This window comes from Centroberyx gerrardi, chromosome 13 (genome assembly GCF_048128805.1).
Source record: "Centroberyx gerrardi isolate f3 chromosome 13, fCenGer3.hap1.cur.20231027, whole genome shotgun sequence".
NCBI classification, from domain to species: domain Eukaryota; kingdom Metazoa; phylum Chordata; class Actinopteri; order Beryciformes; family Berycidae; genus Centroberyx; species Centroberyx gerrardi.
This window is the reverse complement of record NC_136009.1, coordinates 18949369-19016966: the sequence shown is the minus strand read 5'-3', so window position 1 is coordinate 19016966 and position 67598 is coordinate 18949369. Positions and strand designations below refer to the sequence as shown.

The 67598-nt window shown below is 39.5% G+C and overlaps 5 protein-coding genes across 9 annotated transcripts in view; 3 read left to right on the top strand and 2 right to left on the bottom strand.

The window, feature by feature from the left end:
• Window positions 1-1360, top strand: part of LOC139932697 (uncharacterized) — a 1436-nt gene extending 76 nt beyond the window's left edge. Inside the window, exons 1-4 of the mRNA XM_071926540.2 lie at window positions 1-79; window positions 201-323; window positions 484-588; window positions 897-1360. The exon at window positions 1-79 is cut by the window's left edge and continues 76 nt beyond it. Of these exons, the coding sequence (XP_071782641.2) occupies window positions 1-79; window positions 201-323; window positions 484-588; window positions 897-1127 (538 nt within the window). The 3' untranslated portion in view covers window positions 1128-1360. The remainder of the gene's footprint in view (window positions 80-200; window positions 324-483; window positions 589-896) is intronic.
• A 6028-nt stretch (window positions 1361-7388) lies between these two features.
• atg9b (autophagy related 9B) lies at window positions 7389-20535 on the bottom strand. Of its 5 annotated transcripts, XM_071926463.2 has the most exons (15): window positions 20273-20535; window positions 19863-19998; window positions 19411-19454; window positions 19065-19129; window positions 17907-18077; window positions 15561-15702; window positions 14581-15329; window positions 13986-14139; window positions 13527-13706; window positions 13043-13309; window positions 12256-12494; window positions 12007-12100; window positions 11784-11868; window positions 10892-11061; window positions 7389-10717 (listed from the first exon to the last, which is right to left on the bottom strand). In XM_071926463.2, exons 2-14 carry the CDS (start codon window positions 19969-19971, stop codon window positions 10910-10912), a joined length of 2451 nt encoding a protein of 816 aa, XP_071782564.1. In that variant the 5' UTR covers window positions 19972-19998; window positions 20273-20535; the 3' UTR covers window positions 7389-10717; window positions 10892-10909. The 5 variants fall into 5 exon arrangements, with proteins under 5 accessions (XP_071782564.1, XP_071782563.1, XP_071782569.1 ...); XM_071926462.2 differs by having other exon boundaries at window positions 7389-11061; XM_071926468.2 differs by having other exon boundaries at window positions 7389-11061; window positions 13064-13309.
• A 309-nt stretch (window positions 20536-20844) lies between these two features.
• Window positions 20845-28065, top strand: abcb8 (ATP-binding cassette, sub-family B (MDR/TAP), member 8). The gene is made up of 16 exons (XM_071926488.2): window positions 20845-21008; window positions 21585-21921; window positions 22012-22167; window positions 23677-23771; window positions 24085-24190; window positions 25104-25265; window positions 25384-25469; window positions 25549-25646; window positions 25751-25856; window positions 25981-26014; window positions 26168-26304; window positions 26403-26497; window positions 26607-26740; window positions 26922-27069; window positions 27154-27404; window positions 27602-28065. Exons 1-16 carry the CDS (start codon window positions 20911-20913, stop codon window positions 27683-27685), a joined length of 2127 nt encoding a protein of 708 aa, XP_071782589.1. The 5' UTR covers window positions 20845-20910; the 3' UTR covers window positions 27686-28065.
• Window positions 28066-30707: 2642 nt separating this feature from the next.
• On the top strand, window positions 30708-42185 carry cdk5 (cyclin dependent kinase 5). Its single transcript, XM_078287784.1, has 12 exons — window positions 30708-30876; window positions 31172-31260; window positions 31374-31441; window positions 31597-31657; window positions 31791-31847; window positions 32055-32150; window positions 32722-32796; window positions 39098-39194; window positions 39384-39455; window positions 39613-39671; window positions 39804-39884; window positions 40097-42185. Exons 1-12 carry the CDS (start codon window positions 30840-30842, stop codon window positions 40181-40183), a joined length of 879 nt encoding a protein of 292 aa, XP_078143910.1. The 5' UTR covers window positions 30708-30839; the 3' UTR covers window positions 40184-42185.
• A 3607-nt stretch (window positions 42186-45792) lies between these two features.
• Window positions 45793-60629, bottom strand: asic1c (acid-sensing (proton-gated) ion channel 1c). The gene is made up of 11 exons (XM_071926469.2): window positions 59988-60629; window positions 57293-57443; window positions 56524-56651; window positions 51737-51887; window positions 51554-51610; window positions 50877-51030; window positions 50556-50647; window positions 50124-50203; window positions 49795-49866; window positions 47096-47148; window positions 45793-45871 (listed from the first exon to the last, which is right to left on the bottom strand). Exons 1-11 carry the CDS (start codon window positions 60627-60629, stop codon window positions 45793-45795), a joined length of 1659 nt encoding a protein of 552 aa, XP_071782570.1.
• Window positions 60630-67598: the final 6969 nt, after the last annotated feature.

Below are 67598 nucleotides of genomic sequence, written 5' to 3'. Positions count from 1 at the left end.
CTATGAAGATTTCCTCTTAAACCTTCAGCTTCCTCTGGAGAACTTCCGCCCACTTCTGAATCAACTCCAAGTAGAAACTGTAAGTATGTCAGGAGACCTTTAGACAGTTTGCCTTTATACAAAGATATTGGCAATTAAAGAAGTGTCACATGTGGATATTTACACATGATTTAACACTGAAATATCTTTCCTGTATTTAGCTGCAGCCTGCAGATGAAGACCTGTCTGCTGTGCCAGTCAGAAGCCTGACATTTCCTGCACAAGAGGCAGAGTGCGACTCCACACAGGAAAACGGCAATCTCTGCCATCTGAAGACAAATGGGGTAAGTAAAAGCATTACACACTTGTCTCACCTATTTGCATAGCATTTAATCTTGTTGGGATGCACTGTATTTACTTATGACTGTGAAGTGCGACTTGTCAGACAGTCTTTTCTCTGTGTGTTCCGTAACTCATGCAAAGAAAACAAACATCTCTTTTCAGAAACTGATCTTGTGCAACGTTAAGGTTACCCACCCAGTCCAAGAGGTCAATGACATCACAGCCTCTGAAGTTAGATGTGAAATGGCAACAGAGGAAGCTCCGCTGGTAAACCCATAACCACCTCACATTTTAAGCAAAACAGAATAATGTCAGTAAAATCGAAGTAGGAATACCACTCATTTTGATTGTTCAGATGTGGTATTTCTATATCCTTTGACATTTCAGTGTAGATTTGTCAACATTAATGATTGTCAACATTATCTTTTGTTTGGGAAAAGTATTGGCTATGTAGGGCCAACATTTGTAAATCATTTCTCAACTGTATAGGAAGGGCACTTGAACTTCTGAACATCCCGAACTTTCACTCATTGCAGTTTTTGGTTCTGTCTTTCCTTGCTCCCCTCTAACAACAGAAAAGGGTGAGGACAAGAAGAAGCAGGTCTGGCAGGGGCTCCGGGCGAGGGAACGGTGGCAGCAGAGGAGGGAGCAACAGCAGAGGAGGGAGCAACAGCAGAGGAGGGAGCAACAGCAGAGGAGGGAGTGGCGGCACCAGAGGGGGGAGGGGCAGCGGAGGTCGTGCAGGACGTGGCTCTTCAATAGCCGGACGTGGAAACAGAGGAAAGAGCGGAACTCGGACAGCATAAAATTATTGAGGTTTCCTTTCTGTGAAAACATGTCTACACGTTTGCTCCAATTACTCAAATTCATTTGTGTGTCTGTGTTTTGACCAATGAACTGAACTTATTCTCTAAATTGTCTGCAACTTTAAATCCAATGTTTGTATCTACCATAACTGAACTTTCCAAACGAATCATGTCTGCTGTATATATTTTGATTTCTATTAAACAAGAGTGTGTTTAATTGAAGACATGTGGTACAATCATTTCATTTATACTAAGCACCTAATCTATAAAACAAATTACTGATGTAAACTACCTGTTACATACAAACACAGAACATATTCAGTGATTGTTTCTAAATTGCCAACCAAATAAAAACAAAGCATGTAATGAAATAAGCCATGCGTGCAAAGGCGTTAAATAAAGCAACCCCATAAAATTAAAAGTAGTAAAAGCCAGTATGCAAAAGTGAGAAAGGGATTTTTTTGGATAGGAATTTAACAACATATTGGCTATATATTATTATTATTATCATTTATAAGGCACTTCTTAAAACACAGTTACAAAGTGCTTTATGAACAACAAAAAACAACACATCAAATTGACAAAAAAAAGCTGAGAAAGCAAGAGAAATTTAAAAGTAAGGCAAGAAATAAAAGTAAATCATAAAGTGGAGGTCAAACACAATTAACGATGATAATATAAAAAACCTAACCTAACCTAAAAGTCTATAAAATGCACTTTGAGAGACAGTCATTTCAAAGTCAAGGAGCCCTGATGGCCAATTTGGACTTTGGAGCAGCCAATAGGGACCTGCCTGTAAATCAGTACAATTAAGTCAGTACATAAAACTTAAATCAGGGTGGTGTGGGTTTATCTTTCTGTTCTGACAAGAATCCTAGCTGCTGCATTTTATACAAGCTGGAGACAAGAGAGCGACTTTTGACTGAAGCAGGAATACAGAGCTGCAGGGGTCTATAAGTGAAAAGAGCTAAATGCAATGGAAATTTCCTATGTTTTTTTCACATATTATTTCACATAATATGTGAAATATTTCCAAACTTAGGCAAGAAGAAACAGGATTGCACAACTCTCTGACGTCTGACGACTCTTTGTCGTCAAACCTAAAGATTGCATAAAACATGACATTGGCAGAAAGCAGAGAGAAAGAGAGTAAATAACTCATGGTGGATCCATTTAATGGAGCTGGGTCTGCCAAAAAGCACCATTTCTGATTTGCTTTCATATTAATCAGGATTTTATATCTAATAGCATCTTTATATCAATAGCATCCTTGCCAGTATAACAGGTTGTCAATACATGTCCAATCAGGCCTATAGAAATAATCTTTAACATTTCTTAAAATGGACATACATTAAAACTACAATTAAAACTTAAAATCTTTCCATATGAACTGTCAGTTAACTGCTGTATTAAACAACAGTACAATTCTAACAAAACAATATTTTCAATTATTTGATCATTCAGAAACTGATCTGTAAGATAAGTAAGACGTAAAAGTGTATTTACATATGACAAGGGCCAAATAGAACAATGTAAAAAAATTGAATTAAACTTTCCTCATAATCAAAATTGGTCAGGCAGCTATGATACAGCTTGCAGTCTTTGTAACACAGAGACACCATTCTGTGAAAAAAGTTAAATTAGACCCTCACTGTAAACCCCCCAGATGCACAAATAAAACTTAAATTGTGCATACAGAGGCACAGCAGAAGTTGTGATGAGCCTTTTGCATTCCACAATTAAACTGCCCCCACCTAGCATCACACAGTGATCCTGTTCACACACTATATTGTCTCTCTCTCTCACACACACTTTATGAGCAATTTTTGAATACAAGTTTATGACAAAATGATGGTGAAAGGGACGGAAGACTTATGGTTTCCCTGATGCCATAGTCCGCCTGATGTGACAGGAAGAGGCATGGAGGTGCAGAGACAGTGGTTATTCAATGAGCTCCTCCACCTACAAACGCTGAACGATGTTTTAAAGGTCCAAGCTAAATTCTCCATGAAGATCATCTAAGGCCACAATGTTCGTTGAAGAAAGTAAAGTGTAAACACTACAAAAAAGAGAAAAGAGAAATTATCATAGCTATGTGTCCTTGCTGGGATAAAAAGCATTTTTGGTGGGTTCCATTCAAGAAATGAGTCATGCCACAGGTTACAGAATCAGAAAACACAGCATGGATCATGGACATGTGCCATCTTATAGAGTTAGTTAGAGAGCACATACCCTATGACATAAGGCACTTCAACAACTACTCCTGGTGCCCTGCTCTGGAGTAGATCCACTGTTAATCTCCTGTTCTCCTTCATCCTCCTCCTCTTCCTCTCTCCAGCCTCCCAGGTGGAGAGTGGTGGGCATGGAGCCGCTGGCAGCAAGGCCACTATGTGCCTGGAAACCTGATTAGAGTGAGGGTACAAAGGCATAATCCAGTCAACGCAAAAGAAAAACACAGGCTTCCTACACATTTATCATTTCAAAATGCCACACTCTTCCAGGCCTCAGTGAGATTATCAATATTGTATTTACAATATTTTTTTAATAATTTTAATAATTGTGATATCTATTGAACTCTGCAACACTTAACCCTTTGCACCCTGAGTTTCCTCTTAAATTTCCTCAAGTAGCTTCAAAGTTAGAAGAAACATATTTTCCACACTGTACGACAATGTCACAGAGATATTCTGTATCGGCTCGTTCCAATGCTTCATTGAAGCTATAGCATGCTTATATTGAGTGAAATCTTCAAACCCAAGACAAATGTTTTTATGGCTGCACCATTACATCAAATGGAAAAAATCTAGATGTCTTATGCACCATTTTACATACACTTCACTGTCAACATGTCATATTTGGTATCTTTGGAAACCTTGGGATCTTGACTACAATTTAAAATAAAGTTCTGTGGGTTTGAACAAAGCTTGGCTGAGAAACATGTGTTTGTAACGACCATCCCACATGAGGGCTCTTAGGTAGAAGTGTTTTATAAAGGCCTACAATCCTCATTCTACGCAAAAAAGAGAAGTCCTCATTGAGTTTGTTTCCCTTTTCCCCCACACAGAGGCTGGAAGGGTCTTCCAAATGAATATTTTGATTTACCAGTGTTGGTGTGTAGATCTCTCATCGGCACTGGGTTCTGCCACTGCCCTGAAGTTCTCTGGGGCTGGGAGCTCTGCTGGTGGACCTGGAGAGACAGGCAGCCGTCACAGCACAGCAGAACAGAGCGCTACACTAACACTCTACAACAAAAACACAAACCTCCAGGCACACGACAGAGAACTAGAGGATAGATACGATAGTTTGGTCATGGTCAGTAAATTACCTCATGCATGTAGATGGCATGGAGGCTCATCTCTGCTGAGGCAAACTCTGAAAGCAGTGCATTGCTCCGGATACGAGAGTCGCTGTTAGACATACTGAGAAAGAAAGGTGTTATCCAAAGCCATGCAGCAATGCACGCTGACCCCCTTGACCCCTTCACTGTTACGGTAAAGAGGCACAGGTTGCCCAAACACGCTGGATTGCTCAAGGCTGGATGTTCAGCAACAGCAGGGGTATAAAACACCAGAGAAATTCTGTTTTGGACACAGACGTGAAAATGAAGGATCAGATGAGACTGTTCTTTCTTCTTGCTGGGGTTACCTTGCTGGTCCAGGCCCAGACACCAGCTGAACCCAACTATGAAGATTTCCTCTTAAACCTTCAGCTTCCTCTGGAGAACTTCCGCCCACTTCTGAATCAACTCCAAGTAGAAATTGTAAGTATGTCAGGAGACCTTTAGACAGTTTGCCTTTATACAAAGATATTGGCAATTAAAGAAGTGTCACATGTGGATATTTACACATGATTTAACACTGAAATATCTTTCCTGTATTTAGCTGCAGCCTGCAGATGAAGACCTGTCTGCTGTGCCAGTCAGAAGCCTGACATTTCCTGCACAAGAGACAGAGTGCGACTCCACACAGGAAAACGGCAATCTCTGCCATCTGAAGACAAATGGGGTAAGTAAAAGCATTACACACTTGTCTCACCTATTTGCATAGCATTTAATCTTGTTGGGATGCACTGTATTTACTTGTTATGACTGTGAAGTGCGACTTGTCAGACAGTCTTTTCTCTGTATGTTCCGTATCTCATGCAAAGAAAACAAACATCTCTTTTCAGAAACTGATCTTGTGCAACGTTAAGGTTACCCACCCAGTCCAAGACGCCAATGACATCACAGCCTCTGAAGTTAGATGTGAAATGGCAACAGAGGAAGCTCCGCTGGTAAACCCATAACCACCTCACATTTTAAGCAAAACAGAATAATGTCAGTAAAATCGAAGTAGGAATACCACTCATTTTGATTGTTCAGATGTGGTATTTCTATATCCTTTGACATTTCAGTGTAGATTTGTCAACATTAATGATTGTCAACATTATCTTTTGTTTGGGAAAAGTATTGGCTATGTAGGGCCAACATTTGTAAATCATTTCTCAACTGTATAGGAAGGGCACTTGAACTTCCCGAACTTTCACTCATTGCAGTTTTTGGTTCTGTCTTTCCTTGCTCCCCTCTAACAACAGAAAAGGGTGAGGACAAGAAGAAGCAGGTCTGGGAGCAGGTCTGGGAGCAACAGCAGAGGAGGGAGGGGCGGCAGCAGAGGGGGGAGGGGCGGCAGAAGAGGAGGGAGGGGCGGCAGACGTCGTCTAGGAAGCGGCTCTTTAATAGGCAAACATGAAAACAAAGGAAACAGCGGAACTCAGACAGCATAAAATTATTGTGGTTTCCTTTCTGTGAAAACATGTCTACACGTTTGCTCCAATTACTCAAATTCATTTGTGTGTCTGTGTTTTGACCAATGAACTGAACTTATTCTCTAAATTGTCTGCAACTTTAAATCCAATGTTTGTATCTGCCATAACTGAACTTTCCAATCGAATCATGTCTGCTGTATATATTTTGATTTCTATTAAACAAGAGTGTGTTTAATTGAAGACATGTGGTACAATCATTTCATTTATACTAAGCACCTAATCTATAAAACAAATTACTGATGTAAACTACCTGTTGTCAAAAAAATACAAACAGAGAACATATTCAGTGATTGTTTCTAAATTGCCAACCAAATAAAAACAAAGCATGTAATGAAATAAGCCATGCGTGCAAAGGGGTTAAATAAAGCAACCCCATAAAATTAAAAGTAGTAAAAGCCAGTATGCAAAAGTGAGAAAGGGATTTTTTGGGATAGGAATTGAACAACATATTGGCTATATATTATTATTATTATTTATAAGGCACTTCTTAAAACACAGTTACAAAGTGCTTTATGAACAACAAAAAACAACACATCAAATTGACAAAAAACAGCTGAGAAAGCAAGAGAAATTTAAAAGGCAAGAAATAAAAGTAAATCATAAAGTGGAGGTCAAACACAGTTAACGATGATAATATAAAAAACCAAGTCTATAAAATGCACTTTGAGAGACAGTCATTTCAAAGTCAAGGAGCCCTGATGGCCAATTTGGACTTTGGAGCAGCCAATAGGGACCTGCCTGTAAATCAGTACAATTAAGTCAGTACATAAAACTTAAATCAGGGTGGTGTGGGTTTGTCTTTCTGTTCTGACAAGAATCCTAGCTGCTGCATTTTATACAAGCTGGAGACAAGAGAGCGACTTTTGACTGAAGCAGGAATACAGAGCTGCAGGGGTCTATAAGTGAAAAGAGCTAAATGCAATGGAAATTTCCTACGTTTTTTTCACATATTATTTCACATAATATGTGAAATATTTCCAAACTTAGGCAAGAAGAAACAGGATTGCACAACTCTCTGAACCTTGTCGTCAAACCTAAAGATTGCATAAAACATGACATTGGCAGACAGTAGAGAGAGAGTAAATAACTCATGGTGGATCCATTTAATGGAGCTGGGTCTGCCAAAAAGCACCATTTCTGATTTGCTTTCATATTAATCAGGATTTTATATCTAATAGCATCTTTATATCAATAGCATCCTTGCCAGTATAACAGGTTGTCAATACATGTCCAATCAGGCCTATAGAAATAATCTTTAACATTTCTTAAAATGGACATACATTAAAACTACAATTAAAACTTAAAATCTTTCCATATGAACTGTCAGTTAACTGCTGTATTAAACAACAGTACAATTCTAACAAAACAATATTTTCAATTATTTGATCATTCAGAAACTGATCTGTAAAACAAGTTGACATTACAAACTAGCCATAGGAATTCAAACTGGAGAGAGAATTAAAATATTATATTTTTATTTCAAATCAACATCACATATCCAACCACACTTCAATGATTAAATACACTCAAAATAAGATTTATTTGCCTCTCTATTCACTTACAGAAAACAAAATGTGTATCGTAAAGCTGTGCTGAAAACAAGTTCTTTTGGCATTTTCATTTTCAGCTAGTGTCTCTTAAGTTACCGAAAAAAAACAAAAAAACAAAAACAAAGACAAACCTATGTAACAAAATAAAACATGTCTTAAAACCTATTCAACACTTTAGGATGAAAACTTAGCACCTCGTTCCAGTCAACATGATTTATAGACTGGTGTATAGTGGATAAGAAGCCATAGTATGATGAGAGGCTCGGCCATGAACTGCCAGGTACAGAGCGTACTCCTGCTTCTTTAGGATTGTGAAGACAGGCAGTGCAAACTTAGACACAATAAGATTAATTCTGTTGTCAGATGCAAAATGATACAAGATGTCAAAATCTGTCTGTTTGCAACTGATCTTACAAGCCACATCCACAATATCAGAGTACAATTCCACTGTATACTTGATGCTATACACAATGACTTGCCAAAAAAAATAAATACTGTACATATGTGCTGCTAAATCTGTGAAAGGAAGTCTTATGGTTTACATGAAATGGTTTCTATAAAGAACTAATACTAAACCTTAATCCTAAGGCACTGCTTCAAATAAAATGACAAAGACCCAGCAGTGAGCTGTAAATGTGGAGACGGTGTGTCTCTACAATATAAACTCGCTGCCTCTGTAAAAATGTAGGTTACAACAAATGAACAGCAATTACAATAGCGTATTCAACTAAGTCTAAGGTGTGACAGAAACACGGAGAGACATCTTCCCCTACAGGGCGAGCTTTTACTGACCAGAGGTAAGAACGACCTAACGTGATTGGCCACAGTGCTTCCAGACGGTCTGTTGTGGACAATGACAATACTACGCATGTTGATGCTACGCTTATATACAAACAGTGAGAGAGGTCGTTCAGGATGGAGACTGACTCAGTGTCCCTTTGAGACCTGCCCTATCTAAAATGTAGCTGATGCAAGTATATCTACATTTAAAAAAGTATATTTTCTGTCAGTGCAAAATTCTGAGTTAATGTTAGCATAATAATGCAGGTGTCAAAACTCATCCCTTCAACATGCACACACACACAGACACGCACACACACACAAACACACCAAAAAAAAACAAGGAATAGTTTTAAAACATATGGGAGGGCAAAAACATACCTGTGCCCTCAGCGCCTTACAGTAGTGGAGGATGAGAATGCAATAAAAGTGGGTTGATAAATCTGTCGGGTATCGTGTCAATTAGCAGATATGGATAGTCACAAGAATACATGCCACCTTGTTTTCAAGTGTACATCACATTCAATATCATGCAGCTGGGCATGTTATCTATGACTGCGCTGATGAAACCATTATGCAACTGGTAATACCACCTATTAACATTTGTTTTTAAACTTCTTCTCATAAATATTGCCTATTCAGTCTTCTGTTTTGTATAAATCATTCTGAAGAAAATCCTTTTTTCTTTTTTTAAAGTGGGGGGCACATTTTCAATTACTTCCACTAACATTATATTTATGATTTATAGTGATTCATGAGTTTGTAAAGTTTTTGCTAAAGAAATATTTTAGCAAAATAAGCTAAATACATTTTCTTTCTTTTTTTTCCAAAATAAATAATAAAAAATATCTATCAATTAAATAGGGGGGCAAAAAAGGTAATAAATAAGCCTAAACCTAACAAATGATGCTGAATGTTGAAAGCATTTTTTCTCCTCACACTCTCTTAGAAAGTATCAAGCAAACACTAAGAGGACTTTTACCAAAATCTAAAGCTCTAAAGCTCCAACTGCTGCAGATACAGACAGTGCATGCGTTACAATCAGCCCTTACGATGAACTTCCACTTTTATGTGTGCATTTGGGGAAAAGGACACAAATTCTAGCAGCACAAACAAATCAATGTGCACAATACAGACCTGTAAATGAAATACCACCCTGTTTTGTTCTAAGAAAATTATTCCCCACCACTATTTCTGGGAGGACATCAATGCTTGACTTAAAATATCTGCTTAGAGCACAGACTGGGAAAGGAGCATGCTTCTGGAATTAGCACAGAAAATGAAACCTGTCCCATTTACACCTGGCATTAAAATCCCAAAGCAGATAAGAGACGCATCTAGATTGTGCCAAGAAAGGATGCCAAACCCCACATGTATATATAAACACAAGGGTAAATACCGGAATCCGATGTTCCTACACAACCATTGAGGTAATATGGAAAAATAAGATTTAAATCCACCTGTGTGTTTACGTGGGTGTTTAGGAATAAAGCCCGACTTTGTGTCCAACATAAATAGAATTTAAAAAGACATCTTCCATCTGCATTGGGATTTTAATGCCATGTGTAATTGGGGCACATGCTTTCAATCCTGTTTTAGAGGCAAGAACAAAAATGTATTGAGATATTAGTAATAGAGATATTAATACTGAACAAAATCTGTATTTAGGCCCACTAAAAACAGACAGCAGCATTCAAAGCATGTATATGTCCAGTTAAAAGACATGTTTCATCTAGCCCAATAGGGCTTTTGCTAGGTATACATAGTGTCTTCATGGTGAGTCAAGCAGTGTGGCTACAGCCAACTTTTTATCTTCTCAGTACTTTGTATCTTTCTCAAGCAGTAGATCTGGTAGTACAAAAAATGTGGATTATTCATAGATAAGTAAGACGTAAAAGTGTATTTACATATGACAAGGGCCAAATAGAACAATGTAAAAAAATTGAATTAAACTTTCCTCATCAAAATTGGTCAGGCAGCTGTGATACAGCTTGCAGTCTTTATAACAGAGACACCATTCTGTGAAAAAAGTTAAATTAGACCCTCACTGTAAACCCCCCAGATGCACAAATAAAACTTAAATTGTGCATACAGAGGCACAGCAGAAGTTGTGATGAGCCTTTTGCATTCCACAATTAAACTGCCCCCACCTAGCATCACACAGTGATCCTGTTCACACACTATATTGTCTCTCTCTCTCTCTCACACACTTTATGAGCAATTTTTGAATACAAGTTTATGACAAAATGATGGTGAAAGGGACGGAAGACTTATGGTTTCCCTGATGCCATAGTCCGCCTGATGTGACAGGAAGAGGCATGGAGGTGCAGAGACAGTGGTTATTCAATGAGCTCCTCCACCTACAAACGCTGAACGATGTTTTAAAGGTCCAAGCTAAATTCTCCATGAAGATCATCTAAGGCCACAATGTTCGTTGAAGAAAGTAAAGTGTAAACACTACAAAAAAGAGAAAAGAGAAATTATCATAGCTATGTGTCCTTGCTGGGATAAAAAGCCATTTTTGGTGGGTTCCATTCAAGAAATGAGTCATGCCACAGGTTACAGAATCAGAAAACACAGCATGGATCATGGACATGTGCCATCTTATAGAGTTAGTTAGAGAGCACATACCCTATGACATAAGGCACTTCAACAACTACTCCTGGTGCCCTGCTCTGGAGTAGATCCACTGTTAATCTCCTGTTCTCCTTCATCCTCCTCCTCTTCCTCTCTCCAGCCTCCCAGGTGGAGAGTGGTGGGCATGGAGCCGCTGGCAGCAAGGCCACTATGTGCCTGGAAACCTGATTAGAGTGAGGGTACAAAGGCATAATCCAGTCAACGCAAAAGAAAAACACAGGATTCCTACACATTTATCATTTCAAAATGCCACACTCTTCCAGGCCTCAGTGAGATTATCAATATTGTATTTACAATATTTTTTAATAATTTTAATAATTGTTAAATAATCTATTGAACTCTGCAACACTTAACCCTTTGCACCCTGAGTTTCCCCTTGACGTGGATGAGTTTCCCCTTAAATTTCCTCAAGTAGCTTCAAAGTTAGAAGAAACATATTTTCCACACTGTACGACAATGTCACAGAGATATTCTGTATCGGCTCGTTCCAATGCTTCATTGAAGCTATAGCATGCTTATATTGAGTGAAATCTTCAAACTCAAGATAAATTTGTTTATGGCTGCACCATTACATCAAATGGAAAAAATCTAGATGTCTTGTGCACCATTTTACATACACTTCACTGTCAACATGTCATATTTGGTATCTTTGGAAACCTTGGGATCTTGACTAGAATTTAAAATAAAGTTCTGTGGGTTTGAACAAAGCTTGGCTGAGAAACATGTGTTTGTAACGACCATCCCACATGAGGGCTCTTAGGGTAGAAGTGTTTTTTAAAGGCCTACAATCCTCATTCTACGCAAGAAAGAGAAGTCCTCATTGAGTTGGTTTCCCTTTTCCCCCACAGAGGCTGGAAGGGTCTTCCAAGTGAATATTTTGATTTACCAGTGTTGGTGTGTAGATCTCTCATCGGCACTGGGTTCTGCCACTGCCCTGAAGTTCTCTGGGGCTGGGAGCTCTGCTGGTGGACCTGGAGAGACAGGCAGCCGTCACAGCACAGCAGAACAGAGCGCTACACTAACACTCTACAACAAAAACACAAACCTCCAGGCACACGACAGAGAACTAGAGGATAGATACGATAGTTTGGTCATGGTCAGTAAATTACCTCATGCATGTAGATGGCATGGAGGCTCATCTCCGCTGAGGCAAACTCTGAAAGCAGTGCATTGCTCCGGATACGAGAGTCGCTGTTAGACATACTGAGAAAGAAAGGTGTTATCCAAAGCCACTGACTAGCCTACGCATTTGTTTATCAATCAGTTTCACTAAAAACGAATCCAGATGCAGTATGTAATCAATAGGCCAAATCTATACTGCCATTAGGCCAGTAGAGAATGCAAAAGCTGATGAGTACCTGTCGATGACGGTGCGATCGCTGCGGTACATGGTGCTCTCTGGGTGGGTGGAAAAGGGCAGGAGGCCATGTGAGCGGCTGCGGCTGGCATGTGGGAGCTGAGAGGTGGACAGAGAGGCCAAGACGCTGGCAGCCGCAGATGCGGCCGTGCTAGGTGGGTGGAAGTGGCGGTCGCGCCCTGGCAGTCCAGACGCAGTGAGAACGGGGTGGGCCAGGACACTGGCCAATACGTTGTCAGGCTGGACACAACAACACACATCAATACATGTGAGTCATTAAGTAAACATACTGTATTTATATTGTATAGTGAGTAAGAAAACAATTGAATTATTTTTTTACATTTGTTAATGGAGAATAATAAAAATACTGAAGAAAAAAAAAAAACTAGCAGGAAGGAAAAGTGGTTATGTCTGGCAGACCTGGGATAAAAATTATTTTAACTACGTTCAACAAATTTACTATTCTTCCAAATATTTTACGCAGAAACAAATATATTCTGGAAGTATTTGAATGTCCTGTGGTAATGAATATTTATTATCAATACATATTCTTCAAACTAACCACTTTGCAAACTATTATCTAGGCTGTTGTTAAAATGTCTTGTTTTACCTTACATCAGCTGATTTTCTCATTAAATATTCAAATAGTTAATGAAAATAAAAGGGTTCCTCAGTGAACCGTTGAAGCATTTTTAGAAAAAGTATATTACTATATGCATTCAAAAATCTAATTTAATCTGGTTTAACATAAAAATGTTTTTAATATTTTTATTTTTTGTGTGACTGACATGGTCCTCAGGGTTTCTTACCCCAGACGCAGACTCGTTGGACAGCAGCGAGGAGCAGAGAGGAGCCTCAGAGAGCAGCAGCTGGGTGGAGGGGCCTCCCTGAGCGTCATGGTGCACCTTCTCCTTCAGATGGCTGATGAACACTGAGCTCTCCTGGGGAGGCTGCCAGCGCGGGTTCTTGATGGTGAAGTGCATGAGGGACAACTCTGTCTTTCCGTTCTCAGCCTGCTGGTAGACAGAGGCCTCTGTCTGGCCCTCTGACATCCACTGCAAAGACATCAGAGGATACAAATGAATCAAAGCAACAACTCTGACAATCAAAACGTTGAGAGAACAACCTATAAATGAAACATTCCCTGTAACCCCAACTTGTTGAGAGTCATCGTCTCTCCCACTAATCCCAAGCTAATGACTGGATTGGCACACAAAACATAAATGTTGAGTAACTAGTTGAATCCTATGTAACAGAAGTAATCAGCCTTACCATTGGGTTTCCATGGCGTCGGATGTCCATCTGTGCAAAGGAGCAAATGTCCCCAACTCCAACCACCTCCACGGTGAAGTTCCGGAAGAAGTCAATGATCTCCAGCGACTTGTTCCTCAGGAGGAAGATGAGGATGAAGGGCGTGACAATAGGACTGAGCAACTCTTCCAAGATGAACACCTGATTTGCACAAAGACAGCACTTGTAATTCATCATAAAATTATAAATATAGTCAAATTCTAAATGATCAATGTTGCTAACTTTTAAATACAAATAAATTAACAAAAGGCAGTACACCAATAAATCATTTTTGTGTCATATTGTGTCTAGTCTCACCATGTTTTTGCATTGACCAGGTGCTACATGGAAAAATACATCAATCACAGCCAAAACTCATCCCTAATTTCAGTCTGAGTGTGACAAATGAGTGTCTATCCACTGAGTTTATGCCTTCCTCACCGCTTTGTACTGGAACAGCTGTGCCACCTCGTCGCGGGTCTCGCTCTTGTTAGCATTGCCCCTCCAGTGGTCTGGCATGTAGTGAATGTGTGCCAACACGCACTGCAACAGCTGTTCTGGACACCACACCATATGCTCATCCGGGATGAAGGACCTGGGGTAGGTTGGGAGCACAACAAGTCATTCCAATTTTTTTTTCCACAGCATTACCTCGACATGTCAGAGAAGTGAATTAGGAATGTCTAGGGGTTTGCTTTTCGGACTGAAAATCTGTGACCGTTTAGGGGACAAGAATGCCCCTAAAGTTTTCATGAGTCCATGAATAATTGGTAGGTAGGATCATAACACTGGTACATAGCCCCTCTTACAAGTGCCAGTCACAGTTGTCTGTATATTAATATCCAAAATAACACTAAATAAAATAATGACCCTTTCTTAAAGTGCAACACAGTTGCAGTGCAACACACTGAGAGTGGTCCAGCAATGGGCCTAGGAACAAACCGGGGAACAAACAGGTCTCCGAATGAAAACTACCCCGAGATCTACATAAAACTCTACCAGAAACACTGTGTCACCCTCCAGTTGCTGTCCTCACCTGGTGATAGTGATAACCACTCCCAGCACAGTGATAGCAGTCAGAATGTGCTGCACTGTCAGAACGTCCTCATCGTAGACCGTCAGGGCAATGAGCACAGCCAACACTGAGCCTGAGAAGAAGGCGACATTCTTAGCCATCACAGTCAGCAGTGGTGATGTAAAGGAGTTCATGTACTTGGAGGTGGGTTTGTAACCACGACCCAAACGCCCATGCAGCTCATGGTCCAGCTCATTGAAGTGTCGCAGGTACAGCCGACCGTAGAGGGACCAGCGTCGTGCGCCCAGGCTTCCAGGCTCTCTTCGGATCACCTCTGTATAGCTGAAGAAGGCGTAGAGCACCTGCCACACCAGGATGAAGGGGCACAGCAGCAGGTTGGCCAAGCCCATCATCAAGATAACCCTGCTAAGCTGCTGGGCAAGCTCTAGGCGGTTTCCAGCCCGCTTGTACTTGGGGTGCAGGTTCCACTTATTCTGAAACAGCGAGCCAGGCCCCCAGAAGAGGATGAGCTCAAAGTTGTACTTCAGGCCCTGGGTGAGGAAGACCACATTGCCCAGCAGGGGGAGCTGCAGCTGCACTGGTAGCAGAGATTTGTTGACCATGGCCACCATGTAATTCTTGAATCGCAGGATGCGATGATAGATGTCAAGCTCTGTCAGCTCTTTCTTGTGGATGCACATCTGCTGTTCTCGTTGCAGGCTGATGAGCCGGTCCTGGACTTCCTGCCATGTGAAGTTGCACAGTTCATCCTGGGAGAAGGTGGAAAGGAGCGTAAGGGAAACGGACTAATACAGAGACAAAACATGACACCAAACCTCAGATCTGTGACACAGATCAGTGACATCATCCTAGGATTGCTAATCATCATTTCATTTCTGGTTATTTATAAGCTCAAAACAGCTATTTCAAAATTGATGTGGATGACCTATTGCTGTGGCACATGTTTTGCATCACGGCTCCAGGTGCAGCACACGCCTTACCATTGTGATCTTCAGCGCTTTGATGTAGAACTGCCGAATCTCCCAGTAGCTCAGAACGTTGCAGAAGACTTTGACAAGCCGATAGATCCAGAAGATGGCTGCCATGATAAGGAGGAATATAATCCAGCTGTTCTCTTGGATGCTGAATAGAAACAGAAGGGATGAAGGGATAGCAAACAGAGAAAAGGCCTATAAATAATCTGACAAATTGCTAAAAACAGAAGGAGGCTCATAAGACATCTGGGATTCAGAATTATAAAAAGAACCATCTAAAGCGGGTATTCAAGGGTGCAAGCATGACACCCCCACCCCCCACCCTCATGTTTGTACATATATTGACCACTTAAGCAGTATGTAACTTAAAACATGATAAACAGATGAGGAATTTTGCAACTGTTGCTCTCTGTAGTAATGCATTCAAATGACACCAAGCTCTTGTTTACAGGCTGTGGGTTAGAGAGCCAACCTACTCCAATCCACAAATAAGGAAGCTTCTGAGTATCCCGTGTCAAAACAAGAACACACTGGATATCAGGAAATCTATACTGGTACACATAAACATACAGCAGCCAATGTTAGTGCGATTGCTGTTGGTCTCTTGAGTTATTTAATTTAATAAAAATAGACAAGATGTTAGAATGATGTAGGGACAAGTATCTGGGTTTAAAAGGGAAATCAGAGAGGGGTTATGATGGTATGAGAAAGACAGAGTGGTTCCACACTGCGGGACATGCTGTTCCCAAGTTAGAATGCCAAGCAGTTGTACGTCATCGACTTTGATATAAACGATTATTCAGCCATGGTCCAGCAGCTCATGGGCAAATTGATGATAGGCCTACTAGACTAGCAAGAGAAAAACAAGCAGCGGCTAGGCTACATCTTGGAAAAAGATGACGGGGGTGGGGGTGGTCTGTGCCTTGCAGCCAGCTAGTGAGGTGTCATGTGGTTGTCAGCTTGCTGGCCCAGCCAAGTTGTCAGTGTCTCGGTTGGCCAGTTTTACCACACAGAAGCTATCAATTACATCTGCCCCATTTCCTAATACTACTCTGAACATAGTGCACAAATAACTTCCTCCAAGTAATCATCCTCTGCAGGAATGTTGCAACTTGGGGCTACCAATTATAGGGGTTTCTTTGAAATAAACAGCAAAGCTATCCAAATCTTAGGTGCTTTCTTGAAAAAAAAAAAAAAAAAAGCGTAATCAGTGTACATTAGAAGCATTAATTTACCCTTAAGCATCAGCTTTGAAGCATTCAACCTGAAACAAACCTGTTATGCTAGAATCAGCTTTGCTCCGTAGATAAACCCTAAGCCCTTCAATGCATGCGTGACTAAAATAACTGAGTAAGAAACAAGTTTCACAGAAACAGGTCTCACTTGCACTTTGAAGCAAACAAACTTAAAATTATGTTTCACTTTGGTCAAACAATTTCATACGCACCTTTTTGGTTAAAAAAAATGCTTTAAAAATAAATTCAACCTTTAGCACTAGCTGACCTGGTAATCAGTTGTCACCATAGGTATTCAGACTTTTTTTCTCCCAACTTGTGATCAATAATTGTAATTAGGCAGAAGTCTTCAAAAGGATAATACACAATGCAAAATGTAACATCTGAGTCACATTGCCATAGTTTATATGTGTTAGAGTTGTGTCTTTTTGGACTAGGTGTGAAGAGTACAAGCAAGTCCAATGAAAACATCACTATGGATACTCAGGTCAGCCAATAATGGTGGTTAACTGTTCATGATCTCATATGGGGTTTTGTGTGCTAAAAGGTGGAAATGTTCTACTAAAGTCAAATATTGCTTTTAAAGTGCTGACAGTTATTAAAAGATCTTTTAATAACTGTCAGCATTTGCCTGACATTTTAAATACATGAGAGCTGTCTTCATCATATTCTGGGTTAAAGAAAGAGACCCACAGGGTATGGTAAAGTAGGCCACTGCTCCATATTCCTAGCCTATGAATGTGACTGTATCTTGCAGTCTGAAACCATAGTTGACACAATCCAATAAGCAATTATTAGGTTTTGAATGTCTGATTACAACTGAATTAGGCCAGACAAATGAAATCCCTCCAAAGGCCCGATAATGTTCTGCTGTCTCTAAAGGGTCCCTATCACTATTGTAGCCTATCACTGCTTGAGAACACAGTACCCAATCTGCAGTTCCAGTGGTTCCTGCAATGAGAGGATAGGCTCATCATATTTTTTCACTTTTTCACTCATTTTGCCCCCATACCAACCAGCTTAACTGTGGCAGAAAAAAAAAATACTTAAGGCAATTCCACATAAACCCAGTCTCACACACCTAAGCTCTCCATATATAACTATTACACATGATTACCTCTGAGTGCACTGCTGGCTAGGTAGGATGGCATCTGGCAGAGTGACCTTGTTCCTGTCCAAGGGGTTCTGCCCCGGCCCGGTGTGGTTGACTGCTCGGTTGGCAAACAGGACATCATACTCCACGCAGTTGAATAGGAACGTTGTGAATGTGACAACAAACAGAAACTGACTGTGAGGAGGAGATTAAAAAAAACGAGATTAATCTTTTTTATGCTTAATGACAGATTGAGCAAATCTGTGAGATTGAGCAGATACAAATGGTAACATACAATTTAATATTCAAGATCATTTCTAAACATCAAGCCACAGACAATGGTATTTGTTCTGCACATCAATAGACAGTTGATTTAATTATAATAATACTGTGGTTAAGACATTGCAAGCATAATGCACAGTAATCTATTGTCAAGAAATATGTTGACAGGCTGAGGTTTGTTTTCAACTGTCATGGTGGAGATGGATTTTCCCAAGCTCACTGATTGAGGGGCCCCATGTGAATGAACCCACTGTGACCAGAATCAGACAAACACCAGCTATATATCAAATAATAAGGATGGCCTACTGGCCTGGAGCCAGCAAAAAAACTAATCTCAGGCCAGCAAACTAAGCAGTCACTATCCTGAATGTGCCAGCACTTGGCAAGGGCTTTAGAAGGGGGCATTTCCCCAAAAATTATTACCATTCAAGTGGGAAATGAAAGTAAAAATCAAACACAGTCCATGTGTATGTCGGTTCATATTCCAGCCTGATGAGATTTATTTTTTCAGACGAGACTTGGGCTAATAGGAATATGTCACACAAAATAGAGATGCAGAAATCCCTTGTGTAGTAGAAAGCATTAAAGTAATTAATAGATGATGATTTAGAACAAAATTACAAAATGAAGTTTTGTTTGAATTAAATTAAATTAAAGTATAGCTGTTGTTCAGATCTTCTGGCTGAGCTTGTTCATGTTGAAGCCTGAGGCATGCTCAACTGTCATAACAACATGAAATATTACCAGCAACATAACTGCAGCCAAATCTTACTGAAAACAAAGATCCCACTCAGAATTGTACACTAAAACTGATGCTCTTAATTAAAAGTATATTCCTATTTATGTCCTATGATGTATTAATTTTGTATTAGAACTTAAGATTTGATACTAAATACTTACATAAGTTCGAAGAACTCTGACAACATCATACAAGCAAAGCCATTCTTTTGATGAAAATGATAGATGTGGACAGTGTAGTTAAGGAAAATATAAGATATGACTAACTGAAAAAAAAATTAAACATCACCTCATGTTTGGAAAGACAATCTTTAGATCAATACAAGAGAACACAAAGGCCTCAGAGTACTAATGGCTGTCTGGGAAATTCACTTTCCCAGTGAACCGTGTTGTAAAATGGGGCAACTGACTCTTATGTGACTAAAAAAGGCCTTAATATAAAAAAAAAAGCTGAATCAATATGACAAGAAACCAGTTACAAATAAATTGACAGTACAAAAAAGGATATCCTTGTGAAGAAGTTATCCAGGTTCTTGATGTGGTGCCATGAGTCTGTAAGAGAATGGGCATGAAAGCATTACATAGCTGTATGTATATCGAAACTATGTATGTATATATCTTAAGGCTGTAAACCCCTGTAAAATGTACTCAATTACATTACATTTTAAAATTGACAACTTATTAGGTACATTGGTTTATAGGTAGGTTTATTGGTTTATTATGATCCCCATTAGCTGCAGCTTATGCTCCAGCTACTCTCCCTGGGGTCCACGTGAAAACACAAAAACATAACATTACACAACACAGTAATGAACATCAACAGAAGACAAGGATCAACGCAGACAACATTACATTAAGTTAAAAACATCACATCAAACATCAAAATCATCAGATGCTAAACCTGCCTGTGCAGTTAGCTATTCATATTAAAGACAGCTATAGGCATTTTGACATGTTTACCTTTCAGGCCCTCTGGCACATGCACCAGTAAATCCTCCTCCCCTGGTGGCGAGTCCTCTTCAAAGTCCTCAATTCTCTGATACTCCTGGTAAGCTTCAAAGTTGGCCATTGTGCTTCACATTCTTCCAGTCACTCCCTAATAACGAGTCAGTTTTAGTAAACACTTGTGAAAATGCCCGAATACAGCCTCGCAATTTTAGCTACCCAGCGGTTTGACCATTTAGCTAACAATAAAGGTAGCTAGCTACCGTCAACATTAGCCAACTTGCTAGTTTGACGGCCAGTGTCAGTGTACCGCTACCGTGTCATGATTAACTTGTCTAACTTAGGTAATACTGGGTAGCGGTTAAAAAGTGTGGAGGTAAAACCGCAAACAAATCTTCGGTACCGAGACAGTGCAGTATACCTACATATAGCTACCTAAGCCAACTGTTTGGTGGCTGTGGCTAGCCTGTGAATGATTCAGCCACTCGGGTAGTCAAAGAAGGGTGCAACGATTTGTTTTGTTCCCGACTTGGTCCATCCGCTGAATCTTGATCTCCCTTCGTCTTGCTTGGACTCTTGTCTTGAATAGAGCTCGCTCAGTAGATTTATTCACGATAAACTAGACTTAGTGTTCAATCAAGCTATCCCGAGGTCACTTGGTTTCCAAAAATTAACCATCTGTGTATGTCTCCACTGTTCTGTCTTTCACAAACAAATGTCAACAAAACATCATTGACGTCACTTTGTTTTTTTACGTAGCGTCACTTCCGGATATATATTGTAGTTTTACTAAAGAAAAATGGTCTTCTGTTTTTCAGAAATATGGCACAAGTCGCTTAAAATTCACAGAAACTCTTCTCAAAAACTGCCTCAAAAATTTGCCTAAAATAACAGCGTCTAGCCTACTTGTCACAAAAACGCCAAAATAAAGAAGAGCTCTTCACTTTGCCCGAGAGAAATGCACTCTGGGTAATATGGCAGCCCGCAGGTTGCCCCTTGAATCCTTTCGAGCTTAGCGATTAGTGTAACCTAAGAAACGTGCTATCCATGAAATAACCGAAACATGTTTCACCTACTTTGTTGTAGAGCAAGCACAACTGCACCACTGCGGCCACTATACACGCGATGCAATAAAACACGAGATTTATGGAAACATTCACGGTAGGGTAATGTGGTCGGTACCCAATGTTATAGCTAGGTTAACTAACGTTACTGTCATAACACCTGATCTGTATCTGCTAGCTATAGGTAGTTAAGTAATACTGACAAACATGTCCCAGTTTATTTTATTAGCCAGTAGATACCAAACCTCAACCTTAACGTTTCCCATTAGTGTTAAGCGATATTGATATACTGATACAGCTTCCTTGTGTATTTTAGTTTTGTCAGCTGTTTTTAGGATCAGGCTGTTAATAGATTTTGAACTTGAGCCTGAAAACTTGGCTTGCCCTAAGACTATTGTACCTGCTTAAAGTTTTAGAAGCATTGTTTTTGTTACATTCATTTTTTCCTGTTTTCACGATTTAACCTATTCATAGTATTCCCATGATGTCACATGCATTTCCTACCAATATTGTGCTTTTCCATATACACAGCTCATTGGCTGTGGCTGTCATTTGATTATAATCACCTGTTAATGTATTACAATCACCTGTTATTTTCCTACCAAGATGTGGTGATGTAACAGAATACTATGAATTGAAATGCTTATCCGTATTGCTTGTAATTCTTTTTCAGATCCAGGTTGTATTCGTCACCGGTGTCTAATGCATACGGTTCCTCACGACAACCTAGTGATGCTGTCAGTCGCATCTGGAGTCTGGCTCAGAGAGCTGTCCGCCAGTCCACCACCCAGACATCCAGACCCCCAGGAGTGGCTCTGAAGTATATCCTGGGGCCAGCGGTCCTCACTGTCTCTGCGCGGCTGTTTGCCCATGTAGCTTATTGTGAGGCAGATGTGAACAACAACACCCCAGTGGAAGTTGCAGCCAAAGAGACTGTGCCTGAGTTCAAATGGCACATCCTGTGGGAATTTGTCAAACCTCAGCTCTTTGCTCTCATCGGTGCCGTTGTGGTAAGCATTCATCAGTTCATCAGAATATGCCTAGGATATTGACATGGCATTTATGCTGAGCAACTCAATTTATGATTTTCTTTTGTTCAGCTTGCGTTTGGTGCTGCCATCTTGAATATTCAAATTCCCCTAATGCTGGGAGACTTGGTGAATGTTGTGGCACGCTACCTGAGAGAACATGCTGGGAATTACATCCGTGAGATAAGAGGCCCTGCCCTGAAGCTGCTTGGACTGTATGCTATCCAAGTAAGTATATGAGACTTCTATCAATGTGATGAGCGGTAGCACCATGCCAGTACTTCATCATAATTGTTTTAACGAGGATCAAGTCAAATCAGTCATCATCTGATGGGTTACTTTTGCTAGCGCAGGGTAGTGGCTTATGCTAATATAGTTGAGTCTGAAGAGTGCCATTATTTTGTGTAACACTACACCAGAAGATGTACCACTAAACATTATATTTTGCCAGTGTCATGACAATTGCATGCATTTTGTTAAGGAAAGTGGTGTTTTTCGGCAGCTGATCTAATGGGGATACACCAAGTAAGCTTGCTGTCAACCCTGAATTCTGATTGGTTCATCAGGTGTTTCATTCCCACTGGAAGCCTTGTGCTAAAAATGTATATAAGTGAAATACGGTCCATAATAGTTCTATTCTATTCTTGTTTATTTATATATTCCTTTATCACAAGCATGTCTCAAAGGGCTTTACATAGCATCACATGCATACTACATATATATACACATCAGTTGGAAAATTTGTTCTGTGTTGATTTGCCAAAAAGACATATAATGCTAATCTTCGTGGAATTATGAAGATTGTTGTGATTTTGATTGAACGTTGCAGCAGGTGAACCAGTGTGAACACCCAGGAGGGAGTAACTTAACATTCACTCCCAGCTGAGATCATATCACAGATCCTGTGTGTGTGTGTGTGTGTGTGTGTGTGTGTATATATGTGTGTGTGAGTGAGTGTGAGAAAAGGTGACGGGGGTGGGGGGGGGGGAATGAGTAACTTCCTTAGCTGAATGGCATCAGTTGGAAACAGAAAAGCGTAATTCATATTTTATTATGTACATGTGTGACTGTGAGACACTTTTTGTGTGCAAGTGCCTTTTCACATTGGATGTACGCTTGTATTATTCTAGTTAGTAAACCAACAACAAAAAGTAGACAATACCTACCTGCCTGTGTGTACTGGATGTCCCTGTTAGTTATCTTGCTTGTGTATTATAACCCAAGCCTCATACATTGTAGTCTTACATACTGTATATGTCCTTGTCTTTGGGTGGGGAAGACATCTGACTTCAGGACACAAAACTTGCCACCATAGTACATAAGTACTAAGTTAAGTATGTTAAGTAGCCTACTTGTCATAGTACTTAACATATTGTACATTGCTGCAGATAGTTGTATGCATCTAATGACTTGTATGCTCATAATTTCTTTTCGGAGTATATGCTAGGTTTCTCTGCCAAGCACATGTATATATCTGGCCATTGAACAGCATGTCACTTTTTTAATGTCCAACACTCATTCAGTAATTGCATACAGATCTCACTGTTTGACAAAGTGAATTTGTGTAGGTACCATTCCCTCTTAGATGCTTTGTGCCCTTGCATAGCTGCTTAAACTGTGCATTCATTGCTATAGTTTCTGCTGCCAAAATGTGCACGCATACCCATAAATTTCATTATTGTTTACAAACTGTAAAATGGTCAGTCGCATTGCTCATTAATCACCTCCTTTGTGCAGGGGCTGCTGACCAGTGGCTACATCATCCTGCTGTCAAGGGTGGGGGAGAGAGTGGCAGCAGACATGAGGAAGACCCTTTTCTCGTCTTTACTGAGGTACATATTCCACAGTTTTGGACCATGTTCATAAAGCATTGTCATGTTCCTGGTAGCTGGCTCTGATGAAAGTCTACACATAGATTTCTTAATATCCCTTGAAGAGCAGATGCTTTGGGACTGGCAAGATTAAATGTTGACATATGGATGCTTTGCACCAAGGGCTGGTATGAGGGGGAAAAAAAGCAACAATGTTCAACCAGGATGCTGTCAACTTTATGCTAATGCTCCGCTGTGAAGATTATGGATGGACCACATTTACAGTACAACCAGGATTCCTAACGGTAATCTTGTCGTTGCTATTTTGTCTCAGGCAGGATGTGGCCTTCTTTGATGCCAATAAAACTGGACAGCTGGTGAATCGTTTGACTGCTGACATTCAGGAGTTCAAGTCATCCTTTAAATTGGTTATCTCTCAGGTATGGCCAGTTGCATAATTTAGCAATCATAGAATAGGTGTCAAAGTGCTGTATTTGTGTTGTAAAAGTGTTGTTAATGAGTAATATACTGTTCTTATTGATCATTACCCCCAGTTATTGTCTACCTATTCAGTTATCTAAACCCTCTTCCACACCAATTCCTCCAAAGAACAGGCAGTGTGTTTGGAGGGTTTTCATGTAAACAAGTGTGACTGCAGGAAAACACAAGTACAGCTCTTTTTAGAATTTTGTTACAGAATCAAAAATGCGCTCTAAACAAGATAGGCACACAGTAATGAGGAGTATACAATCGCATGTCATACCTAAGCAGAACTAACGGGATCTAATTACCAGCAAAGGGGCATATCTATTCTTATAGGTGTGACAAGGCCACATGCACCTACTGTAAAACTCTGTAAACAATGTACACACGGCTCTGTAAAAGAATAAATTGCCTCACATTCAGTAAGGCAATTTATTATTTTATAGAATAATAATTCACTGAGAAATTCACTGAGAAATTCACTGAGAAAGGCAAGGTTATTACTTGCTTGGAGCTTAGTAGCATGCAACTGGAAATATCCCCACAGTAACCTTATAAGTGCTAGGATTAACATTAACATAACATTGCCTCATCCCATCTGACAGGCTACGGAGATGAGAAATAAAATACTTTATTGTCACAGCTTCTTTGTTGTGCTGCCACATGTGCTAAAAATCAGATGCCACTTTCTGGCTAAGTAGCATTGTTTGAAATTGTCATATTCCATCCAAAAAGTTAATTAGATAAATTGACCCTTACCCTAATCATAACCTTAATTTCAGAACAAGCTCACACTATGATACAATATGTTGCTAAAGAGTGTATGCTAGTTTTAGCCTTCTGATTTTTGTTCTTTTTGCATATTTGCAGGGTCTGAGGAGTATTACACAGACAGTTGGGTGTTTTGTCTCCCTCTATGTCATCTCCCCCAAACTCACCGGTTTGACGGTAGTTGTCCTTCCCTGTCTAGTGGGAGCAGGGGCTCTGATTGGCTCATTCCTTCGCAAACTGTCCCGTTTGGCTCAAGAACAGGTGTGACAAAGTGCTGCATAATCATTTTGCTTAGAATGTTGGTCATTATTGTGCTGTTTGCTGAACAATTTCATGTCTGACTGTGTCTTGACTGAAATTTGTGTGTGTCGGATTTAAGGTGTCAAAAGCAACAGGGGTGGCAGATGAGGCACTTGGCAATGTGCGGACAGTGAAAGCTTTTGCCATGGAGGAGCGGGAGCTCCAGTAAGTGAGAGATTGTTTTCGATTCAGAATATCTACAGAGTGTCAAATCATATCAATATCCAATATCTTTTTTCCCCAGGTTATATGCATACGAAGTGGACAAGTCATGTGAAATGAATGAAACTCTTGGCTCAGGAATAGCAATTTTCCAAGGACTGTCAAATATTACCCTAAACTGTGAGTGTATTTCAACATTTTAACTGATAAGCACATTGTTTTGCATATTGGTTTGTCAGGACTTAGTATGGTGTTGTTTTTGTGTTGTGTTTCCGTTGATACAGGCATTGTTCTAGGAACTATTTTTGCTGGAGGTTCTTTAATGGCTGGCAACGAAATGTCCCCTGGAGACCTCATGTCTTTCCTGGTAGCTTCCCAGACTGTTCAGAGGTAGGAGATACAGCTTGTTCAGTGAATGATTAATGATCGCACTGTACCACCACGCACAATGAACTTCATCAATTTAAAGTAATTTTATGTCACGGTATAACTAATCTATCTTCTTTATGCTCAGGTCTTTGGCCAGCATCTCTATCCTGTTTGGACAGGTGAGTGAAAAATTGGATGTAAAATCAAAAAGTCACATTTAAAACGCAGTTTTAACATTAGTTTTTTGTCTGTAGAAATCTGAAAGATGATGCAGTGAGCCATGCAGTTGGCATTTTGTCTAATTTTCTCTATCTCCAACATATTCTCTACAGATGGTGAGAGGAATGAGCTCTGGGGCCCGGGTTTTTGAGTACTTGTCTTTACAGCCGACCATTCCACTCTCTGGTGGAGGACGCATCCCTTACCATTCTCTGACAGGAAGAGTTGATTTCATGAACATCGCATTCAGGTGAGAGCACTGGCTTTATTCAAAACAGATACAGATTTCAATAGTATTCTATCAATCAAAACATAGGTGCTATTGCTTGTATTTGTGTATATTTATAGCTATCCAACAAGACCTGGCCATCAGATCTTGAAGAACTTCACCCTAACACTGCCGCCTAGTAAGACTGTTGCTATTGTGGGTGAATCTGGAGGAGGTAACTACTCAGTTCTTGACTCTGATTGCAATCTTTTGGCATGTAAACGATATTGTGATCATGTGTCCAGAAATTAATTAATTAATTACATTTTTCAAATACATTTTAGGAAAGTCCACAGTGGCGTCCTTGCTGGAGCGTTTCTATGACCCGACCAGTGGAGTGATCATGTTGGACGGGCTCGACATTCGAACACTTGACCCATCCTGGCTCAGGGGACAAGTTATTGGATTTATCAATCAGGTAAAGGCCACTTATCATTCATGCGTCCAGATAATCTACTATATGGTGATTCACTTTACCTCATTTGTGTAGTAGTAATATTAGTAATTATTACAATCTGTAAAACTGGTAAGTGGAGTACTTACTAGTTTTACATTTGTTGCTGTCCACTTTTCACTGGATTTTCCACTGCTTTTTGCAGGAGCCGGTGTTGTTTGGCTCATCCGTCATGGACAACATCCGCTTTGGGAAGCCTGAGGCCACCGATGATGAGGTCATCAACGCAGCCAAGCAAGCCAATGCTCACCGATTCATCACAAGTTTCCCCGATGGCTATAACACCGTAGTTGGTATGTGCTCTCATTTAGATGTTTAGTACTATTTTAAAATGGTGCGCCAAGTAAATACTAAAGTTTTACATTTTCAAAACCTAGGTGAGCGAGGCGTGACACTATCAGGAGGCCAGAAACAGCGCATTGCCATCGCCCGCGCCTTGATCAAGAACCCCAGCATCCTGGTGCTGGATGAAGCCACCAGCGCTCTGGATGCAGAGTCGGAGCGAGTGGTGCAGGAGGCTCTGGACAGGGCCACAAGGGGTCGCACTGTGCTCATCATCGCCCATCGCCTCAGCACCATTCAGGGGGCTGACCTCATCTGTGTCATGAGCAATGGCCGCATTGTGGAGGTGAGGTCTTATCTCATGTTAATGTCTTGTCAATTTTATTGCACTATCTTGCAAGTTCTTAGAAGCATTCAAGAGAATTCAATTCAGTCAATGTTCATTAGCACTTTGATAGATATACTGGATGCTTCTATATTATTCTACTGTGTAATACTCAGTTTTAATTAGATCCAACAGCTACCATTTTTTTTTCTTTCAAGGCTGGGACTCACTTGGAACTGCTGAGCAAAGGAGGACTTTATTCTGATCTGATCCGCAGGCAAAGAGCTGAGGCACAGAAATGAGCATTAATTTACTGTAGGTCTACTGTAAGTTATGAAATATATGTCTGAAATGCATAGGGAAACACTGCATGAACAGATGAACAATAGGTTAAGCATGCACTGTGATTTTATCAGCTCTTGGTCTAGTTTTATTACCAATTGTTAAAATTCAAATTTGTATATGTAACATGTATGAGTGGACCAACTGGATAGTCTGTTGCAGCCAGTGGCTGCTGGAGTTAATCATCCTTTGTTTATTGTCCAAGAACACTATTGTACAGTATATAATTTAAATGGGAATTTCGCTGGGTTATTTTCTCTTGTCCTGTATAGAATTCTACATTTTGTCAAAGAATATAATGTATTTAGTAAAAAAGACAATAAAACATGCTTTTAATGATCGTTTTGTTCCTTGTTGTTTTTCCAAGGGTTATGATACATGGGCACACAATTTCCATGCTTTATCACAAGGAGTATAGGGCCATCCTTTGTCTTCCGAACAGCTTCAATCCTTGGAAAGCTGTCATACAAAACCTCCAGTTCACTGAGGGATGAAGGAGGTGGAAATCTACTTTACACTCTGTGCTCCAGTGCTTCTCATGATGTTTGGTGAGGTTTAGATCTGGTGACTGGGGAGGCCACAGAGGTGGTCATAAAGCCACACTTGAATTTAAGTTTGTTTACCAGTGTGTAAGGGGACATTATCATCTTGGACGATGGTAACATCATGAGGGAACAGTAATTGCATGAACCTGCCCCTAGTCCTGTAAAATGGCCTCATACTCCTTGGCCATTATATGACCATGTAGAGCCATTATTGGATCTAATGACTCCCACAAGATGGATGTTCATACCATTACAGATTCATCACCATGTTTAACAGTTGACAACCTTTCTATTGCTTGGGGTCCTGGTGCTCCTTACACCAGGTAATGTGTCTTTGTGTGTTGGCCTTGGATACAAACGGTTTTCAAAATGGCAGTCTGGCCATAAATTCCAGCTTTGTGAAGCTCATGACTTATAGTTTTTGTTAAGACCGTGCTACAGAGGTGTTGATTCAATTCTGTGGTCATTTTTGAGGTCATAATTTTGTGGTGTTTAGCTATTCTGTTAAGTGTCAGTCTATCCCTGTGGCTGAGCTTCAGTTTGCGACCACTGTTCCTCCTTACTAATGCAGTTTATCCACGAATGGCATATGTTGTCATGATTTTCCAGACTGTTCCCCTTGCCACATGAAATAGTTTTGCAGTTTTTGTAACCAATGCACCTGCAATTGGAGCACTAACTATCTGACCTCTTTGGAACTCTAGTTACCTAATGTTGCTTTGAAAACTCCCATATAAAAGTGGTGACCGACCGTCAAACCTCTTTTAAAGCTGACACATAGGCTACCGCTAATTGTCATTCAACTTAATATGACTCGCCTGTGTGACTGCCTTTGTAATTGTGATTTGGTTACTTCAAAGTTAAAGTCCCCTTTTCATGTGGCATTTATTTTGTCCACCCCCTGTGTGTCTGTGCTGAAGGACAAGGTCACACACACAGGTGAATATTAACCATCACTGCAGGTTATGCTTTGGTTGAATCTATTATGGGCTCATTAACAGAACAAGTGTTGTGCCAAAATCTGTATCCCCCAAAATGTGTTTCCCTGGTGGTCCAGGGGCAGTATTATATTGAGTACGACAATATTAAAGAGACTTTGGTATGTCCTTGTCTTGTCCTCTGTGTGTTGTTTTGCCACTGCACAAGGTAATTACTGTAGAGGAAATGCTTTTAATAAATGACAAGTTGACTAATGCATAGCCTGACAACTTCCTTGTAAAAATCAATAGACACAAATAAGCATCATCTCCTTTCATCATGAGACAAGTAGGTAGGCTACTGTATTTCTTTCGTTTTGAAAATGTTTTACTGTTTGAAAAGCCAGACAAAGGGAAAAAATCCCCAAATTCAAGTGATTTTCTTTCTTGTTGTGAAATCGAGGCAAAGACACAACACCACGAGAAACAGATTTTACATGGGAGACCAGCTTTGGCACATCACCTCTCATCTACCTGGCTGTATCTGACCCTTGGGTCAATGAGTTTAAGAGTGAGGTTGGGACCAGGCAAGTAATCTGGTACTGTGGTACTGAATATATGATTGACCTTCTCTGCTGCTTAGTCTTTTTTCCTCCCCGTAGCAACTGCAATCCTCCAAAAATGTTTTCTTTAGTTCACCACATTCATTGGTCCAGGGATAAACTTGGAAAGATATCCCTAATACTGACCCTACCTGCCCTCGTTGTAAACTGGGACCAGCTACTTTATTTCATCAATTCTGGTCATGCCCTAAACTGTCAGATTTCTGGGGATCTATTTTTAAGTGTTCTTCTGAGGTCTTTGAAATTGATTTTGAGCCTTGCCCCCTTATGGCTATCTTTGGGATTCTACCAGTGGGGTGTCCATTATCACGTGCCCAATCTGATTCAGTAGCATACGCCACTCTTAACTGGAAACTTACCTTTTAGCCCTCTTATAATCATTGGGTCAGAGTCGTATTAGGGTGCCGTAAACTAGAGAAACTTAAATCCAGCTCTCGTGGGAAACCTGAATGTTTCTATGAGACCTGGTTTCCATTCTGGGCCTGCTTTGAGTGTATCACCCCGTGAGCAATTTTTTTAAAATTTTATTTTGTTTGTTTGTTTTCCAATTTTACACTCTTCTACTTCTGCCACCTTATACCTACAGCCATATACCTCTTGATGTGAGATTCTTTTGTGTTTTATTTTATTTTGTAAGTGTTTTAATTTTTGGTTTGTAAACAACCCTAATATTGTTGTGTATTTATTTGTTTACTGTGATTTTGTTGTGTGTCTTGTGTTGGTTATTGCCTTGTAAAATAAAAAATAAAAAAATATATATATAATTAAAAAAAAAGAAAAAGAAAAAAGGGTTTCTTTAATCTGCCGCAAAAGAAAAGAAGAAGATGAAGAAATTGTTTCCCAGAAATCTGTTGCAATTCATCGTTTGGCCTCTAGATGACCAACAAGACAAGCTTGCCAGCTGACTAGAGGCAGCAAGTGCAGATAGCTCTAAGCTAAGATTAGCTAGCAAAACATTAACCCCCAACTTGGGGCTTTGATCAGTCAGTAGTTTGCTAGCTAGATTGAGGCTGGCGTTACTGGCCAAACATGCAGAAATATGAAAAGCTTGAAAAAATCGGAGAGGGTAAGTTGCATATGCTTTTTTAGCAAAGTTGATGTTAGCCTAGCTTGCTACTAGCTAGCATTCGTGTACTTGCAGGGTTAATTAACGTTAGATTGTGAGCCTGGTGCTTGCGTTAACTAATTTTGCAGTTAACCCTATATGGTGTAATATGTACAGGTAACACACATACTGATATATGTCGTTGATAACATGTGCCAGACGATTTATGTCTGTGAGCTTTGACGTTACTGGCTAGTTTACAGCCATTAGCGTTGCCATGCCATTCATCACTAACTGTGATTTCTCTATTTCGAAGGTACTTATGGAACTGTTTTCAAGGCTAAAAACAGAGAAACCCACGAAATTGTGGCTTTGAAAAGGGTTAGGTTGGACGACGACGACGAGGTATGTGGTAACAACAAAATTGAGAGCTAAGTGTATTTCAGCTAACAGTGTTTGCTAGCTGGTGATGTTAGCAGGCTAGTGCTAATCACAGAGTGTCAATATGATTCTTTCAGGGGGTGCCAAGTTCTGCCCTGAGAGAAATATGTCTCCTGAAAGAACTGAAGCATAAAAACATTGTCAGGTCAGTCTTTTTTTACCCAAACTGAATATAGCTTGCATGTTGGTTCGGTTGTTCACGTTACTCATGTGCTAATGCCAACGATAGTTTAACTGTTGATCAAATATATTAAAATGCCAAGCTGTCTCGATCTAACCTGGCTGTTTTGTTTTCCCCAGGCTACATGATGTTTTGCACAGTGACAAGAAGTTAACCTTGGTTTTTGAATATTGTGACCAGGTGAGATAAACTGGTGCTTACAACTGTACTATTAGTGAACATAGATGCTGATAATTATTTCCCCCTTCTTTAATTGATGAGGAATATATTATTTGTCTGAATGAGGCTAACTTGTGTGTCTTATCAACTACAGGATTTGAAGAAGTATTTTGACAGTTGCAATGGGGATCTAGATCCTGAAACTGTGAAGGTGAGAGATTGGCATCCTGGACAATCCATGGAGTTTGACCAAGACCTACATGCTTGCTAAATGGCCATAAACTGCTTGGTTTTTACATAGAGAAAGTTGTAGCCTCAGTTTGTCAACAGTTTTTCAATGATATTCATCAAAATGTGGAATGAATTGCTTAATTATTATTTTCTGTCTCTAAACTTGGTCTTCCACTCTCATGTGCAGTCATTCATGTACCAGCTGTTGAAGGGCCTTGCTTTCTGTCACAGTCGAAATGTTCTTCACAGAGACCTGAAGCCACAGAATCTCCTCATCAACAGAGTGAGTATACTTCATTTGGACCATAGAATTTGAATTGATAGAACTGTCATTCCCATTCAAATCTACACTCTTAGATGGCCATTTAGCTGGTACACGTACTTACTTAATGGCTGCCATAGAATGTTTGATAGTGTTGCCATGGAAATTGGTGCTGATTTGGTGCATGAGACTCAGAAAGCTGATGTGTTACCATGGCAACCTCATCGTTTGGATGAACATTCCATTTCTGAGTCTCATATACAGTATGGAAGCCATGTTGTGTGTACGATTAGAAATTACCATGATACACCAGGAAGTGTCCTTTCTATACATTCAAGTACTGTGCTTTGGACTTTGACAGTTAGGCTAGTAAGCAGATCATTTATCTTAACAAGCTGTTGTCGAGCAGCAGGACAATCTTCATTCTTTCTATGTGGCTCATGTCTTGAAGTGCAAGTCAATTCACAACTTGAATTCAGTAACAGATTGTGTGAAACGTATTGTTGAATCTGATGCGCTGAAGAGGCTATAGTTTATTAGTGTGTGTTAATATCATGTTGGAAGATTTGATCACTGATGTCTGTATCTACAGAATGGGGAGTTGAAGCTGGCTGACTTCGGGTTGGCTCGAGCCTTTGGGATTCCAGTGAGGTGTTACTCAGCAGAGGTAATAATAATCTTTATTTGTATAGTGCTTTTCAAAACAAAGTTACAAAGTGCTTTACAAAACATGATAAAAGAGTACAACATACTCAGGAGTCCAACATTGTCATAAATAAGATAAAAATAAATAAAACATGAAGCATAGACACCAAATAAAACAAAGTTTATAATAAAAGCAATAAAATAAAAGTGATCAAAAATGAATGAAAACAGACAGAAATTCTAGAAATACTATGAAAAAGCCTTCCTGTAAAAGTGGGTTTTAAGAAGCGATTTATAAGAATGCACTGAATTTGCTAGCCTAAGATCCTCAGGGAGGGAGTTCCACAGCTGCGGGGCTCTAACAGCAAATGCCCGATCTCCTTTTGTGACAAGGTGGGCTTTTGGAACATTCAGGAGGGTCAAACCTGAGGAACGCAGGCAGCGACTAGGCTCATATGGAGCTAATAAATCTAAAATGTAAGTAGGAGCAAGGCCATGTAGGGCTTTAAATGTAATCAGTAAAATCTTAAAATCACATCTACACCTAACAGGTAACCAGTGAAGAGAGGCGAGGATGGGTGTGATATAGTCTTGTCTCTTGGAATTTGTTAAAAGTCTGGCTGCTGCATTTTGTACGAGCTGGAGACGGGAGATGGCCTTTAGGCTGAGCTCTGAATACAGGGAATTACAATAATCCAGTCGCGATGAAATGAATGCATGGATGAATTTTTCAAGGTCCGTTTGAGACAGGAAAGTTCTAATTTTTGCAATGTTTCTAAGTTGGAGAAAGCATGATTGAACTACCTTAGTGATTTGTTTGTCAAAGCAGAGCTCAGAGTCAAAGATTACTCCCAAATTGCAGGCGGACTGTTTAACATTGGAGGATAAGCTCCCTAGGTTCTTTTGCCAGTCACAAATCGAGTTAGGAGAGCCAAATAGAATGACCTCAGATTTGGACTCATTAAGTCGGAGGAAGTTTTGTAACATCCAGTACTTGATAATCCGAGAGACAAGCCATAACACGTGAGAGGTTATCAGTTGCACCGCTTTTAAGCGGGACATATAGCTGGGTGTCATCCGCATAGCAGTGGAAATTAATATTATAATTGCGGAAGATCTGCCCCAAGGGAAGCATATAAACAGAAAATAATAAAGGACCAAGAATTGCACCTTGGGGAACACCACATGAGAAGGGGGGCTGGAGATGAGGAGACTCCCATTACAACAGAGAAGGACCTGTCAGAGAGGTAGGAGCGAAGCCAGGCAAGAGAAGTGTCTTTAATGCCAACACAGTTTTCCAGGCGTTTTATCAGGATACCGTGGTCAACTATCAAATGCAGAGCTCAAGTCAAGCAGGATTAAAATTGAACAAGCCCCAGAATCAGCTGCCAGTAATAAGTCATTTGAGACCTTAATAAGAGCTGTTTCTGTGCTATGCTGGGCATGGAATCCTGATTGAAATTGCTCAAAGATGTTACTGTTATTCATAAATGAAATTAATTGTGAGGCAACAGCCTTTTCTAAAATTTTTGATAAAAAAGGTAAGTTCAAAATTAGTCTAACATTGTTAAAAATGAGAGGGTCAAGTGTAGGTTTCTTCAGGAGAGGTCGAACTATTGCATGTTTAAAACTGGAGGGGAATGAGCCAGTAGACAATGAGCAGTTAGTAATTGAAAGAATATGTGCGCCAATTGTCTGAAACACCTCCTTGAGAAACCTAGTGGGGATGATATCTAATTGACAGGTAGATGAATTTAATTGAGAGATTATCTCCTCTAAGTCCAGCATAGAAATTTGTTTAAAGTGAGTCATAGGGTTCAGTACAGATACAGAGGTTTCTGGATTCCGGTGCAATCTGGAGCCTTATGTCATCAATTTTACTTAAAAGGGATGACCCTGATGAAGGCCACAAGCCGAAACGCGTTGGTCTAACAATTAAGTTGTTCTTTATACTACAAGTGTTGCTGGAGGTTTGACCTTTTTAGACCTTTTTCCCTTCTCCATGCACCTTGGAAGTAGGTGAAGTTGTGCCAGAAACCCCTACTCTGATCAATTTTACTTAAGAAATGGTCGAGAAACTGCTCACATTTCTCAGTGGATGCTTCCATATGCTGACTAGGAGGAGGACTAACTACTGAGTTGATTGTTTGGAATAAGACCCTGGGGTTGTGGCAGCTGTTAACAATCAAATTTGAGAAATAGGAATACCTTGCTTCCTCAACTGCATGCTGATAGGCCAACATCAAACTTTTAAGGGTGACAAGAGATACCTTGAGTTTGTCTTTTTTCCATTTCCTCTCAGCTCTCCTACATTGCCTCTTTAAATCTCTTGTGTGGTCATTTAGCCACGGCAAGGCGTTGGGTTTTGCGCTTTTCATCTTAATAGGGACGATGTCATCAAGGATAGTCTGGCATGTTCTGTTAAAATTGTTTACTAGATCATTAGCAGTGAGCCCGTGCTGATTAAAAGTATTGCTGGCAGAAGCAGTTAAGAACATTTGGCAAAAACTGCTAGCTGACTTGTGATTAGAGGAGCGAGAGCAGATACGGGTAGGTGGCTTAGGAGCAGGAAGCGGGAGCAAGGTATGAAAAATCACAGCCTTATGATCAGAGACATTAAAATCTAGCAATTCAGTATTGTTTAAAGAAACACCATGGGACAGCACAAGGTCAAGAGTGTGACCCTTATTATGAGTAGGACTATTAATAGACTGTACAAGATTAAAAGATTCAAAAAGGTTAATAAAGTCAGCAGTAAAACATGACAGGTTATACAGGTAGGTTATACAACAGCAGGTGGCAACAAGTAATTCCTCACAACTAAAAACTTCTAACCTCTGTGAAATTACTCTGATTATATTTGTTCAGTTTCTGGTGCATGATGGCTCCAATGAAAAATCGAGCCAGATGGATTTCTGGAGGTTGTAGTTTTCAGTAGGTTCAACTGGAGACTGATGAAGGATTTTGGATCTGGGTTTCTCAGGGGCCCTGTCTCTACAACCCCAGCACTAGAAAAAAAAGTTCTAAATATATATTGTTATAAAGTGGTCAAATTAATAGCTCAGCATCAAAAACAAATGGACCCGCAAACTTGATCTAAGGGCTGTCATAAAAACATTTGCAGAGGCAAATGCAACGCTACACTGTCAGATGGGCTATTAGGTTCAGGCAGTAGGTTGTAAAGGAAAACAAGACTAAAAGCGGATTTCAGTCCATTTGTTTTCATTTAGACAAGTTTTACTGCAGCTCATTTGTGTGCAAAAATCTGCCCAGGTAAAAATGACTGTTATGGCATGTGGCATGCTACAGTAGCCTATTGTTTTATTACTAGGCTGTCTTTGATGTATAGGTTAATTTGAATTAATTTTTTTTTTTGCTGGAGCTGTGAAAAACCACACATGTTAATCAAACGTGTTATTATTGGCAATAAATAAGTTCTTATAAGCTGCTGTATCTACATGATCAACTGTTGTCAGTGTTCATGTATTCACATTGAGACTGAAAAGAAATGGAACCCAGACTGATATACTGGCTCTGACTGAAAAGAGCAGGTAAATGTCATATTTAGACGAAAATAGATGAGAAGTAACTTTATTGGCACTGGGCTGGGTGACACTTGCCAGCATACTCTAGAGCCAGGCTATTGTAGTAGAGTCAATGGCCTTGCATTATGATAGGCTGCTGTCCTGCCATAATGCACTAATTGCTTTGGCTCACTCAGTGCTGCTGTGGTTTCCTTTTTAAGTAAGACTAGGATAAGGATATTTAACTATTCCAGCAAGGAACACCATACCCAGAAAAACCTCCATTCAGAATAACACACGTTTTATTTGGGGGATTATAGTTTGATTGAGTAATCAATGGCGCCAAATAGACTGTGTCTATGACTTTCATTGCATTCAGATTGTTTATTTCTTTTGGCTTTATAGTTGAATTCTCATTAAGCTACTCAATTAATGATGGAAGGGAATAGAGCGAACGCCACTGTGTAGTTGAAGTGGTGTTTCATTTTATTGTCGCTGTGTGCCAATGGAGGAGTGGCAGGCAAGTCTCTGATAGGTTCAGCAGGTTTGGTTGGCTGACCCAAGGGCCCTGCCTGTCAATCTTGCGAGGGGGCCACATGACCCGCCGTTACACCAGTGGTTTGAAAATGTAATAAACACAAAGCTAGAGGGAAGGCAGAGTTTGAAGCATTAATAATTTAAAAATAAGGTCATTTAAAAGGTCATTTCAGAAGGTGTTTTATCCTGGGACATGACATTTGCACTTTTTCAGCAAGAAGAAATGAATGATTCTTCAGAGTTACTTGGATACGTCCAGCAAACACGTGCACAATGATTGAAGTTGTTTGCTTCAATTTGAAATGATTTAGCCTTCAGTTAACAGCTTGTTCTGATGACAACACAGGGATTTTAAACAAGCTGTCAGAGTCATTGTTTGACAAACCTGTAATGTTAAAGGATAATTCCGGTTATTATGAACCTGGGCCTTATTTTCCTAGTTTTTGCCATTATGACTATTGATTGTGTTCAAAAGTTTGTCAGTTACTTCACTGGAGAGCTTTACATTCCTCCACTTTGCCAGTAGCGCTGCTGTCCAATACACACTCAAGGGCCAAAGCAAGCACCAACAGCTGAACCCAAAAAGCGATTAAAACACGTCTTTTCAACACAATAGCACTCACACTGCAGTGGAACATGCCTACAGCCAATTTTCCATGGCCTGAAATTTGCTTACATTGCTGCATTAGATAAGTTATTTTAACTACTTAGCAAGAAGAAGAATATTGCACAAAACCGTCAGCCAGCAAAGTAAACAAGGAAGTGTGTTGGCAATGCTAAAATGTATCAATAAACTATTATAACTGAAATGTTGTGATAATTGTTCAATCACAATTATTTAAAGATGTGTAGTGTGGGTGTTATTGTATTAAAAGCACGTAACATGTTCTTTTAATACATAAGTGTCATCAATTACATCACTGTAGAGCTTTATGTATCTTCAGTTCACTTTTGAACACAATCAATTGTCATGATGACAAAAGCTAGGAAAATAACACCCAGATTGAAAATAACCAGAATTGTCATTTAAACTCATTCAAATCCATAGGAATTCCTCTAGGACATGTTTTAAAACCTCAGAATGTATCATGTAAAAGGCCATTTAGTTGTATTCTACATTTGCGTCACAAAACTAGTGATACACCTGGTGCATAAACAACAGCGGCATTCTCGCCTGAACTGAACTTGAAACTGAACTTGAAATGCTGGGTGCAGGTTGCTCTGTAGGTTGAGCCAGACGGACCTCAAGTCCTTCCAGGACTTTGACATTCTTTACGCTCATTAGCCATGTAATCAGATTAGGAGCAGGTTACTATAGAAAGTAGGCTAATGGTAGCCTCAATAGCGAATGAGAGAGGGAAACATAGACTCAAGACTACTACTTTAAACTGACATAAGAAACACAAACGTGTCATAAAACACACACACCCATCTTACTGTACTACGTACAATGTGATTAGAGTAGTAAATTGGTAAAGCAAGTGATGGCACTCATCTCTTTTGGACCTTGTAAATTAAAACAATTGACATTGACAATGGTCATGTCATGCTCATGCTAAATATTGGTGTACAATCACTGGTATGCTTCTTTGAAGGATGTGTAACAATGACATTTTCAAATTAGTACACACATTAGTACTCACGTGTGCTATTCCCTGTAGTGGAAATAGCACACGTGTGCGATGTGCGAATGCAACTTTCTTAATTTTTTTTGTTTTTAGTTTTTTTTCTGTAGAAATAAATGGCGAAGAGTGAATAGTCGTATTACTCTCTCGAACTCTTTCTAATGAATTCAGCTTTTTAACTTTTCAAGCTGAACCAAAAGCACTTCCAGCTGCTTTCAGCTAGCCCACACATTCTCTCTGGGAGATGTTCTTTTTTTTTTTTTTTTGTTAGGTCTGTCATTTCACTTCACCAGGCATATTTATCATATAACCCAGAAAAAGTTCTGTGAATGACAAAGAAACAGTTTGTTAAAATTGCGAGTCGTGATGGAAACCAGATGGTAGATTGAAGTTTATTATTGGTGACAATGCTACCAACCCGTTTCTTCATGAAATCGGTGTCAGTTCAAAAAGTTTTTCACACTATAAGACAAGTGTCTGGTAAAATAAGACTAAGATCAAAAAAGCCACCCCTAGAGTGTCTATGTAATAGTAAAAGCCTGAAGGATTGGTAACACCACCAAGTTCGCTGTGACATTTGGTGTGATTAGATCTAATTTCTCCACTGTATCTCTGTGCTCTTATGATCTGTGTCTAGGTGGTGACATTGTGGTACAGGCCTCCAGATGTGCTCTTTGGTGCTAAACTTTACTCTACCTCAATTGACATGTGGTCCGCTGGATGCATATTTGCAGGTTTGTCTTGACTGTTGAAACAAATGGGGATACATGTTAGTCTATAGTCTTTCTTACTTTGTTCTGTTATCTAATATGACTTCAGTTAAAACTAGTACTAATGTTAAAAAATGGCTGATTATACATTTACAATTCTAAAAATATCTAAGGTGTGAATCATTTATCATTTTGATCACATGTACCGTTCAGAGCTGGCTAATGCTGGAAGGCCCTTATTCCCTGGGAATGATGTGGATGACCAGTTGAAGAGAATCTTCAGATATCCTTTTGTCATCATTTGTATGTATTGGCAAGATGGGTCTCCTGCTTATCTGGTATGTGAGATCTAATTCAGATCATAGAGGTAGGTTGAGTTTAAATTATAAGAGTTGTAAACACTGTTCAGCTACAAAAGTTTTTCTTTAACTGTGTGGTACATTGTTGGGTACTCCAACTGAAGAACAGTGGCAGACAATGACAAAACTCCCAGATTACAAGGTAAACCATTCATGTCATTTATTTTCTAAAGCCTACAGTGGAGGAAAGGTCTTGGGTAAGCAGATTGCAATCTATTTAAACTAATTCTTTAACTGAACTACTGTTCTCTGCCCCTTTCCTCTCTGCCTGCAGCCATATCCCATGTATCCAGCCACCACCTCACTGGTGAATGTGGTCCCCAAACTAAGTAGCACAGGACGGGATCTACTGCAGGTAATTTGGCTTTGAGCTTGCCTACCTTTTTAATTTTTCAGAAAGTTGGGTCTGCAGTACTATGTCAGTGTGTGTGTGTGTAATTGTGTTTGTGCACAAGATAGCTATAGCTCGATAACTACAGCAGCAGTAGCTCAACAATAGTTGCCAGCAGACAGGTTTTCCTGCAAAACATCTCTGTACACTAAAAGGTTTCCTTTGTTCTTACCCAGAACCTGTTGAAATGTAATCCTGTCCAGAGGATCTCTGCAGAGGAGGCCTTGCAGCACCCCTACTTTGCCGATTTCTGCCCACCATAGATGCTAAATTTCCTCTCACTGAACCTCAGCCGCCAGAATCAATCATCCTTCACTCTGTTGGGTCATTAGGACCGGTCCCTACAAGGCAAATCCCTTACTGGTTTTAAAATACTTCCCTGCATTTCATCTTGTTGTGCCTCCTTGTGGAACAAAGTCCTAGTGGCTCTGCAAGATTTTAGGTTCTTTTTGGTTGCAAGCCTGTCTGTTCTTGGTCTATTTTGATTTATATATCTTTGATCTTCCTATTTGATAGCACTAATGTAGGAGCATGCAATAGGTTGCATTGAATACATTTACACCTGTGGAAATTCTCACCCAACAACCCCTCTGTTTCATAAGAATGAATTTCACTTTGATAAAAAAAAATCTGATTTTAACATTGATACCCTCATTTATAAACGGTCGATCATGAATGAGATGCCCTTGGAATCTGTAGGGATGTCACTTAGTTGGATTCATTTTAAAGCCTTGTCTGCTAACTGCTAGCACGTATGAATTACAGTGATACAACCTTGATAACGGATGTTTTTGTCCCCATGGTCACGTTTTTTGCAAAGTAGTTTTGTCAATTTGCTGTCATCTATAAAAGTCTGTGTTTGTGATGACTGCAGATTCTTGGGCAGGTAATGTTAGGGGAAATGCTGTACCAAAGTGTTATGTCACTTTAAGTAACACAAGCAATTGTGTCAGTTGAAAATTGTGAAAAAGCTTATTTGGTTTATTACTGAACCCTTCTAGATTTCAGAAAAGGCTACAGACAGACTTGTATTTCTCATGTTTTGCATACATACAGCTCTTTCCCACTACCTAATATAAGATTGTATAATAGCATGGGAAGCTAATTTATATAATTTTTTTTGTTATTTCTCAGGCTTTTTTTCCCATTTTGTATTTGTCTTTTGTGCACTTTGTAACTGACAGTTTTATTTTACATAATTTAGTTATCCATTATATCAGATATGTTGAACACAAAGCCAGGTTATAGCCAGGTTATCAATGAATGGGCCAATATAGATGTAATGACCAGTGGACCATTAGTGACAGAATGCATTTTTTTTTTCATTGTTTTTTTGACACAATCTTTTATCATTATGTCTTTTAGCTTTTCTAAGATGCTTATTAGCTTTTGTAATAGTTAATTGAAAAAAATCCACTGATGACCTGTATTATGTAATGATTGTTTTGCACCACTGGCTGTGTCCATTTTGGTTACTTATTTTAACATGATAAACGGCTTGCAATTTCTGCAGTGTTACTTTACTCATTGTTACAGTACTACTTATCCCATAAAAGCCTACATAATGAGTTGTCTTTGAAGTAGTTATCTAAATAGGGAAAGGATTTATTTTCATTTTGCTGATGTAAGACAAGATAATGGAATGCATGTATTTATTAATAATTGAATGTCTGCTTATTTTTGCATTTAGTCTTTTTTAAATACAGCACGACTTTTCATTTGGTACAGAAGCTCTCCTTTGAATGATGAAATTTGACACTCGGCTCTATGGCATTTACAAGGCTATTTTTAGTATTCATAATGCTTGAAGGTTGTGTGTGTGGATGAAGCTTTGATTTGATTGAAAACAACAAACCATAGGGGCATTTGCTCTTAGTATTTCGTTATCATTGTGGAGACAAAATATTTCAGCGCTCATTTCAGACAAACTGCTGTAGAGTTACTTTATACAACTTCAATTTTAATTTTGAATGAAGAGTGGATTTTGCACTTTGCTAGTATCTTTGGTTTCATTGATAGAACTTGGGTCATGTATTTAGACTGTCAGTGGTCTTTGTGTATATTTCAGCCATTATGGCTCAGTATTCAATAAAGTAGACATAAATACACTGGTTTACTTTTCTCTGAAAATAATTTACAGTTTGCCCATGCATAGTCACTTAGACCATTTCAACATTTTGGAAGTAGATTCTCTGCCTAGACTCATGAATTTCATTATTAATTCAACACTGAAGTGAGGACTGTGTGGCCATTATGTATTAAATACTGACCAATGAATCCAATAGACTGGATCTCGCCCTCTTCTTGACTTTGTTCATTCTTATTCAGCTGTAGTTCACACCAGAGTCTGTCAGGTTTGATTTACTAACTGGGTGTCGTCCGTACTTGGCTGGCATGCAGTTTGGTCTGTCAGTGATTTGTTTTGAAAAGCTCATGATTTAAGACTGAGTACGTTACACATAGTTAAGAGTGTATTAACTATTTAATGTACACTTCAGAGTTGAAATCACAAATCTACAATATAATGCACACATAGTATGTAGAGCCAGATGAAGCAAGTCCAGTTCCCCAGATGTTTGTGCATGCAGTCTTTTCATGAAATATACATAACATGTTACCTGTAAGAACCAGTCTTACAGGCGTAACACATTTGTTTCAGTTCAAGCCACATTATGCTTATTTTATCCATATAAAATGTTAGAAACATATTGCAGTTCTTCACACCCACATAATAGCTTTCCATTATTGAGTATTGCACAATCCCAAGCCTGGTTTGAGGATTTTCTTGGTTATTAAGATATAATACATTATACCACAGGGCATGTCAGGGCGTGTCATTTTGATTCATCTGGCTCCAAACTACATTTGGACAATACAAAGTGAATAACATGGCTAATAATACATTAAGAGACCAGAGATACTAGGAATACACAATGGTCATGCAAGGAAGAAAATGGGTGATGTGCCGGACATTATTATGCATCAAGCTGTCAGAATAAAATAGTTCAAATCTATTGGTTGACAGAAATATATAGAATACCGTCATCTTCTTGGCCGTAACTATGCAGTAAAATATCAATTTAAAACTACTTAATAAGCACAAACAGTTCAGTATTTGATGTTGCCAGTTCAGATACATTCTGCTGTTCTTTGACTGGTAGTAAGGCAGGGGGTGGGGAGGGAGAGGTAAAGGCCCGGGGCGTTTCATAGATCCTACAGTCACAGTTGTAAATGCTGAGTCAACAGGTTTCATGACCAGCAGTTTTTATGCTTGTTAACCGACAATAAGACACACTATCAAAATCATGGAAATGCAACATCATTAGTATAGCATCACTGCGTAACATGAATTGGCGCCCATGTCTTTATGTATTTATTTATTTTGCTGATGAACAATTAATATCGTGATAATATTGTACAACTATAATAATATCATACATCTATGTTGTAATCTGCAGCTGTTCAGTCTACATCCATTCCAGCTGTTGGATAAGCCATGAATTGAAAAAGGGAATCCCAAATCAAATTGTTATAGATGTCAGTCAAATTGGTAACAGTAGTATCTGAATCAATGCACTTATTGCTCATGACACAACACCACCAATTCACCTTTTTTTTTTTTTTTTTTTTTCAAATACCCCTGAAAGGTTAAAAAAAAAAAATCCGTTTGGATAAAGTCTCTTCGTGAGGTGGTATCTGGCTCCTCATGGAGTATGTTCTTATTCCTGATAATGCTGGAACAGTGCACAGTGTGTACACCGTGTGCAGTTAAACTACAGCCAATAAGGTAGTCACAATCATAGACATCCAGTCATTGGCTTTGGAGTGATGGCTGATCTCCAAGGGTTTGTGCTTCACATCAACAGTCATCTAATACACAGACAACAGAGTAATAAAGCTACAGTGTTACGAACACCACTTACGTGATTGGCATTATATTGGAAAGTTTCACATAAAAAACCTCTGCAGACTGTTCTCTGAATTGTACTCAACAAATTATTATAGTGAAGATATGTAAGGTGTACCTACGAGTACATAACTGTAGTGTCAAGGAATTAAATAACACATATTACGGAACGAGTGAACATTAACCAGAGAGGAAGTAGACTGACACGAAGATAAGAAGAAAAGTTGTGTACGTGAGGAAGATGGTTAAATATAGAGTTTATTATACTTGATCATTTATACATCACAAACTGTGTTATTTGTGGCTGATTACATGTACTGGAATAACAATAGGATACAATGATGCAATTGTACAATGCATTTCTGTTATAAATCAACTGAATCGAATGGGGCTGGGGGTTTAGTTTTGAGGCAATTCTCCTGTATCGGACAAATTCTATTCAATTGTCGGTCATGTAAATCACTGGAAACTGGAAGACACTTATGGTCCACTCAGAGAGAAACACATTCAAGGCCTAAACTTGGACTTGTTCAAGTGTCATTGGTAAATTAACGGTCCCTTTCCACATTCAATGTCCAAGTGCCCTCTGGTGCAAGAACATTGATGAAGAAACACTTTTTGTATATCTATATATATATATTTGACAAATGTCTCACATGAGCAATATAGAATTTCTTCATGGCATTTGATCGCGGGTATTTACAAATTTCTGTCAAGTTTAGGAATGTCACCAACAAACTTTTATACTCCACTAATGTTCAATAGAGAATAGATTACTATCACAGGGGATTGTGCTGATGAACACCTTTAAGACATGGTCATGGAAAAACCATAGCGGAGCATCATTAAGAAATGCAAAAGGAAGCCTGATTATTTCTGTTCTAATGAATTCACCCATTAAACAGAATAAAGGGCCAACTTTTACAGCAGGCTAAATGCTCTTCTTTTTTTTGTGACAGTCAGTATGTCTAATATAGCAACACCATCCCAGAAAATGGGAAACATTAATGAAAATCGAAGTGTCAGCTATATAAAGATATAAAGATACAATCAACTGCATTTTTGCCCCTTGACTCTCTTTTTGAACCTAATGTAAAAATTGGTTAAGTAAAGAAAAACATCCAATGAAGCACTTTGTTCTTCCCGATATCCACGGGGAAATCACAATTGGTTTCTTGCACATATACAAACAATCTCAATTTCCTCTTTTATCTCAATATATAAACTGACTTTCCAGCAGCTCTCATCGAAAGACATATTCAAAAGGTCTTAGCGACTGGATGTGTACAGTCTTCGAATTAATGAGACAATTAAAAGCCTCACAGTAGCAAAGGCAGCGATGAAAGCTAGTCTTATCACTCATCAAGTGTTTTGACTCAGGTACAGTGAGCAAGTCTTTTGACCAGTGATCAACTTATAGGAACTGAGCAGATTTCACAAAGGCTCTCCAAGTCTAACACAACACTGTTTAGATGCCTGGAGACGACTTCCCCATTTACACTGATAATAGACTGCAATGCTACACATGCCAGTCCACAGCTATTGTTTTTGATTGATATACAGCATAACTATTACAACAATATTATGTAACTGATCTTAGCACAGTTCAGAATCCCTTTTTTTTTTTGGACACATTTATCTTTACTGATTTGAAAATACTCTAAGGTCATTGGATTGAACAAAAAAAAAAAAAAAAAAAAAAATTCCACAAAATGAGACATGAAAAAATTAAAGTTGATGCCTTGACATGGCAGTTAAACCTGAGTTCTGTTTTGGAAGTGGTCTTTTTCTGATGATAGTATTCTATTTCTATTCAGGCATTGATAAAGTCTACTATACGTTTGAGTATACACTCACCTTTTTCTGTAATACATAAATTATTTCACAGTTTGCTGTCAATCCCCAGATGTCCCACCCACCCCACCCCTACTTTATGTTGTCAACAAGCAAATTCCTCAAAGTTGCCTAGAGTCGGGTGACGAGGTAACATGTTCGGCGTGAATCCGAGACTGTCCGAGTGACTCCGGAGGGTGTCACAGGTGCTCTGCAAAACAAGGGAAGGGAAGGAGGGAAGACGAGTTCAACCATATTAAGGGAGGTGTGATGAGGGAGGTGATGATGAAGGAGAGGCATGAACCACAGGTAAAATGAGAGGGACAATCATAGAGGGACATGGGAAAAATATATATATATGGCCAAGACAGGATGAGAACAGAATACAAAACATAAAAGTAATTTAATTATGAGGTTGAGCATTATTAACGTATAAGACACACGGTTAGAGCATATCATCATTGAGGACAATGGATGACAGAGAAATATATGTGATACCAGTGGGCAAATGATGAGGTAATGGTTACAATGGGTTTGGGTGTTCAAAGGGCAGCCACATCAGATACGTTTCACAGATAGTGAAGAGAGAGTGTAAAGAAAATAGGGGAAAGATGGGGTAAGATGAATGAAAGGAGGGAGAACAAGAGAAAGAAAACAACATAGTTTTAGTCCTGTTTTATACTAGTATGTTAAAGTCTGAGTTATGGAAGTTGAAACATCCACATATATCATATCTGTGTGTGTGCACAGGTGGTTGCTCAGTTGATATTGCTGATAGGTGGATAAAAAAAGTGGTGCAACCACAGGTAGTCACATTGGTGTAATGGTTATTCCAGCAGACAAAGAACCATTTATATCTTGTGCAAACTCATTGCATGCAGACCTGTGATAACATCACAAAGTAATGCATCTAGTGATGTTATTTGGCACAGCCTCTAATGCAATGCCTCTAAATGGACCTCTGTGCTGCAGGAAAACAAATAGATCTTATGTGGTTCAGCTTTTTGTTCAACAATTCAATAAATATATGATCTGTTTTCACAGGAGTACTGAGCTTTACCCTATGGGAGAGAAAGCATCATTATTCGATGAAAAGATGGAAGCAAGTTTTGTGTAGTGCTGACAGTCAAATCTTTATGCACTTGGAGAATCCAACCAACTCAATTCTGCTGTTAAGCCAATAAACACAGAAACACACCACTCTAACCTATCCTGGGATGGTGGTAGACGCTGACTTTAAAATGCTCGCTACATTTGGCTAAGAATTTTTAAATCACCCCACTTTTAGTTGCTTGCGTGTCATCTACAAAAGCCAACGAAATCAGCTTAGAGCATGTGTAACCACTGAGGAAATGATGTATGAGATGGTCTCCAGAATGTATGAAAAAGAGGGACAGCATGGGAGGGAGCATCTATTATCAATGGGGTTTGCTACCTGGGGGCATGATTAGGCGTGACACCAGGGCTGGTTGGGTTCTCTGGAAACTCCTGGAATAGACATGATGAAAAGAAAGATGGGTGAGGGTGACTGAAATGAAAATAAAACACAATGCAATGCTATTAGTTCACCTTGTAAGGGAATAATGTAAGTGCCACTAAGAGAGTTTGTTTTCCCCAAAAGCATAAAAAATACTGAAGGTTGTTGAATGTTGAATATTAGATTTGAGGGTTGTTTTTGCTTGTTTTTTTTATAAGCAGGGATTGTGAAAGACAATGCTTATTCGTATTACTGTCATCCGAAAATGTTGACAATCACTGAAGAGAATTTAAGTGAAGCTTCTGTAACGATAAAGACATATTGTCAAAAAAAAAAAAAATCTCTAACACATGTTCATTACTGTGCATTACTTAATTGTTGGGTTGTTTGAGTGGAGATGTGAATGGACCAGTTGGAAAAGAGTTACTGAATATGAGAGTAAGAAGGGAGTATAGAAGATGGTTCATTGTAAGCAGGTGATCATATGACATGAATGGAGAATCATTCATACTGTATCACACTACATAAGCTCTCTGCCCCTTGGAAAAGCATGGCACAAAACTTCAGGCCACTCAATATATTCTTCATCTAGTGTCAATATCTTCACCTCTGTGCTCAATTTGTACATGCTGATCCTCACAAAACCCAGAGTGACTGAAACATTTCCTTCTGAACTGCAAACCAATTGATATGTTGGCTTAGGTTTACATATCTTCACTTCTACGAGGGAAAATAAACAGCTTCTTTCAACCTTTTCTTCCACATCAGCTCATAAACAAAATTCTGAACCTGAAGCAACCATGCATGCAAGTATACAATCCTCATGCAGAGACAAACCCATGGCTTTTTCAGTGACTTGAAAGAGACGCCACTTGGTACGCTCTCTTGTTGTTAGCAATGAAAAAGACTTGGGAAACATGTTTGACACATAACAAAGGAATGGAGCTTGCAATTCCAAGATTTTGTTGAGAAGGCCGGATGCAAACTAGTTCATATACTCAGGGACAAAAGGAATGTCTGCACTTTTCAAGAATCTGCTTAAATGCTTTTGATTACATAACAGCACCAGCCAGAAGGAAACGAATGTGTTTTAACAGTCTTGGCTTTTGTTAGGGCTTCCACCCCCTGCAGTGACACATGAAGAGGGATTGGAGGTTTTAGATTATTACTTGGACTGGAGAAAGGACCAGCGGTCCCCATGTGCTACTGATGGAATTGGTTTAAGTGGCCATTACTATTTCCGTTTTGAACATAAGTTCTATTTGCAGTGAAAGGAAGCTTCATGGGCATCCAATTTTCTTATTTACTGTTTTCAGTGAAACCATTTTTACTTTATTTTAAGTGTTGGCAACATTTGTTGATTACTGATACTTTTAAGTAGATGAATTTATGCTCTAGATAATTTCTAAACTGCTGTATCGAGCTTACATAACAGCCTGTTAGGGATCAGAGTTGCCGCTGGATATAGTGTATAAAACTGATGGACTAGAGAATATTATGTGCTTCAGGGCAAACTTCTTACATTACTCTAATCTCCAAGTTAAAAATTGGTTTTATTGCCTTGAAAGCTGTGGAAACATGTTGATGTTGATGATGAAATGTTCATAAAGACAAGTCTCTGCATCTCTCAATTCCTTTCTGCTTATGGTCTATTTTGGTGCCCATTTATTCTCCCAATTTCAATCTATCAACCAGGAAGTAGCTCTCGCATACAGTGTACTATCAAATAATTAAGGATTGGGCCAGGCTTTGCAAAACCCATTCCTAGTTTCCACTAATCACACCGCAAGGCAGTGGCAAAACCCAATTCTTGTGTACAACAGCTTTTCCTGTTTGGAGTGAACTGTAATTACACGATAAAGGGAGACTTTCTTCTTACAACACCAAGAAAAAAGGATCACGGATCAATCATCTTTTGCAAAACTATAAGTATGTTGTGTGTATATTGAAATGTCCATGGGCATTCTATTGTGTGGGGTAAATAAAGACAGAGATAATGGTCATAGCCTCTGAACATAGGAGATGATCAAAGGTTAACAGAGAACAGATCAATTCAATTCTACTGGTCCATACACTGAGGTTTCAAGTGCAGTCAAGCAGTAAACCCCTTGCTAAACTACAAGAAAAAAGGCAATTTAGCTTTGCAAAGACAGGCTTGTTGGGAAAACCATTTACAAAGCGAGTTTTCCTGAGACCTGAAGAGCTGTTGTAGGGTCGTTCCTTGTAAATACTTATCTGCATTCCATATGTGAAATTATTGCAAATTTTGTAAACATAGGGAATATTTTGTGCTACTGGCATTTAATATATAAATGCCATATGTAAATATAGAGCACTAACTGCCACTGAACATGATATATGTAAATATAGAGTATGTGCATGGTATTGAATGTATTGATTATGTATTCATGTGAATTGAGTAATGCTTATTTATTATTATTGATTATGTTATCTACAACAATTTATCATTTCTGCATGGGGGATGGAAACTAATCAAGGCGTGTGGATGCATGTTGGATTCCTTCTGTCTAGTGCTGTACAGTAAAAGCATTTCAACTCAAACTGAGAGCAGACATTTTTTTGTTGTTGCTGTTCTTGAATTCATCTGATACATCACAGTCACTTCAACCCAAAGCATTCTGAGAGACTAAAATTACCAGATTGTCGCTCTGACAACGCCGTGGCCGCTTCTTGCGTATGAAGTAACCCAAAACCTTATCCTTAAACACCTAAATGTAAAAACATCAGATTAACATTACTTACAGATGTAATACATATTGGACAATTACATTAAGGTCAGACATACAGTACAAAAGTATTCAAGTGCTGTCTGTGATACAATTCACTTGGCATATCCAAACAAATCAATTAGCTGTAAAGCCTTAGACTTAACCTTTTGCTACAAAGGGACAAGAATAAATACACCCAATTAATGATTTAACGCTTAGTAGGTTAAATTTTAATTAGTTGAGAGCCACTACTTTACCTCATACAGGTAGTCGAATATTTCCAGTATTGTTAAAACACTGGCTCCAATAAACAGCCCCATCTGACCTCCAATGTCACCTAGAAAAGGAGAGATTAACAGATATGGGCAGGTACAGTAATAGAACAATGGTGCATGAAACATTCCTCGCGCTGTCACTTTCACTTCAGCATTTTTTGCAGTAATCTTTGTCAAAAGCTGTCCGTCCGGGCCCAGCGTTTCGTCAGACTCAACCAAGTGCCCTTGCAAGTGCATCAGATTATGAAAATGCATTCAGTCTGTTTCACAGGTTCAAAGAGGTAACCTCAAAAAATATTATCAGCAGGCATGAGCGCACAATGTGAGGTGTGCAGTAAATCCTGCTGAGAGTGTTGGTACTGAGGTCAACCGCATTTTTCTATCATAATGAACCTGAAACTTCATGAGTCTTACCGAGAAGCCCTGCAATTTCATATGCCTTCTTCTGCTCAATCTTCTCATAATTCAAAGCCTCAAAGAAGATGTCCAAGACCAATATATTTTCTCTGGGGAGAACACAGACAAGAGCGCATCCAACAGAATTTATTGCTCATGACATGATATAATATGAAATGATACCACACATTTCCTATGTAACTGTCTCTCATTATTGTTACATTGAAGGTGAACGATGGAGACCAAAGTCCTGCTATGCTACATCCATCCGTCAAAAGAAAACGAAAAAGATTGTGAGCCCATTATCTGAGTCACTGACTGCTACCGAATAATACTTACCCGATATATTGCTCAGTTTTGTTGAATTTCTTAGCCAGATATTTAGCAGATGCCTTACTGGGGATCCTAACCATGGACAGCTCCTTGCCATAGCGGGTCATGTTGCAGGGGGTCTCACAGACACAGTAATCGTTGTCTTTCTCTACCAAAAAGTCTGTGGATGATCAGAGTCATTCAAATGTTGTGATCACTGACAGAAAACAAACAAACCTGCATACAGAGGCTCCCAATGTTTGCAAAAATAAATAAATAAATGAAAGCAAATATCTGTGCACACAACAGAAAACTACATTCGCTGCCATCGTTCACTTTCCATGAAAGCAAATAATGACTGAAGCTATAACGCAGAGGGAAAAAGGTCTATGGGATTCATTTGATATCAATGAGGCATAGAAATATCACAAATCCTCCTGATGGAATTTTTAAACAATAATAATTTTACTTTATTATTTTGCTCCGCACTGTCTGAGAGATTACACCAATTTCAATTTGAGCATTATGAAAGTATTATGAAAAGGATGAAACTTATTAGTCCCAAGGCACTGACTGCCGCTGAACACTTTTGGTTGACTGTAATTCAAACCAGACTTTAAAGCAGTTCCTTAATTCCATATCTTATACATTATTGAGGACATTAATTTTCTTTAGTCAGTGTGCAGTACAATGCAGTGGCTCACCTAAAGCTGGGTCAGCACAGTCTTTGTACTGCTCAGGTGTGCAAACTGTTGAGGTCCCTGTTCCATATAACACAGAAGAGAAGATAATCACAAATCAACAACATCTGAACAAAAAGTCTTTGCTGTTTTCCTTCATCTCATGTGACGACACTATACAGTGGTCAAGTCAGCCTGAATTTATACCGGGCATGTGAACCATCCTGCAGTTGCAGTTCTCCACCAGGTAACGCGTCTCACAGTCAATGCGGCAGGCTGTGATGCTGTATGTGGAGAAGAATTCAGAGTCTATGGGAGTAGACTTGCAATCTCCCCAAGGCGGAGGGAGGTACTGAAGCTGAAAAAGAAAACACATGTTTTCCCTGAGTATCAGCACGTAGGGTTACGGTCAATAACACACAATTCAAGCCCAAGCCCAGCATAGTACAGCAGAAGTACGTCAAAGAGGACCACAAGCAGACAAAACTCAACATAAATGTGTCCAACACAATAAAATACAAAAACAATTAAATGAAAATGTGTTTCGAGACACTATTGGCACAAAATGTCCAAACAGATTAACAATATTGCTGGTAAACGTGGCTCATGTATAGCAGCAAGCACACATCATGCAGAACATTACTGATGCAGGTCTAGTCCTGAGGAGGAAGCAGAGTACCATGGGAAATGGAGACAGGCTTAATAGAATCTGTAAAATACTGTATGTAGTTTCAGACAGGACACCACAATCAATGGACAAATTTTCAAAACGGGCCCTGAGAATGGAACTCAGAACAGTACATAGTTTATAGTTTTCAGATGAATGAATTCATTAACTGTGTTGCCTTTAACAGACATTATACAGAGCATAACATCCTATTTTAAGGTAAAAAATACTAGTGATCTAATTTACAAACAATTCTGTAGAAGCTTACTGAAGCGTTTTTTGATGGGTTTATTGTTGATTAACTATTTTGATTTTCTAAGTTTATTGTAAAACCACCCTGACTGCGTAGCACTATTAATTTAACAGAATGAAGTGAAGATATAGTCTATAGTATGTTTCCAGTCTCATTAGAGGTAAACTCTCATTAAAAGGTGAAGTGCAGGTCATTACTTTTATGCGTATCTCAGGGAATTCTAAATGAATCCACTAATGAGGAATATTTAATGCCTGCATTTTAAACTTTACGTTCATACTTAGCATTCTTAGACCCATGGTGCTCTTCTTAAAACCGTACTTTCAAGCAATGTGCCCAATGCATGTGCCGTCTTTTTAGAGTTCTCTTTAAGACTTTAAAGGAACTTCTATGTTGGTTCATTGGTCACATTGACTTCTAACCACCAACAAGACTTTCAGTCCCCTTTGAAAGCCTTGTTTACAGCAATTTATGGTAATGAATGTTTACTATTCATGACAAAAACAAACCAATTATTTATGAAGGCCACCATTGCTTGGGCATTTGAGCATATAGTTAATAACTGTTGAGGGAGCTACCCCACAATCAATGCCAAAGGCCTGTGCACAACAAACTTCACAAACGAATGTGCTGCTATTGTCACATGGAGGTTCACTGTAATTCCCAATCATCTCCACCAACTCTATGCAGGCTGACTCTAACAATCTAATGAGCATTTAGCCAATATAAAGTGACAGAGATAGAGTGCAATTCAGTGAAGCAGTGGACTTAAAATGGCAAACATGATTAAGCCTTTATTGAACTCCATTGTCAGCCCACAGACTCTCATAACTAGAGTTACGTTGGAGATAAAACCCTAGTGTAATAAATGCTATACTTCAAACTGATGCCAGAGGCCTCATGGGTAATAAAACCTAATGAATCACATAGTCTGGTCCCACTAGATGACATTAACCAGCGGTCCAGTAGATCGTCGTAACGGTATGGAACATGTAAAAGCAAAACAAACAAAAAAACGTTAAAAGAACTGCATGGCAGTGAAAGGGTAAAGCCAAACCACAGCTTTGATGAAGAGACAGACTTAGCTGAATGGGTTAGCTGGAATGAAACGCATTGGCTGCTCTTCCATGGCAACTATTAGACAGCGAGGACAATGATGACTAGGAAGGGATATCAGTTGAGAAATGTAGTTGCTTCAGCCACACAGAGGGGACAGATGGATCCATTCCTAGGGGACCAGGGGATGGAAGTGTGGAATTTGAAGGAGGGTGTGTGGCTATTTAACAATACAGTATCTTGTGGCATGCAGCAAGCCCAGACAGATATATATACGCTACCCTCTGCTCTTGGGTGGAAACGAACGTTTGGAAGCCGGGGGCGACCCCGAAGCCCAGCTCATGGAGGAAAGGAGGCTCTGACTGAGAGTGAAGCTGTACCTTTATTCCGGCCTCATAGGACGTTTCATCTAGGCGAGGGGTGAGGGAACACAGCCCACATTGTTATCAATAAAGAGTGGCAACAGCAAGGCAAGGGATACATCTGTCACAGTGGTCAACCCCTCTGAGCAGACAGACAACCTGTTTTCATTATAACAAAACCCACAACAGCTAGGACTCCCAGTGGCACGAGGGACTGACGACTCATATGTAACATTGGTTCACCGGTGGGTCGTCATTCAGCCGTTCCCCTATTACTTCTAGTCAAGCTTGAGTGAGATGCTGATGATACAGATACAGTACAGTTCCAACCAACACACAGTTCTAGTCCGGAGTTTGGTGGTAAAGCCCCGGTGTCGTCCCTCTGGGTTTATAAGTCATAACTTCCCATTAAAAATTAAATTCTTATGAGCGTGGCTAGAAATAAAAAGTCTTGAAATGATAAGTGCTTCATCCGACTGTCTATTAGTGGGTTTTCAGTGGCATTACAACTGTAGGGGATTGAGAACTGTATCACTGTATTAATTTGAGATTGACTAAAATTAATGGTTGCCAGACTTAAGTGACAGTCTAATTAATTCAGCTCATCTTTTAGGTCGTAAACATGTCTTTTAGCTGTCACTGATGTGGGTCCTCATGTCTGGATTATAAATGACAATCAATGCACTTTGCTTCCTAGAAGTAACTTCATGATAATGATTAATAGACCAACTTCACTTCCTCGCAAATGGCTGAAGTAATGATACACTTGGAACATTTTACTACATTCACAGTTAGAGAGTGAGAACATTGCATATTTCAAAAGTGCTTCACAAAATCAAAAAATGTCATCTTTGTGGTGTCCAATTGTCTGTTTTAAGAGGTCAGTGCTCTGCCTCCATCATCCCATGTTAGTCTGCTGAATCGAGAGTGAAAGATTGTTTTTCTCATGCTGAAGAATTGGCGAAGACTGTTAACTTTGGGAGCAAAATCATTTAAATGTATTAGGCGAGGCTATAATCACTAAGGTAATGAATTTGATTAACTGTTGGAATGCACATTCAATGATTACGGATACGATTCAACTTCACAAGGACTGATTAGGTGGTAGAAATGATAATGAGCCTGCAGCTCAGCAATACACTACAAGGATCTCTGAGAGGTAATCATTTCATAAAACTTATTCCTTTGTCACACCAGCAGCTGTTTTCTTGGGTTTCTTAATGTTGGTCTGTTCATCAAAGGATGTTTCCCCATTCTGTCATTGTTTCCACTTGGATATCAAAGGCTGCTGGCTGCTGTTTAGTTTGTATGCTATTCTAGTGTATATTGTAAACATACAAGCATACAATTTGAAGAATTAGTTGTCTTGGCAACAACACATCACAGATTTATGGTTCCATTAGATTTGGATAGAAAATCAATGTAAGCTCAGTGTTATGACCTTGTAGTTATGATGTTTTTCTCCTTCACTGATTACAGTGAAAGGACAAATTAGGACTAAGAGATCTATCCACAGCTAATTCTCTACATTCAACAAGACAGACACCGGCCTGTCTGGTTCCCTTGAAGTCCCGCGCTAAAAAGATTATTTCAAGTTGTCCCATAATCATAGTGCATTAGTGCATTTTCAAATATGTTTTCAAAAAGCTGGTGCTTTATTCAAAATGGCTGTGGATACTGCATCTAATCTAATGATGCATACTAGAAGTGTTATTAGGGAAACAGAAGGCTATTATGATGACAGATAGGCCAGACTTCTGTGAATGGTTCAGCCTGACATCAAAAACATCCATCTTAATGCATGATGGCCATTTCAATACTTTTCCACAACATCTCCTGATAAATCCAGGGGAAGTATTTAGTTCAGTGTACCATATTTGTGCAAGTATCTATAATTTGTTATTTATAGTGAGACAAATTAGGCTTTAAAGCAGTGTAATTTTGGATAAATGCCGCTACCAGTAGACCATTTTAGCAATACCTCAGTGAGGAAGATAATTCACAAAGCTTAATGGTCTTTTAATTATTTCCTACACAGTCTTAATTGGGACTTAGAATTCTCTTTTCAAATAACTTTTAATGAGAGGTTTATTTTTTTTTTTATCGCTCAGAATGAATGTTTTTACATCTCCAGTCATAAGACTGTTGACCAAGGCTGGGCTGTGTGAATTCTGTGAGTCCTCCTAATGATTTTCCTCTGCCTACTGTTAGTATGCACCACTAGAGACAATTTTCACGGCATTCAAAGTGACAGTATGCTAATTTTCCGCCGGCTAAAAGTAGTGATGGCTCAAAATGAGAAGGAAACACACTCTGAGCTGCCAGATATTTTCTGCATGCTGTCTAGTCTTAGGTTGCTAAGTCTTAGAAAATGCATACTTGGTACTTCCAATCATTTTTTTGCCTTCCTCTATCAATATGCTCAGTCTACCATAAATCCACTGTTTCATTCAAGGTACCCAGAATCATTGGATGTTTCTGTTCAGATTTAACACCCCGATTGCACATTTCATGCACAAGGCAGATCAACAGGACTGATTTTGCTCCAGTGTCTGAGACACAGGGGTAATGGGCGCTGGGAGGGATTTGGGGATAAACACAGAATGAAGCAGAGCAAAACGTCGAGGTTGGAGGGAGGAGGCTGAACGTTAGGTACCAGTTGCTGCTGACATGACACAAAAGTTTGAAAACCAGGGGCCACACCAAATCCGAGTTGGTCAATGAAGGGCGGCTCGTCCTGGCTGTGGATCTGAACCTTGATGCCTGCTTCATAGGAGGTCTCATCTGTGGATACAGCACGCCACACAATGTAACAACAGGTACGGTCGCCTACAGAAACCCGCTTTTTTTGCTCTTTATCCTTCCAGAGGCAGTGTTGCTAAGTTGTATATTGTGATGCAGTGTGCTCCTAAGCCCCATGCTGAAAGACAATATTGGAGAAGTGCTCAAACGTTAGTGTTTTGGAGCGATATTAAACAGCTTTACAACCAAAGATTTATTACATATACTTTATGAATTCACAGTACGATTGTATTGTTGTCCACGATAAATTGGAGACAGTATATCAATGAATGCAATCATTGAACGCGATTTATTAGACCTGACGTTATTTATCGACCTGGGGAGACAAACAAAGATAATATGATATTAAACATACTTTAGTATTTCTGTGTGTCTTTTTGAATAAACTGGTGTACTTGCTGCAGAGATGAAGCATTACAGTGAACGATACAACCTGGGAAAACCTTGAGGCTTTGTCATCTTTATGAAAGTGATACATCCACATGTTATAGTTGGCCAAGGACTAGAAGAGTGGTTGGAATTTGCAGAATAACCTAACAGGATGGAGGAACTTCCACGAAAGGGTTACACGAGTTATAATATTAGACCCTAAATATGGGAATGATGCTAAAATATGCACTGACCTGTCTCTCCCCAAACGGGCAGGTATTCGTCCTGCTGAATATCCAACATGATCTCCAAGCCGTTCCCTGTGCCACCTTTCAATGTGGTCAACAATGGGTTGCCATCTAATCCCGAGTTGAAGGTGTAGCATTTCCCGTAGCGAGTGTAAATCTGCAAAAGAGCACAGAGAAAATGTGTGTAAATGAAAAGTCAAGTACATTCGTTGCGATGTGGTAAATAATGGATCACTACAAGATGTATTGCTTCCCAGCTTGTAATTGTACTGGACAGGTAATCATTGTAGAGGTTTTGTGATTATTTGAGAAATGCAGTACTGGTTTAAATAAGAACCTGGCTCTGATTTGAGGAATTAATGAGCATTCCTCAGCAGCTACTATCAATCTTCACCCAATTTCACTCCGAATTTCTCTTGAGTAATTAAGAGTGAATGTACAATTTTGCCAACATTAAATACATCTGAGGTCGAAGCTCCCTGGACACGGAAACAAACTCTAAATTGGGTTTGTAAAAGACATTTATGTGTCTTGATTTACATACTTCTTAAGAGAACAAACCTGTGCCAGTAAAGCTCAGTGGTACTTAACTTTTGATGTGCAATAGCTACAGTATGTTTTCTCGCACCATATATCTAGCTGGTTTAACTAATCCAATTGGCTAGAGTTATTTATTTTCCGCTCATGCTTCAGTTCTCACGGGTTACAGATTGATGCTTCATACATTTTTCAATTTTCTGGATTTTCTCTATAATTGGAATGTTTCCCATCCTCCTTGCCAAAAGAGTAGAAATGAGGGTCTATCTGATTAGAAACGTTTGACATTTTAAGCCCCAACTCAGGCTACAATTTGGAGAAAGGCTAAGAAAGCTTTAAATTGTGAATGCAGCTTGAAGGGTTGGGTAAATTCAAGATAAGTCTGTCAATTCAAGATAAGACTATCAGACTGTGGAATTGATTGGTTATGCAATACTCTGAGGAACTAGGCTATCTTTATTCTTCTGCAATTCACCAATACATAAAAAGCTGCAGTGGCAAGTATCATTAGACACAGCTGCCATATTATTTTAACACAATTGCAAAGTGTGCTAACACACACACACACACACACACAAACACGCACACAAATGAGCTCAGCACATTACACACAGTACATACATACAGTAAGATCTGCTTGTCTTAGTAAACAACTAGACTTTCTAAATGTGGTGAGTCACCGCTGTACAGGAAAATCATGTCATCACATTACTGCTGTAAAATACAGAAACTGATTTGCTACCTTGAGCCACACCTCAAGCTATTAAAGATCATCGTTGTCCAAAAAGCCTTACTTGGCAATTTTCGATAACTGCTCATATAGCACATTGACACAAATTTGTGGCTGCTGAGATGAGGTTTTCACCGGCTTACATTATTATAAACTAGCTCAATAATCTGGCTTTGCTGCTTAACACATTTTTACAACTTAGTAACACCGGAAAGGAAAGGAATTTCATCTCATGGTAAATTTTCAGTGTGTAATGTTGTGTGAGGTTTGTGGTAATGTTGTGATGGCTGATGGAAAAACCTCCATCGTGTGTAAAAGCCGATCCAGAGATCAGAGTCAGTGTTCCACGTCCAGACTCGGACAGACTTACATGCAGCTCAGACAGACATGACAGAGCTTCACTTCCCTCCTCCTGCTGGCTATAATGAGGTCTGAAGTGAGGCACCACCTAACTGGTAACTGCTTCTTAAAGTTTTAAATTAGAGTATTGAAAATAAGACAGATTAATTCAATCTTTTGGAAACCACACCATGAGTTATTTTCAGTGCCACAGAAATAATGTACTCAATCTGCACGGGTACTTGATTTATTTTGTCAGGGCATCAAATGGCTGCTTCTCAATGCAAATGTTCCCCATTTAGCCTGAATATTTCACATGAAAGTAAAAGATTCTGTTTTGTATTAAAACTATAAATTTTATAGATGGATTATCTTGCATTGTGGGGCTATGATTTATGTTGACTTGGTATTTCATTCATGCAAACAATGTTATCCACTTTTTCCATGCAATATTCAGCAGCTACTTACTCAATGATGAATGGGCTTAATAGACTAATGTATGATTTTGTTTAAATGGGAAAGTCAACCACATTTTTGGAGAGTGAAAATAAGAAATAGATGAGATATCTATACTCTATATAGCCTCCAGATGTTTAATTAGGGATGCTAAAATTTTAATTTGCACTGATTTACGATGTCTGAATTATTAATGCTCTATTTTTCTCTTCTCTGATGTTGTCACAGCTTAGAGAGAGAAAAAAGACACAGCAACTGGCAACTTTGAATAAGGAAAACTTGACAGGGTGAATAGAGGTGAATGAGAAACCACTCAAAAGCTGTATAGTAGTCATTGAAGTCATTGAAGATGACATGACAATGATTTTACACCACATCATGAGAGCAACTAACAATTTATTTGTTTCCTTGAGTGACTTGTGCAAGACATCAAGATTAATAAGGGAAAACCTGTCATGTTTGAGAAGCACAAAAACAAGACAGGCTTGTTTGCAGCTTTGAAACATCAGCACCTTAAAACTCGTTCAGAGGATGCCTGCTAGGGAGCATCGTCAAATCCTTACATGAATTATTAATATACCTTGTAAACAACATTCATATCAACACCTCACCAAGCACCATCTTTCTTTCTGTACATACTGTGCTGAAGTTTTTGTAGGTGCAGTTTTCCCCGCGGAACCTGCACTCCAGCAGCATGTCCTCCAGCTGGTGACCCAGCCGGCCCATCATCTCCGTGGTGTTGACATGGTAATCAGGGGGCAGGGCATAGTTGTTGAAGTCCAGCAGATTTAGGAGACCCTGCTTGTGGCTGTCCTTCAGGATGGCCAGGCTCCTCTCCATCACTGTGTGATTAGGATACATCAGGTCCATCCAGTAGCCGCTGTGATACAGGTCGTCTTTGGTCAGGGTCGAGACACGAAACACGTTTTTGTTGCAGAAAGTAACGGCCGGGAATGACATGTTGTGAGCCCAGACCATGTAGATCTTGGTGACGGCCGGGAAGGACATCAGGTACAGGACGCGGTTCCAGGACCAAGTGACCAGCAGACCGACACAAATGAAGAAGGCCAGGATCCAGATGAGTCTCTGGGGTCTGGTCTTGTCCGGAGAGAAGACAAACTTCAAACCATGGATCTTCGTCTTCCTCATGAAAGCCACTGTGATCTCCTTCCATGACGGCTTGAGCGTGCTGGACTCGGTGCTTTGGAGAGTCGTCTCCTGGGCATCGTTCTGTTTCTGTGGCCCAAGGGTGATGGATTCGGATGTGGGTGCAGTTACCATAATTACTTTTGTCCAGACAGGTGCTTCTTACCAAATGCAGTCTCTTAGCAGTCAACCCTTGACTTCTTTACACACAGTGGCTTCGTCTGAAAGCATGTTTTCAGGTTTGTTCAGTATTACAAATTCCAGGAAACAGCGCCTCAAGTCCTAATGTACAGCTGTCCCACTGTTCAGGCTTGGAAAAGCTTTGCCGTGAAGATATAAACAAAGGAACTGTGCTCCTTGGGGAGGTAAAACTGATTTACATAATGATTCCTTTATGAGGAAAAAAGCTGAATCACTCCATTAACAAAAACCATCAAGCGTAACCATCGCCAGTCCTTCATCAATAGATAAATGGACGTGATAATTGCAGATGTAAGCGACGGCTTCAGTCCCTGAGGCAATCAGTTACTTTGAAAATCCGGAGAGGCTTACCCCTGTTGCTCAGATCTTTCACTCTTCCATCTTCCTCCCCAGTGCCAGACAATACTTGCAGATTTCGGTGGCTTCTCTTTTTGTGCAGTAGCTGCCCAGAACCCAACTCCTCCCTTTCTCACAGATTGAAGAGATGCTTTTTAGTCTGTTGACTTGCAGGCTGCAGAAAGGAATATAAAGCTAGTTGCCCCCCCACTCTCTCTCTACAGTCGAATGGAGAATGAGGTGGAGCCAGTGGATGAAATTGTTTTCCTCCGGTGATGGAGTAGACCTCCAATGGTACAGATGAGAGGCGGGGAGATGGTTATTCCCACCTCATTCACCAAAATATCAATCAAAGTGGAAACAATGCTCATAAAGGAATGCTGCCACAAAAAATGACAAAGCCTCGTTAATACTGTGCTGATAAATCTGCAGCTTGCTCAGGGATCAATATAACTAGATAATTGATAACCGAGTGGAGCCAGCTACCTGCGGTGAAATACAGCAAAGGAAATTTCCCTTCAAAAATTGCAATAAATATCTGTTATAGCACATTTTGTAGCTCTTCTTTTGTGGCAGTTTTGAATGTAATTTCACAAATGTGGTGCAATAAGGACTGACATGTTGCTGCATGCGGTAGATGTGGAACTAACTGACATGATGGTGAGGTGCTTTGCTCTATTTATTTGATCATGCAAAGACTTTGATCATACAGAAAGCTTCCTCTTTGACATTTCATACTGGGACTATTTTTCATTATCTTACTTGGAATCGGCTCAGTCTTTTACATGGGTATTGGGTCGGTAACTTAATCACAGCTGTGGTAAAATATGGTTGCAAATAACAGATTTTGAAAAGTGAAAAATTGCAAAAATATGACATTCCTGTGTGTACTTGGAGGAGAGGGTATAATTTGCTAGACTAGATGACATGAATTGGTCTAAAATAACATGATTCTACCTTGCTCAAGTATAACAGAAATGGGTAAAGATGCCTCATGGGTGATGCTGGATCTCACCAACAGAAGTGATCCAGAAATGTCAAAAGATGTGCCCAAGATGCCATCGCTGATATCTGTAACAGCCAAGACTAATTCTTTAATCCATGTATTTCAGTGTCCCCCATCTCATCCCAAAAAAGCTATAGTCATGAATATTAAGCAGACATGATAAAAATCTCTTCTTTAGAAGTGAGAGAGTGGGTTGAAAGTAGGTTTATAATAAATATTTGCAAGCTATAGCTGCATAAATTATTTGAGCCATCAGTTAAATCATCAGTTTCAATAAGTTTTGTGGTGCACTTCGATGCTGTTCTTAATTACAATCATATGTTGTCCAGTTGTGGAAAGCATACTGTGTCACACAAGAGGCTTTTTGTCTTTCCTCAGACGTCTGCTGCTGTCAGACAGCCGTCAAGCCTGCTTTAAAAGTGTCATAAAGTCACCATGGATTTGTCTATGGTTCAACTGTGCTATTACAATACCACTATACTTACTTACATACTTTTACTTACTTACCTAGGCCTGTGTAAGATGGGTTTTTCTTCAGCTGTAGGTCTTATTTTTCTCACACCACTATTTGCCTAATAGGCTTTCCCTTCACCAAAACCATTTAATGGAAGTTTAATGGAAAAAATGCGTGTATACAAGGACAGTTACTCTAATAATCTAATATATTGTCATTATTACCAAGACAGTACAATCAGTGTGAAACAGTAACATTTTGGTAATTACATAACTCTGTCAGGACCAGGATACGCCATTTAGCACCAGAAGATAACTGTATAAAATTGTTAAAATGGATGTTGCTTCACTAAATAGGCATAATGGTCAAATTATAGACATATAGTGGTCAGCTGATGCACTAGTCCAGTAAACGAACATCCTGTTGGCTGTCCAACTAAGGCATAAACCTAATTAAATAAAGCATTATTTTGAAACACTTTACTTTATCTCCACCTAATTGAATTATGGCCAAAATTACTCTTCATTTCGCAACAAAGAGCGAGTGGCACTATACAGAACAATTTTCTTTGTGTTTAAAGTTGTGGTAATAACATTCTGATAACATTAATGAATATTTGAATACTGGAAAATAAAGAGAGCAGCTCCAACATTATGGTAATAGTTATTTCCCCTTTGTGTGCTTTCAGCGTTTTATAGCAACAAAACAACTAGCCTAAATTAATTGCCTGGATCCAGCCCCTTGTATAGCTACTGTATGTCATGTCTGCACTGCACCTATTTTATTCAGGCTTCTAGGCACTACAGGGGTCTGGCATTGCTTTCCTCTGAGGCTCACGTTCAAACCATTTCATTGGTGCTCTTAGAAACAACGGGATATTGTTCAACAGCAAAGATTCTCTTATTTTTTAGGAAAATATCCAGCCACATTGAACAATACCCTCCATTTTGGCATCACTAAAACCTGCACCAGGGAAAACTACTTCCGTTTCAGGCACAATAACAAAACAAAGCAAAGCAAAACACTAATGCTGGATGAGCGCCAGGCAACTAAATTACTTCAGCAATACCACCTTATAAGAGTTACAGCTGACTGCCAGGTTCTCCACTTACTGATCATCTGCATTGATTCCCTCTGTTCTCAATTTCTTTGGAAACATGTCAATACATATAAGGCACATTTAGCTGGTAAGTTAATTGCTTAAGCTCATTTGTCCTACACAGGCCTTAGGGAGGCGCGTTCGGTGGCCGGCGGCTCTGCTTGGTCCCAGAATCGTCCCTCGTCAGCAGTTCGAGCCAAAGTGCAATTTACTGATTCCATTATTCCCAGCACCAGAGGTTACATAGGCGATGCATGACAATCATCATTACTCTTTTCAGCATGTGCTTTCTCCTTTGACAGAGGCTCTCCATTCATGCTCCTGCCTCAATTCCAGCCAGTTACTGTGTGCTGCATTTAAGCACTAGTCTGTTGTCAAGCACCTCCTATTCACAGCTTAGTCTTACCCATCACTTAATTGGATTTTTATTCATCCATTGATAGGGCTTGAGCTGAGTCAGCTTCTTTTTGTAATTTGATGAACAGTACAACATTGTGTGTATTACTTGCTTGACAGACACAAGTGAGTGATGTGCTGTTTGCATGGTCCTTGAGTTAACAAGGCTAACTTTTAAGGACACCAATTGAAGATGTATTTATATGTCTTTCCTAGGAAATGGTTCTTTCACCAGCAACAATGATGTGCTGAGGTAAATCTGAATGAGAGAGACATGATTGATTTCGATTGTTTTTATCCACATTTCATGCTGCATTTTCCCTGTAACTGTATTATTAAGATGGATCTAAAAATGTAATGGGAAAGACAATAAAAAGGTCAGAATGTTTACAATCTTTTCCCATATTATATGAAATATAACAAAGATTTCACATCTATGGTAGCATTTTCTGCATGTTATAGAACTTCTTTTAGTGTAGTTCTAGGACAGTGTAGGGTAACTCTAAACTTTTTATTTTTTTGGTGAAATCATTTCATCGAATCATTAATTTCATTAAAGTATCCCCTCAAAGCCAGTGCTGGAATTACTCAGGAATATTAACGGCTCTGGGCAAAAGTTAATGACTTTTCTTCGCTATAAAATTGCTACCCTGCTTATTGAAAATGCATTTCTGCTGCCAACACATTTCCATTGTTATCTTCCTCAGGATGCAAACACATTTCTGCTTTGTCTCAGTATTCAAGCATGTAGTTAGAAGATCATGGTGTAATAAAATTTACCAAGATGAAATGAACAGCTGATTGCCGTTTGATTCCAAAAAAACTTGAAATATTTGAATTAGTACATGTATTTTTCTGATTTTTAGATTTCCGTCCGGGCTTCAAGATTGGCTCAATGGTTCCTGAGGCTGTCAGGAAGCGGCACGATCCTTCCTCTTTCATGTCAAAGCCGAGTTGAACCCCAGAGGTCTCATTAGAGGAGGAGCAGAGTTTTGACTGTGTGGAGAAAAGAGCTCCTTCAAGGGCCAGTGAGAACGCTCCCTACCCAATAAATCTCTGGCAGCAATTAGACTCACCTCAGAAACACACACAGACAGGGGGAAGATGGAGATGAAAAAGAATCAAACCTATATCCGACATTAATGTCCAACGGCTGTTTGCGTAGTTAGAAAGCTTCCTTTTCCAGGCTCTGTATGTTACATTGACAGAAATGTCTTTATAGCTGCACATCACAGTTATTTATTCAATAAAGTTATAAAATGTCAGAGAGAAAATCCATAAAGCTGTTATATTTAAAACTTGAATAAATAAATAAAGCTATTATCTTCAATATTACAGAAACATTCCACAAATATTACATTGTGTTTTAAAATAAGATACAAATCAGAAGGAGACAGCCCAGGCAAAACATTTGCAATCGACCCTGTCATTCTGGCAGATAGGCAACTTCTTTAGCAGAGGGAGACATCTTGTGGCCTGCTTTTAAATGAAACTAACCTCTCACGGCCTTGAAATGCAGCACTCCCACTCTGTATGCTGCACAAGTAATGCAAGGGAAGCAAGAATAGATTTTCCACTAAGAGGGATTCATGCTGTGAAATAACTAATAAAATGCATCAAAAGGGGAGAATATTGGCTTGTTCTTTGTGACAAAAAAATAAAAAAATAAAACAAAACCCACGGCTGTTTTTTTGAAGATGGTGTATTGATAGAGTGCATATACAGTTTATTGGTATACTCCCCAATGTTTTGTGTTCTCAGGTTGCCATGTATTTCACATAAAATGCAGCATGTTTTGCAGGTATAGGGAAAGACGGGCTTAGCGTGACTTTCAAATCAAATTGTAAACATCTCTGACAAAGCACATGTGTATCCCCCCTGGCAGACCCGATGGAGAGCACAGGCAGTCTGTATCAATAAATAACAGATGCTGTTGGCTACACCTGCCCTCTTGTTCCATTGCAGGCAGAATCCATCTAAAAAAACATGAGTGCGCTGTCACTCAAGCGTTCGGTCTGCAGCCCACAGTCACACTTTGATAAACTCACTCCTCAAATTTCCTCCCCACTGCTACCTATTGCGAGGATAATATGTTTTTTTTTAGCGTGTTCTCATCTTGTTTGCTCAGCTGGAGGCATTTGGTATCCATTCCTGAAACCATTTTGCTCATTTGTCCAAAAATGAAGCAAAGTAAGCACTTGCCAGAGGCCCAAAAATGCCCTGCAGTAACAGTATTCAGTCAAGAAATTTTACTGCGTCAGGTGAAAGTATATGGATTCAAGTCGTGCCCCTAAACATCAGCAAGGATTTTCAAAACCCGAAAGACGGAATTATAATTCTGTTCAGCATTCACAACCACAGACAGTCTTGCCTTCTGACATAAAGACACTTCATTACCAAATCAAATCTAAATGTAAAGGATTTTAAACACTTGAAAGTGCATTACATCATCAATCAAAATGATGAAAACGGAAGTTTTAAAAAATGAATTGAACTTTGTGTCACGTCTGGCTTCCCCAGTGCAGTGACGTGTGGCGTTGGGGGAATTCTCAATTTACTTGAAAGAAGATATACAATACTGTAGGAGGTGCAAGGCGTGGCTCTTATTGGCTAAGAGAGCAGGATATAGATCCCAGAGGCCATTAGCGGAAACCAAAGCTTAATATTGACATCACAGGTAACTCTAGATCAAAGGACGTTGGATATCAAACCAGGGGTCAGTTTGGCCCAATCATGACCTCACAAAACATGAGGCTTTCACATATAAACACTATTCTGACTTTAACAAGGTATAACAAGCTTATGGTGGGATATCAGACCGTGCCAGAAAACAGGGAATCTATGATGACATCGCATAATGCTGCTGTTTTGGACAGACCCCTACTTGTGTCCGGTGTCCCAACCTAACAAGCTAATTAACTTAAGAGGTTCTGTCAACTGGCACCTCCAGTGTCTGCCTCTGGTACTATCTGCTCCCCGATGTACAAGTCAGCAAAAAGCGGCTCCATACAGTGCCATGAATTCCTTCACTATTCCTCTTCAGCGCTATTGATCTGACTGCCAATATTGCACTTACAGTAACTGTGGCTCCCAGGCTGGCCCTTCCTGACATTGAGTAATGGAGCAAACACATTAGGTATTTGCTATCTGGCCTGTCATCTACTCTCACTGCCTTGGATTTGTTTATTTCATTGTTTGCCCTATAGAGATTTATTTTATCTCTCCCCTCTTCACGCTCTAGGCAGCATTCTAATTCTGCCCTCCTTCACACATCTCTTCCCTTCATCTCTCTTAATGTTTCCAGTTGTGCATCTCGGCGCTGGCCGGGCTCCAAAGGCAGGCTGAATCACAATGATGGTGTCAGTCGTCAGCCGGGTCCCAGTCCCACCTCAATCTAGCCTCTTTTTCCTCTGCCTCCCTCTTTCCCTCTGTTTTTATCTCCTCCACTCCCCCTCCGCTTGCTTCCACTATGCTTTAGCTCTCTGACTCTCTCTTTTCACCCACTCTCCATATCTCCCTTGTACTACTCTCTCTTCTTTCTCCTTTTCTTATCTCCCACGCTGGCTCCCTTTTTTGCCTCTGTATCCCATCTCTACTGAGTCTGCAGCCTAA

Excerpts from the sequence above, each read along its gene's own strand:
- atg9b (XM_071926462.2), bottom strand. The coding sequence starts at position 19,971 with ATGGCCAACTTTGAAGCTTACCAGGAGTATCAGAGAATTGAGGACTTT. Across the intron at positions 15,703-17,906 it reads AGCCAGCAGTGCACTCAGAG|CATCCAAGAGAACAGCTGGA; the intron begins GTAATCATGTGT and ends GTTTCTATTCAG. Across the intron at positions 11,869-12,006 it reads ATGCCATCTACATGCATGAG|GTCCACCAGCAGAGCTCCCA; the intron begins GTAATTTACTGA and ends CTGTCTCTCCAG.
- abcb8 (XM_071926488.2), top strand. The coding sequence starts at position 20,911 with ATGTTTCACCTACTTTGTTGTAGAGCAAGCACAACTGCACCACTGCGG. Across the intron at positions 25,470-25,548 it reads ATGGAGGAGCGGGAGCTCCA|GTTATATGCATACGAAGTGG; the intron begins GTAAGTGAGAGA and ends TTTTTTCCCCAG. Across the intron at positions 27,405-27,601 it reads GCAATGGCCGCATTGTGGAG|GCTGGGACTCACTTGGAACT; the intron begins GTGAGGTCTTAT and ends TTTTCTTTCAAG.
- cdk5 (XM_078287784.1), top strand. The coding sequence starts at position 30,840 with ATGCAGAAATATGAAAAGCTTGAAAAAATCGGAGAGG. Across the intron at positions 39,195-39,383 it reads CGCTGGATGCATATTTGCAG|AGCTGGCTAATGCTGGAAGG; the intron begins GTTTGTCTTGAC and ends TGTACCGTTCAG. Across the intron at positions 39,885-40,096 it reads CAGGACGGGATCTACTGCAG|AACCTGTTGAAATGTAATCC; the intron begins GTAATTTGGCTT and ends GTTCTTACCCAG.
- asic1c (XM_071926469.2), bottom strand. The coding sequence starts at position 60,629 with ATGGTAACTGCACCCACATCCGAATCCATCACCCTTGGGCCACAGAAA. Across the intron at positions 51,031-51,553 it reads CTGTGCTGACCCAGCTTTAG|ACTTTTTGGTAGAGAAAGAC; the intron begins GTGAGCCACTGC and ends GATCATCCACAG. Across the intron at positions 50,648-50,876 it reads AAAACTGAGCAATATATCGG|AGAAAATATATTGGTCTTGG; the intron begins GTAAGTATTATT and ends TGTTCTCCCCAG.